Source organism: Ovis aries, chromosome 1 (genome assembly GCF_016772045.2).
Source record: "Ovis aries strain OAR_USU_Benz2616 breed Rambouillet chromosome 1, ARS-UI_Ramb_v3.0, whole genome shotgun sequence".
Lineage (NCBI taxonomy): Eukaryota > Metazoa > Chordata > Mammalia > Artiodactyla > Bovidae > Ovis > Ovis aries.
Window position 1 is genome coordinate 101,095,779 of NC_056054.1, and position 57,396 is coordinate 101,153,174.

The following is a 57,396-nucleotide window of genomic DNA, read 5'->3' on the forward strand; positions in this document are numbered from 1 at the left end:
AGAAAACACTGTTAACTCCTTTCTGATTTTTGCTTTCAATCATTCATATATTCAGTAGACATGTATTGGGCACCTACTCTGTGCCAGGCAGTGTTCTAGACGTTTGAGATATAAAAATGGATAGGATGTAATCTTTGCCCTGAAATGTTCACAGACTTTGAGGGAGAACAAGTAAACAGACTGACATAATACAAGATGGTAGGAGTAATAGTGGCTATTTTCTGGTACATAAAGGAGAAACAAAGTCCCCCGAGAAACTACAATACAGGGGTCTCTTGTTTCAGGAAGCTTGAAACCTAATTCATAGATCAAATTCAAGGAAGGTGATCCCTCTCTTGACCTATGCCTTGGTGAATCAGGGTAAGAGGCAATCCAAGCATTTGAAGTGATCTACTTCCACTACCAAAAAGAAGATGAATAACCCAGCAGGTGGCAGCAGGGAAACAACTATTTTACATCTTGATGAGGGAGTAGAAAGCAGAGGTAAATGCTTGGAATTATGTTCTGGACGTTCAGATACTAGGTTCCCTTTCAAAGACCCAGAAGACATTCGGATAGAGAATAACTAGGCCCATGTTGGGGGCTGCAATACCCAGGATTTTAACCCCATTCATCTTCATTTATTCATTCCACAAATAATTATTGAGCCCTTACTACGTACAGAGTTACATCATGGGAGGAGCTGTAAATACAAGAATGAAACAGTCCTTGCTCTCTGGCAGTTTAGTCTGTTCAGAGATAGGTCTTCATATTTCCCATCAAGGTTCATAATCTCCAGGGTATTTTATTAAAACTGAGCGGGGTTAGTACGAAGATTAGACTAGAAAGGGGAATTTCTCTGAGTCTCAGTGACCTTTGGAGAGGTAACAGAGAGGCTAAGGGCTCGGATCACAGGAAGACTGTTATGTTTCTGATCGTCTTCCGTGGCCTTTTAAACAGGTCTTCATTCGTTTATTTATCAAATATTTACTCAGCTCCATCACTGTGCCCAGCACTGCGCTTGAGGCAAAGTGTGGATCTGTTTCAAATGTCATTCAAAGGAAGGCAAGACACGCACGCTCGTTAAATAATAAACAAGGCGGTAAAGTCGGAAGAATACTTGGTGGCATGTGATGTTTTGTGATACTTAACTGTTTAACTGTCTGACTAGACACCAGCGCTTCAGTCGGGAGGCTTTCCTGGGCTGTGAATGCCAGCCCAGCACACTCTTTTCGAGAGCTCAGACTTCTCGATTTAGTCCGGTCTAAGACTACCTTCTATATTGACTCACCAAGCCACCGTAGACAGAGCCGCACTGTCTTCCTTCCTTGGATTTGCCAAGGCGCGAGCGACCTGTGTCACGTGACCAAACTCAGCCTCTTGATTGGTTTGCCTCCTCTCAGGGCCGCCCTCCTCCCCCATTGGACGGGGTGGCCGCTGAGAAGAAGGTTGGGCGCATGCGCGGTGCCCGGATTTCCTTGGCCACCGGGAGTGAAGCGGTGGGGTTGGGCGATAAACAGGCTGTGGCTAGGGAGAAGGGGGAGGGGAGTTCGCTCCGCAGGGACTTCTCATTCCCCACCTTTTTCTTTTAGGTGTGGTTTGATCCAGACGCAGTTTCCCGGCAGCCGCTTGAGCTTACTCTGTTGTGAGAGGGGAAAGTAGCTCCTACGGAAAGGGGTTAAAGTTGCTAAAACGGTGCGAGACGAGAATTGTCCCCCATGCCATCCTAATGGTTCCGCCCTGAGTTGGTCCCGGAGCCGGCGCAGCATATCTGAGAGAGGCCCCGGAGGGGGCGGGGAGGTGCCCCGCACAACGCGGGTTCTGTGAAGATACGTGGGGAAGATTCGACTCCGAGAAGAGGAAGAGCGCGATAGAAAAAGAGAGGCCGCTGAGGGGGAGGGGGCTGCCAAGATGGCGTCTGCCTCCTCTGGGCCGTCGGCGACAGGGTTTTCATCCTCGGATTCCGGCGTCCCTCCCTGCACCTCGGCCTCAGGTAATCAGGGCGTGGCGTGGGCTGGGGGCTGATGACTGTGCGATGGCAGGAAGAGCGAGACTCAGGAAGGGCACCTGTAGCTGGGCATGATTGAGGCGTTGCCGGTAAGGAGCACCGAGAACTAGGCTTTCATGTAGCTTTCAGAGCAAGCAGAGGGAATGTGAGGAAAGGATGAATTTGATTGAGAAAAGGGAAGCTGTCAGAAACACTAGCTGTCTTCAGGGAGACCGAGTTGAGGACTTTGAAGGAGTAGGGTCAGAAAAGAATGGAGATTGACGGTGGGAGTAAGGAGGAAAGAGGGAATCGAAGGGAGTAGAGAAAGAGTAAATAGAGGCTTCGTAAGTAGAGAGGAATTACGTAGTGTGAGAGGCAGGTTGACTCCACTTTGATTGCGGGGTTAATTGGACAAAAACGTGGAAGAGAAACCATGGGACGTAAAAGGTATGGAAACGTTATGGGATGCTTTCCAATGCTGGGGCGTTAGGGAATTGGGGATTTTGTTGGGGGTGGGAATGAGTTATTGGAGGCTCCTGAGAGCCTCCCCCTAATGCGCCATTCCTTCTCACTTCGTGCCTCCCCTCCCCCCAAAACGCGCGCGCTCGCGCGGACAGATACACCTACACGTTTTATCAAACATCCTCCTCTGGAGACTCCCATCTCTTGACTGCCCAGCTTTGGGAAGGAATGGGAAGTTTTTGAAGAGAGTCTGAGGTATGTAGAAAAGCAGGGTTTAAAAAACTGAAAACAGATGGAGAAGGCGGAACGATAGAGTCTCGAATTGCAGTAGAAGTTGAGGGAGGTGATGCAGGAAATTAGGCTTGAAAAGGATAGGGTGGGGATGGTTCTAAGTGCTGTGTAGGAATATTGCATAATAGGAAATGGACTGGAAGAATGCTTAGGCACGAAATTGGCACTTGGAGAAGGGAGCCGGGGAATCTAGCTCAAAGTAGTTAGAAACTGTTGAAGATTGAGGGAGAGCCAAGGAGCCCACAAGAAAGGCAACAGATTGCGTGTAGGAGGGGAAAATGTGTGGTGTTGGGATGTATGTTGGAGGGGGGAGTGGAGTTTGAGCAAGAAACTGTTCTAGAGCTTCCATCAGAAATGTCTGGGGTTCCACAGTGACTGTTACCTATACACTGGGAACAGGAGAGGCCGCCAGATGATGGATGCTCTACCTGAGACATTGACACTTGCTTAATGCTGGGATTGCATCCTACTCGTTTAGAGTTGACTAAATAGAGGGTTCCACCTTTTCCTGTTCAGTTCAGGTGAGCACATACTTGGTCATAAATAGCTTCTTCACAAACTGGAGTTTTGTTTATGTACAATCTATTTTTAGTTTTTTGAGAGGTGGTTTTTGCCTTTACTGTAAAGGATTAGTGGGCCAGAACAACAACTGTTGCATTCTAAGTGTGAAGAAGGATAAAGTTAAAATGAAAGTTTTTAAATACAATAGCTTCTTAATTTAAAACTTCTTTTCCTCTCCCTCAGTGCTGGAACAAGAATGGTTGTGTAGTCTTTAAGCAGACTTCTTAACTATCAGATCAGGCATTAGAAACAGCTTAATGTTAAAAGCCTTGTGTTTATGTCCCACAATTTAATTCAGCCTCTATCTCATGAAAATATTGTCCACGTGGACAGATTTAGGAGTAAAAGAAAATATTTCTGTCACATAGTGATGTCTTCAGGTTTTGGCTCCTACTTCAGATAGTCCTACTAGTTTTAGGTGTTACTATTTGATATTTTTGTATGTTTTTATATTTTCTGTCATATCCTAAGACTAGCAGGAGGTTATTCAGATAGTGTAAATGTTTTTTGCTGTTGTGTTTTCACCAGAAAATAAAACAATAGATTTCAGTCAATTTTACAGCTTCTTGGCTTTATTGTGTTCATATGTGAGGTCAAGATACAAAAATGGCTAAAAATAAAAAATGACTAAAAACAAATAGCTTTGGATTCCTTTTTTTTTTTTTAACTTTTTCTTTCACCCTCTTTCTCTGTTTCTTTGGCAAATATTGAAACTGTTGGATTAAGAAATTCAGAAAAATTCTCATAAATATTCCTGAAAACATGGGATTATTGTGTGCAGATACACAGTGTTGACTTCTTTTGCATATCTGTATGTTCACTTAAGTTTTTGCTTACTGAATTTAATAGAATACTTCCTATTTCAAGAGGATAAGGTGTTCGATTCAGATGCCAAAAAGGCTGTTGAGAATGTGTTTTGTGATTGGAGGAGAGTGGTGCTCTGTCTGGATAGTACCAGGGGAATTAAGGCATTGGCAGGAATAAATTGGTTTATGGTCTCCTAAATTGTTAAAGTGAAAGAGGAGAGTGAAAAAGTTGGCTTAAAGCTCAACATTCAGAAAACGAAGATCATGGCATCTGGTCCCATCACTTCATGGGAAATAGATGGGGAAACAGTGGAAACAGTGTCAGGCTTTATTTTTTGGGGCTCCAAAATCACTGCAGATGGTGATTGCAGCCATGAAATTAAAAGACGCTTACTCCTTGGAAGGAAAGGTATGACCAACCTAGATAGCATATTCAAAAGCAGAGACATTACTTTGCCAACTAAGGTCCGTCTAGTCAAGGCTATGGTTTTTCCAGTAGTCATGTATGGATGTGAGAGTTGGACTGTGAAGAAAGCTCAGGGCCAAAGAATTGATGCTTTTGAACTGTGGTGTTGGAGAAGACTCTTGAGAGTCCCTTGGACTGCAAGAAGATCCAACCAGTCCATTCTAAAAGATATCGGTCCTGGGTGTTCTTTGGAAGGAATGATGCTAAAGCTGAAACTCCAATACTTTGGCCACCTCATGAGAAGAGTTGACTCATTGGAAAAGACTCTGATGCTGGGAGGGATTGGGGGCAGGAGGAGAAGGGGACGACAGAGGATGAGATGGCTGGATGGCATCACCGACTCGATGGAGATGAGTTTGAGTGAACTCCAGGAGGTGGTGATGGACAGGGAGGCCTGGCGTGCTGCAGTTCATGGGGTCGCAGAGTCGGACTGAGCGACTGAATTGAGCTGAACTGAAATTGTTAAAGGCTAAAAAGGTAGGTAGCCTTGTAGAAATTCAAGGTAGGAGTGTGTATGTTTGTGTTTTAATCATTCTAAAATCAACTTACTGTCCTTAGATGTTTAGGTGAACTCACTTAAATATTGGTGAAACTGAAATCCTAAAGGTAAGGTTCTCTGGCAGTGTATACAAAACAAGAATGTTAAGATTCAGGGACAGATTGATGTTTTAGATAAGTCATTCATAACCTTTTAAGGTTCAAAATCTTTTGGCATTCAAATTAGAAAGGATTGGTAATTTAAAACAGTTCTTCCCTGCCAGTATTAACCCCCGTCTATATTATTTAATCATTAAGCTGGAGCTGGTCTTTTATGCTGCTGACAGGTTAGATACAGGAGTTAAAGCAAACCATACACTCTAAGAGATGTTTGAGAGAGCTTTTCCATTGGAGTAATTACCATGTTTGGATTAGAGGGAGGTGATTATAAATTAATGTCAATCTTACAGGCGCCATCATCATTTCCTTGTTCTTATACTTTGTTAATAAAAGATGATGCAGTTTGCGCTCAGCTGTTCAATGTGTAAAGGAAATTTATTCCTTTTCTTCCTTTTTGTCCTAGCCTCATTATTTGGTCACTGGTACCACTTAAAAAATAAAAGCACTGACGAGATGCTGTTGACAGTGCTGCCATCTGTCACGCTAGTGACAGTATAGAGAGCCTGTTCCCCTGTCTGCAGTTTGACTAGTTCATCAAGAATTTGAAAATAAGCCACCAAGTCTTTTTACTACCAGAAAGGGAGTAAAGTTTCTATTTTGGTGACTTGATTTGAATTTGGTGGAAGAATTAAAAAGTAAAGTTAGAGTATTAAAGTGTCCCTTGCTCCCCTAAAATAAGAGCTGTGATAAAATCATGTGTGACTCCCTTAAGAAAAAGGACTTGAAACCTTATTAAATCATGAACCTGTAGCTCATTTTGCTTCAGACCAGCACATTTCTGAAATTGTCACACATTACCAAATGATTCTGTCATAAGTACAGATGATTTGGAGGTAACATTTATACCTCCTTTTCTGATTTTCCCTTAAACTGCTGAGGGAGACCCCAAAAAAACACAGGAAGGAAAGATTTTTGCCCAGAACTTTTGTGGTAGAGCCTGTCTCATCAGTCCTTGATTCTGGTGGCTTTGGCCTTCCCAGCAGAGCTCCACCAGTAAATGTATGCTGTAATCTGAGAACTCCAAATGGTAGGAATTTCGTTGAGGGTTTTTTGTCTGTGTTCTTTGTGTACAGTGTAAGCCATTTGTAGACTGATCTCTTTCCCTTTAATTTTTCTATACTAGTGAAAAGTAAAGGAACTTAAGCCACATTATTGGGGGGAGAAACTGGAGTTTGGAAATGTAAAGACAGAACAGAATGCCATGTAATGAGAATATCAACAGGTATCCTTTTGGTTGGTATTTTATAAGTAAGGAGAAATTTTTCTTTATGCTTTTCCACAGAGGGCTTACATCCACCTCCTTTTTTATTTTGTCACTTTGGTAGATTCTTCCAGAAAACTGACATCAGAATGTCACTGTTTTTTAATTATCCATTTATTTCTGCCATGACTGCTAAAGCCCAGGGTCAAGTATAGTTATATAGACTTAATAGGTATCCAGTGTCTATTATTAATTGGTAATGTGTACTTACAAATTAGCCTTGAATATCAAAACACATATTATGTTTTGTTAATTTCTTTGTTTTTTGTTTTGTTAATTTCTGTGTGCTGTTCTGAGTTGATGTAGAACTTCTGATTAATAACTGTCCTCAAATATGTGCTAGCTACTAGTTATTACATGTTTCATCAGCCTATTTTAAAAATAAAAATAATGGAAACTACAGCTTGTGAACTGAACAGCTTCACCAGGCCAAATTCAGGTAACTGGTGAGAAGTTCTGAGTTGAGGTTGGGGGGTATTTAACCTTTTAAGCTGGATGTTTACTTTCGTAGAATTTTGGCATAGTCTTACTTGACATGAAGAAAGCAAAAAGACCAACTTGTCAGTTTGGTTTTTCGTTTTACTGAGTGTGTCCTCTTGATCAAGGATACAAGTATACTTCAGGAAGTATGCTATTTTCTAATAGCCAGGCAGAGGGAATCTGTTTCTTTGTGTTCTAAACCCCAGCCCATCATTCAGTCTCAAAGAGAGAGTGATTGGACTGATGGTGTTTTCTAGAGGAAACCCCTTCCTGGCTCGTTTCCCCTGTTGCACTTCACTTCTCCACACTTTTCCTATCAAAAGAGAACATTGTTTCATTTTTACGTATGTGTTGATCCTGTTTTATTCATATCTACTATGAACTGTTGTTTTAATGTTTTCTGTTTGAACTTTTGTGCCTCAGCTCCTCCATCTTTTAAAACTTTGCCACTGATTATTTTTCTTTTTTATTCTATTAAATAATTCTGTTTATTTGTAATGGCTATATGCAGAATGTATTAATTTTTAAATATCTGATTCCCCAAAAGTCCCCCTATTGTTGGAGTCTGAGGAAGACTGGCAAAAAGAGAGAGAAGGGTAAATTCCTTGTAGGCAAATAGTAAGTATATCTTACTGTTTGCTGTGTATTAAACTGAGCTTCATGGAGTTAACCCAGAATAAACACCATCTCAAAGGATCAGTAACATTGATGGGGAGTGAGCAAAGGTTGCTGGGAGAGAATGGGAAGAGTTGTTTTTTTTTTTAAAGGATATATGAATAGCTTAATACTAGCTTTCCTTTGCATAACATGCCTGGTAAACTTCAAGTTCTCATTGACAAGAATCTGTATAAAAGAAATGGTAGAGAAGTAACTTGGTCATATCTCTGTGATTTTCTTGCATTAGGGTCTGGGGGGTGATTGAAGTGCATTGTTGGGACAATTAATACCCATTGTGGTATTATTTAAGTTACTTTCTCAGCTCAGTGTATGTTTCAGGCCAGCAATACTGCCTTTTTTTTTTTTAAGATAGAACCAGGTTTGGAAATAGAATTGGGAGGTGGTGAACTGCTGGAAATCTTAAGTGCTCCTTAGCTTTGGATTGGCTTATCTAAGAGACTCAGGTCTTTTAAAGAAGGACTCAGATATCCAACCCCCCACCCCCCAAATTTCAACCAGAATTTTAGTGCTAAGAGATACATATTTGTGGACTGAGAATCATGAAATGTGGCTTATAGAACTAGAAGCAAAAGTTTATTAAAGGGAAATGTAGAGATATTTTAATTTAACCCTCTTATATTCCAAATTAGGAAACAGGTTCAAAGACATTGTTAATAGTGGCAAAGACTTTGCATAAAGTCTGTATGTTATCACGATGAGTCTTAGTAAATTTGTGATTCATTCCTTGCTACTTGACCCAGGACTGGTAGATCAGTGAGTTTTGAGCTTTTGTTTCTAAGAGCATCCTTGCTTTTCAGACCTTTTTCTAGAAAATTCTTAATAAAAATTGACACCTGCTAGGAACAAAATCCAACTAGTCCATCCTAAAAGAAATCAGTCCTGAATATTCATTGGAAGGACTGATGTTGAAGCTGAAACCCCAGTACTTTGGCCACCTGATGTGAAGAACTGACTCGTTTGAAAAGACCCTGATTCTGGGGAAAGATTGAAGGCAGGAGAAGGGGATGACAGGATGAGATGGTTGGATGGCATCACCGACTCAATGGACCTGAGTTAGAGTAAACACTGGGAGTTGGTGATGGACAGGGAGGCCTGGTGTGCTGCGGTTCATGGGGTTGCAAAGAGTTGGACATGACTGAGCGACTGAACTGAACTTAACAAAATTTAACTTTTCTCTAAGATGTGACTTGATTTTCATGATTGACTTGGTTTAGTTCTTACTGAGGGTATGGTAACAGTGCCTGGCCCCCACCCCCCAACGCTACCCTTAGAGATGTGTGCTTAGCAGTGCTTCTCATTAGGCTGGCATTTCTGAGTATTTTCATTTGGATAACCTATTGTGCCTCCTACATGCAGGGGTATAATTAAAGTGGCGTTCAGTATTTCAGGTTAAAGAGGACTGGAGAGATTATTTAAGATAGTCCAGCAAATAACCGGGTGATGACTGTTTTGTTTTGTGCAGGTTTTTGCTTTTTTTAAAAAATCTCTGGCTGTCAATATTATCAACCAAAATACCCCCTCAGAATTACCATTTTGCTTCCCAAAAGCCTGCTTGTCTCTTTCTGATTTCTATAGGAATTGACAGATTTATGTAGTAATATTGGTAGCTCATTAAGCTAAGTCTCTGGAATCTCTTTATGACCTGTTCAGGCAAAACTCGTCTGAGGAATGCACATCCGGCCCAGTTCTAGCATACTGAAATTATGTGTGTACTTCACGCATTAAAGTCAGTTACAGGCTGCCTCTTAGTTTCTCATCTGGAAGATGATGTCATCTCATCTTTGACGGAAATGTTTCTGCTCTGAAAGCACTGGGAGAGGCTCTGTTATTAAGGCCAACTCTTGTTCCACATGCTGAAGGGGAGTGGGGGAGGGGAGTGACAACTCTTTATTTCGGAGCTGTGTACTGTCTGAAAGTATCTCTGTTTTGATTATCTCTTTTAAGGCCAACTCATTTCTCCTCTAAAGTGTATCTTTTTCACACTTTTCAGAATTGTATTAATTTTCTTTTCTTCCTCTACATTTTCTCCTTGCTCTCAATAGGAAGTCATAGCTGCCAGTGCTTTAGTAGCTGCAGACAGTTTATGGAGAGTCCTAGTGATGTTTTGCCAAGTGACCAGAAACCAGCCCCTTTGGTACCTTTTTCATCACAAACACAATTTAGGCTGGGACTAAGGACCAAAATGGAGTGCTTCCTTAAGACTATTCAGAGTTACTCAGAAAAATTTTCTGTGACATAGTACGATGATTCAACTTTGTATTTTAGCAAGAATTGATTGGATTATTTCCTCTGTGGCACTTAACTGGCTGGTTCAGTTGTCTTGAAATTATTTTAGTAACATTAAAGATTTCTCAGCTAATTTTCATAATTTAGAGGCTAGATCTTTATTTTTCAAGTATCCAGGAGATAACGCTGAAATTAGGGATACCTGTTTTATGGGTGCATATTGATACTCTAAAGGATATGAAAGAGAAATTCTTCAGAGAGAACCTGTTAGCCTATGCGCTGATACAGGCTTGTTTCAGGTTGTGTGGGCATCTCAGAGTAATAATGGAGAATGGGAGTGAGTGTATAGGAGTCATGCTTTATTTGTAGCTTGCAACTGTCAGCAGCTTTCTAGACATCATCTTTCACATTTTCCCTTCTAGTCTATCTCTGTAGCAGCATATGATGTTGTAATGAGCTCAAGTTAGTGTGTAGGGAGGGGATTGATGGTGATCTGTATGTGTGGAACTTTGAGCACTAGTTTACTGGGGAAAATGGGTTATAAAACAGAACAATAAAGCCATTCCCACGTATCTCTTTAATTGTTAAATTACCTGTTTGTTATAGAAAATTTATATAGATAAGGAAAAATAGAAACTTAAACTTAGAATATCACCTTAATCATACTATCCAATATCATCATATTTTAACATTTTAGTCTATAATCTTCTGGACATTTATTATGTGTATAAATACATGTGACTTTATAGATAAGTGTTTTAGACAAATACTGTACTATATAATTATTTAGCTTTTTCCATTAAACAGTTTATTGTGACAGCCTATCCATAAATGAACATAAAGATAATGGTTCTATACTATTCCATTTTATGACTGTACCACAACTTATATCACCTATATTGTATATTTAGATTCTTTCCAATTATAGTTGTTACATACAGTGCTACAATAAATATATTTGCATATATGTCTTTGTCCACTTGACCAGTTATTTTCTTAGGATAAATTCTCACGTCTGGGACAAATGGTACATATTTGCTTTTAAGGCTTTTTGCTAGATATTACCAAATTGCCCTCATGAGTGGAAGACCCTCAAGTAAAATGTATACACATTCCGTTTTAAAAGGATAGAAGCCTGTGTGCAAGGGGCTTTATACCTGAAATTGTTTTGCCAACCTGAAATCATGTAATAGTGAAATTGTTTGGGTTACAAGTTTTGTGATCACTCCTGGAGTTTTTCTGCAAGAGCTGCCGCCTTTTTTTTTTTTATTTCTACCTGCAGAAAATCTTCTCACATTTCACAATAGGTACTAGGGATCAGGTCAGGTCCTGTTAATAATTTTAAACTTTAGAGATGTAATGTGGGTTTTTTTAAAAAAATATGCTTGTTCTGTTGTAAGCAAGTAGAACCCCAGAAGTAAGTGATAATTTTCTGTTTTTCCTCATTTAGGTCTCCACTTTCTGTGCTGTGGGGTCAGCCGTAAGAGAGGTAGATCTGATGTGTATCTGTGCTGAAGAAGCATGAGCTCCTTACAGTTACTAGCAGCGGACTCCTCTTCCCTATAACAATTGCAATTTTTTTTCTTTTAAGTAGTGTGCATGGCCTTTTGAGAAGGCTGTGAATGTACTGCAAAGATTATTTGACTTTAGCTTCCATTTCCCTCTACCCTCTCCAAAAAAAATGCTACCTTAACATAGCAACTTCTTTTCTCACAGTTTCACAATATAAGATGAATCCATTGACTATCTTTTGTCTCCCTCGAAGTCTTCCCATAACTCCATTTCCTTTTGTTGCAGTAAATGTGTCTCTCTTTCTTTTCCCTTTCTGTTGTACTTCTCATTTTCCCTCACCCTTCTTATCCTGTAGATGGGGTTTTATAATTCACAATGATAATAATAATTGCTAGTATTTACAGAGCATTTATTACATGTTAAGTGCTATATGGGATTTATTTAATTCTCATAACTATCCTATGATGTATATGTTATTATATCTCCATTTTATGGATAAGGTAACCACGGCCTAGAGAGTTTTAACCAACTTGTCAAGGTTATCTAGTTAGTAAATGTAGATCTAGTATTAAAACCTAGCCAGCTTAGGTGTGCTGATTTCAGAGCCCACATTCCTACCCACAATACCTTACTGCTCTCTCACTACTCTAAAAGTCTGTGTGTGAACTAACTTGACTTTAAACAAGATTAAATATTGGTTGTTCAACAAAGAATAGTGCAGAGGGGAACTTGCCCTTCTGATTTGTGCTGTCAGAATTCTGAGCTCCTCCATGTGTAATACCTGGAGTTATTGATCATTCTTTCAGAAAATATTTTAGAAGTTAATGTGGATTTTTGCCAAGGATTGGTAATTGATTGTACAGTCAATTCTAAAATCATTAAAACAAGAGTGCCTATCAGATGCCCTCTTTTTGTCATTGAAGATTCAGTGATCCTAACTCTTATGCTTTTAATGAGATTGAGTCATGGTCCTACTGACACCAAAAAGAAAACTCTTAATCTGAGAAGAATTAAAAACTTTCTCTCTGTTAAAGTTGTTCGTGTCTTTTTATGAAGAAAAGAGGTACTTTGTACTGCTAGTGAGGACCTTAAGATCTGTGAAATTGCTCTGTCAGGTACCAGTGTTGAAAGGCAGCTGCTGTTCCTCTAGAATACTGGCATTGTCTGTTTCATAACAAGTAGAACCTCACTGAAAGAAAAGAAAGGTACTTTCCCGCTGTTTTTGCTAGTGACATTGATGACAGTTGCTGGAGGAGCAGAGTAGTGGCATTGTTAATTCCGTTGAGAGAAACCAAAGGAGGACTCTTTATCCTCATATCAATGAAAGTAGGAAGGGAAGGGAAAACCTCAGGGGAAGAAAATACGTGTTCATACTGTCCATTAGCAGTTGTAAGATTTATTTAGTCTGTAAAAGCATTCTTGTTCCTTTGGTGCTTTCCTTTCCCCCTTAGACTCTGAGTGGCCAGAAAATTGAAACAAAATATGATTTAGAAGAAAGAGAGTTGAACTGGGAGGTTGGGAATGTGAATCCAATTCTGTCTCTGTCACTACCTTTGCTCTTTAATTTTGAGCACATCCCTTATGCTCTGTTTATTTACTTATAATAGATTAAATACATCTTACTATTAAGAATTGGGCTTCCCTTGTGGCTCAGCTGGTAAAGAATCTGCCTGCAATGTGGGAGACCTGAGTTCGATCCCTAGGCTGGGAAGATCCGCTGGAGAAGGGAAGGGCTACCCACTTCAGTATTCTGGCCTGGAGAATTCCAAGGACTGTATAGTCCATGGGGTCCCAAAGAATCAGACTTGACTGAGCAACTTTCACATTAAGAATAGGTTAAAATCTCAAAGGCTCTTGTTGAATGATTTGTTTAATATAAATTGTTATTGATTTGTTAGCTTAAATGGGTGTGTAGGTTCATATGTGGCTGAAGGGACTAAGTTCTTAATTTGTTCTATTTAAAAATCAATTTTCATTAATATCTATAGATCTCAGCCAGATTGAGCCTGCCTTGGTCAGAATTTTTTAAAAATGCCCAAAGTGAGTATATCCTTGTTTCTCTAGGTCTTTTATTTGTTTGTTTAGTTATTAGTGGACAACAAGCCAGTCTTTATTAGTAAATATGTAATTGAGTACAGTTTTACACATTGGTCCTTGTTTACATCCCATAGATCTTTTTACATTTTCATCTTTCCACAGAGGAACTGGTACTTGAAGAAATCACCATGATTGGCTCTGCATCATATATTGACCCACTTAGAATTAAGCTGTTTAAACAGTTATTTTTCTGAAACAACCTGTTCATCATGGCTTTATTTTTTGCTGCCAGTGGAGCAACATTAGCCTTTTAGAATGCTTCTTGGTCCAGGGCCTAGTAATAGGTAGGAACTACATGATCATGAAGGAAATGTTTTTCCCTGAGGAGGAGGAAATTTGACATTGGAACTCAGTAGCAGTTACTGTTCCGTCGGTCAGTTGTCTCCGACTTTTTGCAACCCCATGGACTGCAGTGCACCAGGCTTCTGTGTCCTCCACCATCTCCTAGAGCTTGCTCAAACTCAACGTCCATTGAGTCAGTGATGCCATCCAGCCATCTCATCCTCTGTCGTCCCCTTCTCCTCCTGCCTTCAATCTTTTCCAGCATCAGGGGCTTTTCCGGTGAGTCGGCTCTTTGCATCAGGTAGCCAGAGTACTTGAGCTTCAGCTTCAGCATCAGTCCTTCCAATGAATCATTTAGGATTGATTTTCTTTAGGATTGACTGGTTTGATCTCCTTGCAGTCCAAGGGACTCTCAAGAGTTTTCCAGCACCACAGTTGGAAAGCATCAATTTTTCAGTGCTCAGCCTTCTTTATGGCGCAACTCTCGTGTCTGTACATGACTACTGGAAAAACCATAGCTTTGACTAGACAGACCTTTGTCTGCAAAGAGATGTCTCTGCTTTTTAATATGTTGCCTAGGTTTGTCATAGCTTTTCTTCCATGGAGCAAGCGTCTTTTAATTTCATGGTTACAGTCACTGTCCGCAGTGATTTTGGAGCCCAAGAAAATAAAGTCTGTCATTGTTTTCCATTGTTTCCCCACCTATTTGCCATGAAGTGATGAGACCGGATGCCATGATCTTAGTTTTTTTAATACTAAATTTTAAACTAGCTTTTTCACTCTCTCACCTTCAAGAGGCTCTTTAGTTCTTCTTTGCTTTCTGCCGAAAGGGTGGTGGTATCTTCACATCTGTGGTTATTGATATTTCTCCCTGCAGTTTTGATTCCTGCTTGTGATTCATCCAGCCTGGCATTTCGCATGATGTGCTCTGCATAGAAGATAAATAAACAGGGTGACAATGGATACATCCTTGGCACACTCCTTTCCTGGGTTTGAACCAGTCTGTTGTTCCATGTTTGGTTCTAATTGTTGCTTCTTGACCTGCAGTTTCCTCACCCAAAAAAAAGATGCTATATATGGATTGTGGGTATGGATTATAAGATGATAGTGTATACTTATCAGAGTATTTTTTACACAGATGCTAGAAAGCAAACTTTCTGTTGACTGATACTCTGATCTTATCCTAACTTAGGGATAAATCTCATTCTCCTTAAACATTGGCTTGCTGTGAGCAGAGGCTACTCTTAGGGGCTTCTCACTGCAGTGGCTTCTCTCGTTGCTGAGCACAGATTCTAGGTGCCTGGGCTTAGTAGTTGTGGCTCACGGGCTTATATGCCCTTTGGCATGTGGGATCTTCCCAGACTAGGGATCAAACCAGTGTCCTCTGTATTGCATGATGGATTCTTAACCACTGGACCCCAATCGTATTATTATTCAGACCCCAGTATCCTTCTAGCTGCCTCAGCTGTAGTGTTTTGAGGATTAATCCAAGTTTTGCAGTTGCAGATAGCTAAGTAATTGGCACCATGTTCCACTGAGTTAAGTCCTCCCACTCTCATTCTGGGTACTTTGCAAGAGTGTAGCAGCCCTGGAGCTATGTGTTTATGAGATAAAACTAGGAAAGGTAGCAAGGTAGAACTTTTTAGGGAGTAAGAAAGCCCCGGACTTACACACTGCCTTGAACTCACTTACCTGCTTTTTTGCTTCATTGCTTAATTTGGTCCAGTGACTCCTCACATGAAGAGGTTGTTCTGTTCTAGGAGAAACTGTCAGCCTAGAATTAGACATTGGCTCTTGATTCTGTCAGATCCCTCCAAACCCCTTCCTTTGGGGTAAAAGAGGAAGAAATAAGCCAAGTACTGACCAAGGAGTCCAGAATCAGGGTTGTTTTCTCAGCTGAAAGAATGCGTATTTCTTCATCGAGCATCACTGATTCTACTGTTGTGTGAATACTTGCACAAGGGTTTGTTGGGGATATGGGGAGGCTAAGGGTTTGGGGAGCAGCCAAGAACTTTGAGGTGCTAATTAGAATTTCATGATGGTCTAGGTAATTGAACATTAAACCTTCCTGAGGGCCCTACTTTGCTCTTCCATGGAACTCACATATGACAACATATTTGTGTAGCACATCACAGTCCATGAAGTACTTTGTTTTTGTGTGTTTTTTTTTACTTTATTTATTTAATTTTTTTTTTGGATATATATTTTTTTTTCAGTTTTTTATTTTTTAAATTTTAAAATCTTTAATTCTTACATGCGTTCCCAAACATGAACCCCCCTCCCACCCATGAAGTACTTTGATTTAGTTTGTCTCATCTAATCTTTACATAAACCTTCTAATACAGATTCTTCTTTTTTAGTTATTAATAGAGAATAATTTGCCTGTAGTAACAGGGAATTGAGGACTTCCCTGTGGCTCAGTCTGCCTGCAGTGTGGGAGATCCAGGTTTGATCCCTGGGTTGGAAATATCCCCTGGAGATGGGAACGGCAACCCACTCCAGTATTCTTGCCTGGAGAATTCCATGGACAGAGGAGCCTGGTGGGCTACAGTACATGGGGTTGCAAAGAATCAGACATGACTGAATGACTAACACACACACACACAACAGGGGTCTGAACCCAGCTCAGCAGGTTGGCTCTCAAATGAAAGGTTTTAAGACTCAAAGGTTTTGACTAATTTTTTGTTAGTGAGTGCCTTAAATTTTACAGTTAAGTTAGCAGTTTTAATCTTGAATCTGAGTTGTGCTGACTTATTGTTCCTTGGAAGCTTTAGCTTACGGTTCCAGTCCTAGGTTCCAGGTCTTTCGCCTACCTGAACTTGACCTGATTGAAGATGAAGCATCCTGCAAGAAACATAGATTTTTGGGCTTTGCTGTTTTTCTAATTTTCTGGGTCATTTTATGCAGCACATCTTCCTAACAGCTAGATGACATTTTTCTTACCTCCTTTTTTAGCAAAGAGGAATGAAAACCATCTGTTCCCCATAATTTTGCTGCTCTGACTCATTAAGGAAATTTTGCTGCTCTGTTTATTGGTACTAGAAATGCTTTTACCATTAAACCTTACATATGGACCAGAACTGAGATTTTCTTACTCAGCTACTAACTTATGTTATTGAGGATTTGTCCTATTTGGATTCTTCTTTCTTTTTTTAAATTTATTTAATTTATTTACTTGGCCGCATCAGGTTTTAGTTGCACGACACTGGATCTTTGTTGCATCGTGTGAACTCTTTGGTTGTGATACACGGACTCTTGCTGTGTGGATGCTCAGTAGTTGCAGTACATGGGCTTAGTTGTTCCGTGGCATGTGGGATCTTCGTTACCCAGTCAGGGGTCACACCTGCATCCTCTGCTATGGAAGGTGGAATCTTAACCACTGGACCATCAGGGAAGTTCCTGGATTCTTTTAAATTTTCTTTAATGTGGCTAATTTTATTCTCTTTGAATTCTTAAACTAGATCAAAGTAATATATCAGTAGTCTTTGAAGAAAAAAGACGAACAGTTTTCAATATGAAGGGGAGAAAGGTCTGTCTGCCTGATTGATCATGTGTCTCCGGAGTGATCATGGGTGAAGTCTTTAGGATGGCATACCCTTAAGAACTGACTTAACCTTAAGAAAAAAAAGATTTAACCTTTTGGAGTAGTTTTCTATGGATAGTGGTCTTTTAGTCACTTTCTAAACATATTCTTGAAATCTTTTCTATATTTAAACTGATAAAAGTCATAAATAATATTTAACTACACACATATCTTTTACATCTCCACTGATGAAATATTTAGTGAGTAAACAACAAATTCCTGTTGCATTTACAGCAGGATCAAGATGAAGATGTACGGGTATAGAATCAGGTTTTACCTGCATTGAATGCTTTTTCATTTTTTCATCATTGCATTTTCCCATCCATAGCTTCTTCATCTTTACAGACCAACTCTTTTTAATTGAAGGATAGTTGATTGACAATATTATTTTAGTTTTAGGTATACAGTTAATTATTCAATATTTTTATAAACTATACCCCATTTAAAAGTACTGCATAGTAACGGCTATATTTCCTTATGCTGTACAATATATCCTTGCTTATTTATTTATTTGCTTATTTATTTTATGCATAATAGTTTGTGTCTCTTACTCCTACCCCAGCTTGCCCTTCTGCCCTTTTCACTTCCCACTGGTAACCATTAGTTCTCTGTGAGTCTGCTTTTGTTACATACATTTGTTTTATTTTTTAGATTTCCCATAGCAGTGATAACATAAAGTGTTTGTTTTTCTCTGAATTATTTCACTAAGCATAATACTCTAGGGCTGTCCACACTTGCAGAGTGTAAGATTTCATTCTTTTCTGTGACTGAGTGGTATTCTATTACATACAGATACACACACACATGCACACACACAAACACCCACAGCTGCTTTATTCACTGATCTGTTGATGAACACTTAGGTGCTTCCATATCTTGGCTGTTGTAAATGAAGCTTCTGTAGATCAACTTTTTACCTTTTTTTCTGAAATAATTAGTAGAAGTGCAAAGCACCATAGATATGCTCTAAAGCTTCTTACCCTTTTAGCTCTACAGGAAAAATTATTAGTCAAGTCTAGGCTGTCCGCTAACTCTGGTATCTCTTATGCCCTTTCTCTTTCAACCATGGTATCAAATGAGACACTTTGGGCTCTGATGGTTAAATGTATTAAGAACAGATGTATTTCCTAGAGAAAATATGAACACTTGGATAAGAAAAAGAAACTAGAAAAAGGCTGGAATATGTATAAGGGTTCTGTGAGTATGGACGAGGAAAAGGAAGGGACATTTAAAATCCCTATCCAAAAGGATCTGGTATCACTGAGGCAGGAACCCATTGTCAGGTTTAGTTTGACTCAAATCCTAATTGTTTCAGTGAGCTTGATAGAGATCATGCAAGTGTGTATACATATTTATAGTTATGTTTATGTATTTTTTTTTAAACAGCATCTGGAATCAAGAGACCCACGGCATCTGAGGTGAGTTTTATATACTGATATACAGTGGTTCTAAAACCTTAATTCTGGGATAGAAGGATACCTGTTTATGACGTCCTTATTTCCCTCCTACTGGGGTCTTGAAATCTATTGCTAGGTATGGTTCTTACATCTCTTTGGTAGGCTAGTGATTATACAGCTCTACTTTTGTCACAGTTTATTATGAATATTAACAGCTCAGATTTATTGAGTATTTTTATTTTTTTAAAATTTATTTCTCTGCATCAGTCTTAGTTGTCACATGTGGGATTTAGTTCTCTGACCAGAAATGGAACCTGGGCCCCCTGCATTGGGAGCACAGAATCTTAGCCACTGAACCACCAGGGAAGTCACTATTAAGCATTTTTAAATGTACCAAATGTAGTGTTTAGTTCAGTCGCCCAGCCATGTCCAAACTTTGTAACCCCATGAACGGTAGCACGCCAGGCCTCCCTGTCCATGACCAACACCCAGAGTTTACCCAAACTCATGTCCATTGAGTTAGTGATGCCATCCACCCATCTCATCCTCTGTTGTCCCCTTCTCCTCCTGCCTTCAGTCTTTCCGAACATCAGGGTCTTTTCAGATGAGTCAGTCTTCACATCAGGTGGCCAAAGTACTGGAGCTTCAGCTTCAACATCAGTTCTTCCAATGAACACCCAGGACTGATTTCCTTTAGGATGGACTGGTTGGATCTCCTTGCATTCCAAGGGACTCTCAAGAGTCTTGTCCAACACCACACTTCAAAAGCATCAATTCTTCGGTGCTTAGCTTTCTTTATAGTCCAACTCTGACATCCATACATGACCACTGGAAAAACCGTAGCCTTGACTAGATGGACCTTTGTTGACAAAGTAATGTCTCTGCTTTTGAATATGCTATCTAGGTTGGTCATAACTTTCCTTCCAAGGAGTAAGCGTCTTTTAGTTTCATGGCTGCAGTCACTATCTGCAGTGATTTTGGAGCCCCCAAAAATAAAAGATCAGCCACTGTTTCCACTGTTTCCCCATCTATTTGCCATGGAGTGATAGGACCAGAAGCCGTGATCTTAGTTTTCTGAATGTTGAGCTTTAAGCCAACTTTTTCAGTCTCCTCGTTCACTTTCATCAAGAGGCTTTTTAGTTCTTCTTCACTTTCTGCCATAAGGGTGGTGTCATCTGCATATCTGAGGTTATTGATATTTTTCCCGGCAATCTTGATTCCAGCTTGTGCTTCCTCCAGCCCAGTGTTTCTCATGATGTACTCTGCATATAAGTTAAATAAGCAGGGTGACAATATACAGCCCTGATGTAGTCCTTTTCCTATTTGGAACCAGTCTGTTGTTCCATGTCCAGTTCTAACTGTTGCTTCCTGACCTGCGTACAGGATTCTCAAGAAGCAGGTCAGGTGGTCTGGTATTCCCATCTCTTTCAGAATTTTCCACAGTTTCTTGTGATCCACACAGTCAAAGGCTTTGGCATAGTCAATAAAGCAGAAATAGATGTTTTCCTGGAACTCTCTTGCTTTTTCCATGATCCAGTGGATGTTGGCAATTTGATCTCTGGTTCCTATGCCTTTTCTAAAACCAGCTTGAACATCTAGAAGTTCACGGTTTTCATGTATTGCTGAAGCCTGGCTTGGAGAATTTTGAGCATTACTTTACTAGCATGTGAGATGAGTGCAATTGTGTGGTACTTTGAGCATTCTTTGGCATTGCCTTTATTTGGGATTGGAGTGAAAACTGACCTTTTCCAGTCCTGTGGCCACTGCTGAGTTTTCCAAATTTGCTGACATATTGAATGTAGCACTTTCACAGCATCATCTTTCAGGATTTGAAATAGCTCAACTGGAGTTCCATTGCCTCCACTAGCTTTGTTCATAGTGATACTTCTAAGGCCCACTTGACTTTGCATTCCAGGATGTCTGGTTCGGTGAGTGATCACACCATTGTGATTATCTGGGTTGTGAAGATCTTTTTGTGCAGTTCTTCTGTGTGTTCTTACCACCTCTTAATATCTTCTGCTTCTGTTAGGTCCATACCATTTCTGTCCTTTATCAAGCCCATCTTTGCATGAAATGTTGCCTTGGTATCTCTGATTTTCTTGATGAGATCTCTAGTCTTTCCCATTCTATTATTTTCCTCTATTTCTTTGCATTGATCACTGAGGAAAGCTTTCTTATCTCTCTTTGCTATTCTTTGGAACTCTGCATTCAGATGCTTATGTTTTTCCTTTTCTCCTTTGCTTTTCGCTTCTCTTCTTTTCATAGCTATTTGTAAGGCTTCCCCAGACAGCCATTTTGCTTTTTTGCATTTCTTTTTTTGAGGATGTTCTTGATCCCTGTCTCCTGTACAGTGTCACGAACCTTGATCCATAGTTTATCAGGCACTCTATCAGATCTAGTCCCTTAAATCTATTTCTCATTTCCACTGTATAATCATAAGGGATTTGATTTAGGTCATACTTGAGTGGTCTAATGGTTTTCCCCACTTTCTTCAATTTAAGTCTGAATTTGACAATAAGGAGTTCATGATCTGAGCCACAGTCAGCTCCCGGTCTTGTTTTTGCTGACTGTATAGAGCTTCTCCATCTTTGGCTGCAAGGAATATAATAAGTCTGATTTCAGTGTTGACCATCTGGTGATGTCCACGTGTAGAGTGTTCTCTTGTGTTGTTGGAAGAGGGTGTTTGCTATGACTAGTGCATTCTCTTGGCAAAACTCTATCAGCCTTTGCCCTGCTTCATTCTGTACTCCAAAGCCAAATTTGCCTGTTACTTCAGGTGTTTCTTGACTTCCTACTTTTGCATTCCAGTCCCCTATAATGAAAAGGACATCTTTTTTGAGTGTTAGTTCTAAAAGGTCTTGTAGGTCTTCATAGAACTGTTCAACTTCAGCTTCTTCAGCGTTACTGGTCGGGGATAGACTTGGATTACTGTGATATTGAATGGTTTGCCTTGGAAACGAACAGAGATCATTCTGTCATTTTTGAGATTGCGTCCAAGTACTGCATTTCGGACTCTTTTGTTGACTATGGTGGCTACTCCATTTCTTCTAAGGGATTCTTGCCCACAGTAGTAGATATAATGGTCATCTGAGTTAAATTCACCCATTCTAGTCCATTTTAGTTTGCTGATTCCTAGAATGGCAACATTCACTCTTGCCGTCTCCTGTTTGACCACTTCCAATTTGCCTTGATTCATGGATCTAACATTCCAGGTTCCTATGCAGTATTGCTCTTTAGAGCATCGGACCTTGCTTCTCTCACCAGTCACATCCACAGGTGGGTGTTGTTTTTGCTTTGGCTCCATCCCTTCAGTCTTTCTGGAGTTATTTCTCCACTGATCGCCAGTAGCATATTTTGGGCACCTAGCGACCTGGGGAGTTCATCTTTCAGTGTCCTTTCTTTTTGCCTTTTCATACAGTTCATGTATGTAGTGTACCAAAATGTAAATAATGTATCTGAGTAAGTATTCTTATTTAATCCTGCAAAGAACCTCTATTAGTGTAGCTGCTGTTGTTATCCATGTTTTATAGATGAAGAAAGTGAGGATTAGTGGTTATTTAGCTTGCCCAAGCTCTCATAATTAATAATATGGTATTAAGAAGGTTAGGATTCTAAGCCAGTCTGACACTATAACTCACTGTATTGTTTTGTTGTTAATACCTCCTGATTGCATAGCTTCAGTGAATATGGCAAACTTCTTTTAACCATACTGAAGCTGTTGGTTTCCTGTATTTCTTTTTTGTGCAGAGTATGTTATATTTGTTTAATTTTTTTCTCATGATGTGTTTCCCAACTCTCTCTTTACTTCTTGCATCTCTCCTGGGGTTTGTGACGGGGTGTAATGTGGACCCTTTTGGCATAGGATTTTAGGCTTTTCTCTCAGAACATCTTCCAGGTTCTGTCAGGTTATTTATTGAGGGTTTTCTCCATTAAGGGCCTTAGTAAGAATGAAAAGTGAAAGTGAAGTCGCTCAGTCGTGTCTGACCGTAGCCCACCAAGCTCGTCAGTCCATGGGATTCTCCAGGCAAGAATACTGGAGTGGGTTGCCATTTTCTTCTCCAGGGAATCTTCCCGACCCAGGGATCGAACCCAGGTCTCCTGCATTACAGGCAGATGCTTTAACCTCTGAGCCGCCAGGGAAGCCTTACTATTCTTGGTAAGGATAGTAGAACTTAAATCAAGTCCTAAAACGGTGACATGCTATTTCCAATAGTCTTTTTGCCTTTTGGCTTTATTAACTAAATGAATAGTGGCATCATGAAGAATACTTTCATGTCTATTGTGCTGGCATCTTGGCTGTGGAGAATATCCTTCTAGTTTCTACTCCACTGGTTTTGTTTCTTCCTTTTTTCTGAGGCTGTCATGTGAGTAGAAAACAAGGCCATATCATATTCTCAGGAATCTCTTTGAGGCAGGGAGGCCCTCTTCTTAGAGAATTTGTCTCATTGCCTTAGCCTTTTAATATCTGGACTGAACAGTACTTATATTTGCTAGTGGCTAGTTCATTTCTGCTAGTGAAGTCAGTTTGAGCAAATAGTATTCAGGTTGGGTTGAAAGTTAGAGGAGGAGTAATTATGAAAGGAATCTGGGTCTATGAAGCTCTATTTCTGTCTTGCTTTTTTATACTGGGGGTCTCTCCTTTTTCCTGGGGCTGCTATTAATATCTCCTACTTCCCCTGTTTCTGCTTTTCTCCAGTGATAATCATTTTAATATTCTTTGTCATTTTTCTGAGGACCACAGGTGAAATATGTGTCCTTTTGGAGTGCTCTTTTAGTCAGTTGTAATTCTTTGGGCTTCCCTGGTGGCTCAGAGGTTAAAGCGTCTGCCTGCAATGTGGGAGACCTGGGTTTGATCCCTGGGTTGGGAAGATCCCCTGGAGAAGGAAATGGCAACCCACTCCAGTATTCATGCCTGGAGAATCCAATGGATGGAGGAGCCTGGTAGGCTACAATCCATGGTGTTGCAAAGAGTCGGACAGACTGAGCAAGCGACTTAATTCTTTGGGTAGCAACACTGTAACTTTGTGTTTGCATGGGGTAGATCTTCAGAAGATTTTATAAAATGTTCTTGATCCTAAAAAGGGTAGTGTTTTATTTTGATGTACCATCATGGTAGCAGTTTGATGTGTTATGTGGAAATTATATACTAATGTTGAATCTTCTTCTTATAGGTGGCTTATTCCTCTGGCATGTCCATGAAGAAAATAGGTCACCGAGGTGTTGATTCCTCAGGAGAGACAACATATAAAAAGGTGCGTCTGAGTGGAACCCTGTCATCTTATTCCAGGAAGGGCTAGTTTTGTCTCTTTGATTATATTCTCCACATTCTATCCCATTTCTTGATACCCTAAACCTTTGCACAATAGCCATCATACAACTTGAATTTTAGAATTTACATCACAAAGGGTGAATTATCTAACCACCTGTATATGTGTTTAAATAAGAATGTTCTTAATGGACAAATCTGATATTAGATGAATTTTCACTGAGCTGAAGCAGTTGTGTTTCCCTGTTAAGATATAAACATGTAATGGCAACCCACTTCAGCATTCTTGCCTGGCAAATCCCTTGGATAGAGGAACTGGGTGGGCTACAGTCTGTGGGGTCACAAAGAGTCGGACACAACTTAGTAACTAAACAAACAAATAACAATAAGCCTTCAAGGCCATTTTAACCTAGCTTTGGGGAACCATGTGTTTTTGATGTTTTTCTGTCTTTACTCTGGTGCTGGGTATACATAAAGTAAAGGCTGGATCCAGTTCAGCCTGGTGATACAGACAGGTCAGATGTGTTTCTTCTCTTCTTTGTGTGTCCTTTTTTTTTTTTTTTTTTAATGTTTATTTATTTGTTTTTGGCTGTGCTGAGCCTTTGTTGCTTTGCGGACTTTGCTCTGGTCGTGGTGAGCAGGGGCTACTGTCTAGTTGTGGTGTGTGGACTTCTCACTGGGGTGACTTCTCTTGAGCACGTGCTCTAGAGCTCACGGGCTTCAGTAACTGCCGCAGGGGCTCAGTAGTTGTGGTTCCTGGGCTCCAGAGCAGAGGCTCAATAGTTTGGCACACAGGCTCAGCCACTCCATGGCATGTGGGATCCTCCTGGACCAGGGATCAAACCTGTGTCCCCTTCATTGGCAGGCAGACTGTTTATCACTGAGCCGTCAGGGAAGCTCTTGGGTTTTGTTAAGATTATAGTTTCAGTTGGTGGATAGGGCCTAGAGCATCTGATTTTGAGCTAGAGATATGAAATGGATTGAAAAGATAGTAGCAATAACCAAGAAGAGGAAATTGAACTGGTGAAGGGAAAGCAGAAGAGGAGCATCATGGGGCGATCCAGTTCTTCAGTTCTGGACTAATTGGAGATGCTTAGGTTTCCTGTAGTAGAATGTTAAACCCCCGTATGGCACCTGTACCTTGTCTGGCCCACGTCAGTTTTCTTGTGTCTGTTTTCTGTCTTACCACATTGTCCGAAGTGAGAGAGGTATACTCACGTGTTCTCTGTCAGGGATCTGACTGCCCAGATCAGATCAATTCAACAGACATTTATTGAGCTCATTTTATGTGCTGAAAACTGAGACGACAAGCTGAGTTTCTAGTCTAAGAAAGGCAAGCACTTAAAAAATTAATTATAATTTTAATGCCCCATGAGGACTAAGTAGAAAGGCAAGTAATACTTGGTAAGGGTTGGGGATAAGGGAAATTGCTTAGAACAAAACTATCCAATAGAACTTTCTATGGTGATGGAAATGTGCTATACCTGTGTTATCCAGTGTGGTAGCCACTAATCATACCTGAATGTGTCTAGTAAAACTGAAGAAGTGATTTTTAAATTAAATTTTAATTAACTTAGAATTAAATAGCCGAGTGTGGCTACTAACTACTGTATTAGATAGCACAGATCTAGTTAATATGACATTTCCTCATGACATTGGAATCCTAATTGCAAGAATGGAGCTCTTATATTTGTATTTTGACCATAATATGATAATGGGCTTCCCTGGTGGCTCAGATGGTAAAGAATCCACCTGCAATGCAGGAGACCTGGGTTCAGTCCCTGGGTTAGGAAGATCCCCTGGAGGAGGGCATGGCAGCGTACTCCATTATTCTTGCCTGGAGAATCCCCATGGACATAGGAGCCTGGAGGGCTGCAGTACATGGGGTCACGAAGAGTCGAACACAAATGAGGGAGTAAGCACACACATGAGTATTTAGTAAAGCTAAATACTTCTCTCAGAAATAATTGTAATCTTTCAGGCTTTTTAGTAGCCTTTTTTTGCCACTCTGTTGGCCTTGGGACATCACTCAAGCCTGGTCTTAGAGGACTGAGCTTCAGTCAGTCAGAATATCATTTAATTTTAGTTAATATTCTATATCTGATGAATAAAATATTTGGAGGACTTTGTATGCTCTGGGGGCAGGAACCTTTGGAGTGAGACCTGAGATTGTTCTCTCATTTCAGTGTATATTCCAGATGTGGATGTGGGTTGGAGGAACACTTTGCCTAGTGAAGGCTGGCTCCCATAGTCACACCTTTGCTACTCTGTATCGTCATGCCTCTCCAGTCTTTTCAGGCTTCACTGCCATGTGGAGCCATGAAGATGGGGAAACTGGATTGCCCCAGTTTAGAATGAACCACTGGAAGGGCATTTGCTTTCCATTGTTTCTTCTGGTTCTTCTCTCCTGAGTTTTTACTGCTGTAATCAGATTTAATACTAGAAACTTTCCTCTTGTTTCAGACAACCTCATCAGCCTTAAAAGGTGCCATCCAGTTAGGCATTACTCACACTGTAGGAAGCCTGAGTACCAAACCAGAGCGAGATGTCCTCATGCAAGACTTCTACGTGGTGGAGAGTATCTTCTTCCCGAGGTACAGTGGTTACTTAATGTTCAGAAGAATGTCCTGGGAAATGTGACTTTTTTATATCAACATTAGGACATTTTAGAAATTCATACCTAATTTAGGCATGCATCCAATCCTTAGCCTGATATTAATCAGTGTGACGTGGGACTGGAGAATTTGGACAGCAGATGCTATCCTTTGGATGCTTCTGTGAGCCTCTGGCCTGTGGACTAAGCCCTGAAAAGCACTTCAGGGCATTGGATAGGGGGCATATGATCCCCTGCTTCATGTCTTAATCCCTGTGTTGCACCTGTGTCCCATTACGTAACTGACTCATCCAGTCCCTTTGGTTCTCTCAGGAGGGATGTATTGACTTGCCTCTGGGTGACTGAGTGTCTTCCCAGGGTTGTGGACTCCCTAAATTACAGGGACTGGTAAGTTATGACTCCTTCTTTTTAACACCACAGTGAAGGGAGCAACCTGACCCCTGCTCATCACTACAATGACTTTCGATTCAAGACCTACGCACCTGTTGCCTTCCGATACTTTCGGGAGTTATTTGGTATCCGGCCTGATGATTATTTGGTAAGCTTCCGGACCTCAGGACTCTGGGACTCCAGTATCAGAGGAGTACTTCCAAAGGAAGACCTCTTCACATTCTTGCTCTTATTTTTTTGTTTTAGAATAGAATTGTACCTGTAGTTGATTTCTGATAGGGGAAGCCCTGGTATCTCTGAACCTCTTGCTCTCTTTTCTTTGGGCCCTAGTACTCCCTCTGCAATGAACCGCTGATTGAACTCTGCAACTCTGGGGCTAGTGGTTCCCTCTTCTACGTGTCCAGCGATGACGAATTCATCATAAAAACAGTCCAGCACAAAGAGGCAGAGTTTCTACAGAAGCTGCTTCCAGGATACTACATGGTGAGAGGACAAGGAGCACCAGCTGCTCGAGCTGCCCACTCCACTCCTGGACAAGGCTGGGCAGGCTGACATCAGGGGGAAAGCAATGTTAACACTTCGGTCTTAGGGATGTAGTTCATCTTTGTGCTTTTGGTCCCATCTCTTTTGTCTGTCTATGGCTAAAGGGGGTTTTGTTTATCTGTCCTATTTTAAGTATAACCTAGCTTAGATCTTCCTACCCAAAGACAAAATTCAGTGATGTTTATATATTTATTTAGAGTATAGTTGATTTACAATGTTTTGTTAGTTTCTGACGTACAGCAAAGTGAGTCAGTTATACATACACATAATGTCTACTTTTTTTTTGGTTCTATTCCCATGTATAGGTCATTACAGGGTATTGAGCAGAGTTCCCTGTTCTATTCAGTATGTTCTTATTAATTATCTATTCTATTTACAGTAGTGTGTATATGCCAATTTCAGTCTCCCAATTTATGCCCTTCCCTTTCCCTCTGGTAACCACAAGTTTGTTTTCTACATCAATGACTCAACTTCTATTTTGAAACATGTTCATTTTTACCATTTCTTTATATTCCACTTAAAAGTGGTATATATTAGTCTTTCTCTGACTGACTTCACTCAGTATGACAGTCTAGGTCCATCTGTGTCACTGCAAATGGCATTATTTCATTCTTTTTTTTTCAATGGCTGAGTAATTGTTCATTGTGGGGCTTCCCAGGTGGCGCAGGTGGTAAAAGAATCCTCCTGCCGATGCAGGAGATGCAGGAGATGTGGGTTTGATCCCTGGGTTGGGAAGACCCCCTGGAGTAGGAAATAGTATCCCACTGCAGTATTCTTGCCTGGAAAATTCCATGGACAGAGGAGCCTGGCAGGCTGTAGTCCATGGGGTTGCAAAGAGTTGGACACCGCTGAGCGTGCACACAGAGCAGCCCATTGCACATACGTGCTACATCTTCACCCATTCCTGTCGGTGGACATACAAGTTGCTTCCATGTCACGGCTATTGTAAATAGTGCTGCAGTGAACACTGGGGTATGTATATCCTTTCAAATTATGATTTTCTCTGGATATATGCCCAGGATTGATAACGGCTGGATTATATGGTAACTCCAGTTTTTTAAGGAACCTCCATACTATACTCCATTAGTAGCTGTACCAGTTTACAGTCCCACCAACAACGTAGGAAGGTTTCTTTTTCTCCACACCCTCTCTGTCACTATTTGTAGATTTTTTGATGATGCCCATTTTGAACTGTGTGAGGTGATACGTCACTGTAGTTTTTTTGATTTGCATTTCTCTAATAATTAGTGATGTTGAGCATCTTTTCATGTGCCTCTTGGCCATCTGTCTTCTTTGGAGAAATGTCTGATTAGATCTTCCACCCATTTTTTGATTGGGTTGTATTTTGTTGTTGTTATTGACCTGCTTGAGCTGTTTGTACATTTCAGAGATTGCTTGCTTGTTGGTTGCTTCATTTGCAAATATTTTCTCCCATTCTGGGGATTTCCTTTTATTTTGTTGATGTTTTCCTTTGCTGTGCAAAAGCTTCTAAGTTTAATTAGATCCCATTTGTTTTATTTTTGTTTTTATTCAATGATGATTTTGCTTTCCATTCTTAGTCCAGCTCCTAAATCAGGGAATGAGGTTGGTTACTTCTCTTGATAGTACTATATTCATTCTTACTGATACCTCTTGGAGGTGCTGGAGAAGTTAGGGAACTCTCCTTTGCCTCCCATCATAGTCAACAAAAATATACTATAAAGAAGGCTAAGGCTTAAGACTTTTTCAGTGCTGTCTTCCCTTAAACCTCTCTAAAGGAATATATTCATCATATTTGTAGTATCCTGACTGCTTAGTATATTGGAGGATCTGCTACTTGGCTTGGTAGTGATCCCATTATTAAGATAGGTACATCGGGAAATTTTAAAACAATTACAATATGAGCTTCTGGGCAGGCAGATTGTATCTGAAATCCCATGAGCAGAGGAAAGTGGGTAGCAGGCTTTATCCTTGAGTTTCACTGAAAATCAGCTGACTTGCTCTTCTACTTCTTTTTTACTTTCTTGCCCTCAGAACCTCAACCAGAACCCTCGGACTTTGCTGCCTAAGTTCTATGGACTGTACTGTGTGCAGGCAGGTGGTAAGAATATTCGAATTGTCGTGATGAACAATCTCTTACCACGGTCAGTCAAGATGCATATCAAGTATGACCTCAAGGGCTCAACATATAAAAGGCGAGCGTCCCAAAAAGAGCGAGAGAAACCTCTCCCTACCCTTAAAGATCTGGACTTCTTACAAGACATCCCTGATGGTCTCTTTTTGGATGCTGATATGTACAATGCTCTATGCAAGACCCTGCAGCGTGACTGTTTGGTGAGTTTGTCACATTTCCTTCTCTCTCAGGTACCAGAAATCTCAGTGACTAAAACAGTTTGGTGGTTCTAAGGCATTTAATCTATAAGAGATGGGACTCTATATAACGTATGTGTCAGACTTCATTTACAGTATCTTTTACATTAGATCATTTATGCCTTTATGTTTTTACTTTCTCTCTGTTAGTCTAACTCCCCTCCCTGTCTGTTTTTTTCTCTCTACCTGTCCTGGGCCTCATAATCATACATTCTCCTTGTTTCCATACCAATACCATCAGTGCTCACATTTTGATCCTGCCTGCCAATTCAAATTTATACCTTGGAAGCTGAGTGCTGCTAGAAAAAAATCACACAGCTATGTATACTGGCATCTCTACAGATTCTTTAATACCATTAAAAAAAATTACATATTTGGCTGTACCAGGTCTTAGTTACAGCATGCTAGATCTTCGATCTTTGTTGCATGCAAGGTCTTTAATTGTGGCATGTGGATCTCCTTCCCTGCCCAGGGATCAGACCCAAGCCCCCTGCATTGGGAGCATGGAGTGGTAGCCGCTGGACCATCAGGGAAGTTCCTCTATAGTTTTATGATATCCAGTTCCACTTGGGCCATCAGTATTGCTCATTAATGCATTTCCTGTTTCTCTCAAGAGATGCCAAGTGATTGGTACTCTCTTCAAACAATTTTGTAACTCCCATCCCCCTAGCCTTGTTTCTCAAGAAGCTACCTCAACTTCTGTAGCATCCCTTCGTCTTCCCCCCATCATCAACTTAAAGTTTAGGAGAGTTTTTTTCAGTGTCTTCATGTAATGAAGCCTTCCTTTCACCTTGGCCTTTCTCGTCTCTTGCCTGCATTCCTGCCTCTACGTCCTGGCTTTTGCTCGCACTGCTTCCAGTTGACTTGCTCTCTCCAGTGACCACTGGGATGCTAAGTAGACTACTTCTTAGTCCTTCCTTGAGTTTTCTGCGGTGTTCGACAGTTGATTGTTTCCACTTTCTTAACATCTTTTGGGTTTTGTGACATCTTTCTCTTGTTTTCCACATCCTTTTTTTTTTTTTTTTGCAAGCTGCTTTTGCAGAATCGTCATCTGCTCAGTCCATAGTGTTATCATCCTTGCTTTCCTACGCTTACTCTGCCTCTTCCTCCAGGATAATGCCCATTTTAGTTTGACTTTCTTGGTTGTGAGGACTGGAGACTTAGTGGAGCAGAGAGGTTTTATAAATTACACATAAGAATCAGTCCTGTATTCTCTTTATCCTTTACCCACCTATCAAAACAGCCTTGGGTGAGCTGTACCACCAAAGTGAGCTACTGGAACTGGTGGAAGTATACCAGGTTGAGAACTGGAAAGACGGTGCACACTTTTTAATATGGCTCATCAGGCCTGGCATTGTCCTGCCCCTCCCATCCTTTCTTATATGCCAGACACCTACACTTTGCCTCACCAGACTCAATGGATGTGAATTTGAGCAAATTCCAGGAGATAATTAAGGACAGGGAAGACTGGCGTGCTGCAGTCCATGGGGTCACAGAGTCGGACGTGACTTGGTGACTAAACACCACCACCAGATGATAGCCATCTGCTCGTGGCCTGCTGTTTCATGCCTCCAGGCCTTGGCCTTATTGCATTATTTTTTCCTTCCTTTGTTTACATGCACTTATTTTCTTTCTAATGTATCCCTCATAAACCTGTTTATATACCTCCTGACCTCCTCTATAGTATTCCTCAACCATGTGTGCACTTCCATTATTACACATACTAGACTGTATTGTATTTATGTTTATTTCCCTTCCTAAATTATGATATCCATGAGGACAGATGGTCTCTTAAGTGTCTGTATCCACAGAAGCAGGCACAGAGCCTACCTACAGATGTTGAGGCTTCAGCAGATATTAAACCGAGTTGAAGCTGGCCATATAAGGTCCTGCCACAGATCTGCACTGTCACAGAGTATGCTTCTACCTGACCCTCCTGTGGATTTTTTTTGAACTCAGATACATATTTCTTCTTTCACTGAGTATATAATGTTCTTTTCATGAAGAGACACAAGGAAAGAACAAACAAAGAAGGTCTTGTGGGCTAGGCTGTGGTCTAATTTGTATTTACTCTGGTGCAGGAAAGCTGAAGGAGTATCAGTGATGGGAGAGCAGAGAAGGTCAATGTACTGTTCTCCAAGGAGTGGGAGGAGCAAAGGATAATCCTGTGCTTAGCTCTGGAGGGTGACTCCAGTAGTTAGACCAGGAAAGCTGTAAGATCCTGAAAAAAGATTCTCATACCTCCCAAGGCTCAGATCACGTTTTTTCCTTCCATTAGGTGCTGCAGAGCTTCAAGATAATGGACTATAGCCTCCTGGTGTCAATCCATAACATAGATCATGCACAACGAGAGCCTTTAGGCAGCGAAACACAGTATTCAGCTGACACTCGCAGACCAGCCCCCCAAAAGGCGCTCTATTCCACAGCCATGGAATCTATCCAGGGCGAGGCTCGACGAGGTGGCACCATGGAGACCGATGACCAGTGAGTGGACTCGGGCACCAGGAAGGAGTGTGTAGGCTCAAAGCATTTTTTCCTGGAGAGGGGTACACAGCTTCTGAGAAGGAGTAGCCTTTATTCAGCAGTGAAGTCAACATTAATACTTGCAGAACTATAGAGTGAGCGTTCCTAAGAATGTAGAAGGAAAGGAAGATTCTTAAATTTGGGATTTGTAAACTTGGAAGGAGCTCAGAGTCTTAGATACATACCTGCAAACTGTAAGAACTTCATCAAAAAGAATTTCTTACAGACTTTTTTTTATGGAAGGTGTCTTTGTTACATTCATGGATCAAAGAAGTAGTACTGAAGTATCGGATGTCTTTTGGGTGGTTTCATTTTAAAGTATTCTTCATCATGATTCTCAAGAACTAGCTCAGCTGGTGAAGAATCTGCCTACAATGCAGGAGGCCCCGGTTTGATTCCTGGGTTGGGAAGACCCCCTGGAGAGGGGTAGGCTACCCACTCCAGTATTCTGGGGCTTCCCTAGTGGCTCAGTTGGTAAAGAATCCGCCTGCAATGCGGGAAATCTGGTTTCGATCCCTGGATTGGGAAGATCGCCTAGAGAAGGGAAAGGCTACCCACTCCAGTATTCTGGCCTTGAGAATTCCATGGAGAGAGAAGCCTGGTAGGCTGCAGTTCGTGGGGTCACAGAGTCAGACAGGACTAAGTGACTTTCAGTTTTTAATGGAAGGCATCTTTGTTACATTCGTGGGCCAAAGAAGTGTAGTTACTGAAGTATCATATGTCTTTTGGGTTGTTTCATTTAAAGTATTCTTTATCATGATTCTCAAGAAGAGTGTCTTAGTGGACATAAAGTACTAGGGAGGAATTTGCCGGTGGTTCAGTGGTTAGGCCTCTGCTTTCACTGTTGAGGGCCTGGATTTGATTTCTGATCAGGGAACTAAAATCCCACAAGACACATGGCAGGGCAAAAAAAGAGAGAGTACTAAGAAAGTTTAGAGTTAATTGGGAGAGTAGTCCTGAAATTGCTGAGTAGGAGGTGAATTTTAGATTCTTATTGGTGAAATTGGGGTGGGAGAGGCAGGCAAGTGAAATTTGGAGAGCAAGAAGTTGTATATACTCCAAAGTGGTTGGGGTTGGGTGAAGGCTCTCACTTGTCCCGTTTATGGAAAATGGGACAGTTGTGTTTAGGTCTCAGTTATAGCTCTTGATTGGGTTTGAATTTAGCAGAAGCTCCTGCCTGCTAGCCAGAAGATATTGTTACTCTTTCCCTCTTGTCTTCCCCAGTATGGGTGGCATCCCGGCCCGGAATAGTAAAGGGGAAAGGCTGCTGCTTTATATCGGGATCATTGACATTCTACAGTCTTACAGGTGAGAAACATCAATCCCAGGCTCAGAGTGGATGTAGACTTACTCACCTTGTTCTTTTAGATGGATTTGTCACCAGATTCTTCCTGAAGCAAGAACAATAAGTTGCAGTCTGGCTGCTTGCCTCACTGAGTTTCAAATGGTGACTTATTTCTTTGGTTATGCCTGTCTCTTGACTTCGGTACCTACCATCTCACAAACATAGCATACACCTTTGTGGAAAGCTGAGTCAGTCCTCAGAAGCAGCAGGGTGGAATACACCATCCTGCTGGCTCTTTGTGGAAAACCTGTGAGATGAGTCATACTCCATGTTGGGATACAATTGGAAACACATTCCTCTTTTCCATGGAAGAAAAACAAAGGGATCACTGTTCTGTGAAAAGTATTAGCCTGTGGGACCAAAGCAGTGGATGGTAGTGAGGGAAGAGCTGGAAATGTTAGACCCCAGTTTTCCTCCTGTAAGATTTCAGACCCTAGTGAGGACTGGACAATATTTGACCTCCCTCCAGGCTTGCCTGTCTGTCTCTACAGTTCCCCTTTTACAATAAATATTCTTGTCCCTGACTTGCCAGGATGTATTAAATATCCTTTTCCAGTGAGAGGAGTGTTGACTTACTCTAAAAACATCTTTGATCTCCATGCTGAATAAGCACTACCCTGTCTGTCCTTTGAAAACTGCAGCGTAACAGTGGGAGTGCTTCCCTGGCTTCTGTCTTTTCAAGGTTTTCCACTATGATTGCTCAGGTCTGTAAAATACAATCTGTAAGGTCACTCATTTAATGTGAATTCATGATGTATACATTTTTCTGGACAGGTTTATTAAGAAGTTGGAGCATTCTTGGAAAGCTCTGGTACATGATGGGGTGAGTAGCAGTCAACTTGAGGCGCTCCTCTTTCTGTCTCTCTCACTTCTGATTTGCCCCCTCAGTTTCCTCTTATTTCATTTGTGAGTTTTACCTTTTTGCTAGGGTCTCAGCCTAGGGGAAAAATGGCCCTTGGACTAGAGATTCTCTTGCTGGGCCTCCCCTTCTCTAACTCCAGCCATCTTGTTTCCTCTGCAGGACACCGTATCAGTGCATCGCCCCAGCTTCTACGCTGAACGGTTCCAGCGTTTCATGTGCACTACAGTTTTTAAGAAGATCCCCTGTAAGTGGCTTCTGCCAGATGACCCTCCAGTGGCTCTCTTACTTCAGGAGGTGGGGGCAGGACTCCCCTGTCATGGAGCTGCCAAAGCCAGAGACTTCTCTTCCTCTACCCACATCCCTTGAGAGCTGCTGCCCATCCTTATGTCTGTCACTCTGCCCTAGTCATTACCAAGTTGCTACTTTCTCCCCTGGCAATCCCTACGTGTGTCGTGGAGGTGAGGGGCATTTCTGAGAAACTAGTGGGATTGTAAAAATACTTAATTGTGGGTGTAGGATCCGTGCCACAGGCTGAGGTAGGCAAAGCCAGACTTCTGTGAACAGGGATAGGCAAGAATATTACTGTGTCCCCAAGGCCGTGGAGTTCTCAGATTAGGATCAGAAGTTTGGAGAAGCATTTACTCATGTCTGCTTAGCAGGTATTAGTCAGCTAGAGGCTCTCCTCTTTCTGTCTCTCTCACTTCTGATTTGCCCCCTCAGTTTCCTCTTCTCTTATTTCGTTTGTGGGTTTTACCTTTTTGCTGGAGTCTCAGCCTAGGGGAGGGAGTTGGGGAGTGCCAGTGTTCTTTCCAAACCTTCCATGCTACTGCCACTGGCAGATTCCAGCTCCTTCCTATCTCCATCTCCTCATCATAGCCATTAGTGGTCCCTCAGTGAGGCAAAGAGGACCTATGCGTGCCAGTCTTAACAAACATAGAATAATCTTTTCAGAGTCTTTTTAAAGTGACATGTAAACAAGTGTAAAGTATCGTCATGGTGCTATGTGTGTCAAGTTCTACAAAGATACAGAGTGTCTGGTTTGACTGAAGGCTACTATTAAAAAGGAGTTACGGATTAGGAGACATGTCATCCGGTGGACGCAAAGCCATCAAGGTTGTAGGAAGGGAGAAGTACGCATCCCCTTTCCTCTGGGTTCTCTGCTTTCTTTTCCAAAGTGACATGAACTGAGATGCCCCTCCTCTGATAAGCAGTTCATAGAGCCCATCTTTGTTGACATTAACCATTTTTCCTGCTTTGCAGAAGGACAACCTTGGGTTTTTGTTGGGGACACTAGCAAGTTGTATTTATGTCTTGGTGACTATTTCTGAGGTAGGTGCTAAGTAGGCTTTCTCTTTCCCTTTTGAAGTGAAGTCCTCTCCTTCCAAAAAGTTTCGGTCTGGCTCATCTTTCTCTCGGCGAGCAGGCCCCAGCGGCAACTCCTGCATAAGTTTCCAGCCACCGGTCTCTGGGGAGCACAAGGCACAAGTGACAACAAAGGCGGAAGTGGAGCCAGGTCAGCGCCCGGGTTGGAGTCCCCGTGTGTGGGTGCTCCCTCCCTCCCTTCTGGGCCCTCATCTCTTTCTGCTTAGGACCTCTGTCCCCATTCCTGTTCACGAAAAGCCAACTTGCTACATATTTTTTCCTTTATTTCCCCCACCCCATTTTCTCTTCTTTTTGATTTATTGATTTTCTTCCTCTTTCTTTTTTCCAGGCGTCCACTTGGGTCGTCCTGATGTTTTACCTCAGACTCCACCTTTGGAGAAAATCAGTGAGGTCTCGACTATTCCTGACCCCTATTTCTCACCTGTAGTTGGAGAGACTTTGCAAACGCTAACTACAAGGTTGGTTCCTTGGCCTCTTTCTCCATGTAATCTTCTCATCTCTCTCTTCAGGTCTTTGAGAACTTCCGTAATTCTGTTGGTTTGTTTTTTTTTCTTCCCCAGATGTTATTGTCTTTTGTTCTTCACTATATTTTTGCACGTTCGTCTTCCTAAGAGCTCATCTTTAGTGATTTGGAAAAGTGTATCAACATCTCTGTATTTTTAGGGGGTGGTGGGAAACCCTTATGTACAAACTTCTGGTACTCAGTCAGAATATCTTACTCAGTGCTTCATTTCCTGATGACCTAAGTGAGAATTCTTAGCTTAGGATTTAAGGCTGGGAGGATTCCTAGGCACTGAAGGCAGTGAATAGTCAGCCTTTCAAAAGGATCCATTATGTGGATTGTGAGTTAGTTTTGTTTTTGGTGTGTTGATCATCTATTGCATCATAATGTATTACCCCAAAACTTAGTGACTTAAAACAACAAACGTATATCAAGGTTTCTGTGAGTCAGAAATCCAGCTGCAGTGTAACTGGGTTCTTGGCTCAAGGGTTTTCATGACATGATAGTCACACGTTGGCCGGGGCTAGGCTCATCTTAAGGCCCAACTGAGAGGCTTCACTTCACATTTATGTGCTCTTTGACAGGATTTAGTTTCTGGTGAGTTGCTGGACTGAGGGCCTTAGTTCCTTGCTGGCTGTTTTCTGGGGGCTTCCCTAAGTTCTTGGCCACCTGAGCCTCTCCAGAGGGTAACTCAGAATATGGCAGCCTGCTTCACTTAGCATAGGCAAGTGAGAGTGGATGTACCTAAGCATGTATCAGGAAGTAGGGATCACTTTAGACCTGTGAAACTAATAAAAGAGACAGGCTATCTTCTCCGCACACACCAGCATACCATGATGAGACAAACAAGAGATAACCTCATGACACATTCCTGCATGAAAAAGGGAGAACAGGAGGCACAGAAGAGCCTAAAATCCAGCAAATGCTGGAGTTTTCTTTTATCATGTCTCAAAGCATGAGAATAATTCATGATTTTTGGCTTTACCTTTGGACTCTTGGTTTTGCCTTTTGAGTCTTCATGAAAACTAGAATGTGCTTGCAGCTGAGTCATTTTCTCAGCCTACTTGCCAGAATTTTGAGGATCCGGTGGTTTCTTCGTTGTGTACTATTTCTGTCTTTTTTAGTCCAAGCAGGACAGTGTTTCTGTTGCTACAGTGCCCTCAGACATTTCGTGGGGTTCCTATGAATCTCATTGGGATTTACTGTTAGGCCAAACCCATACCCACAGATACCTTCTTGATAAGCTCTATGCTTCTTAGAGATCCTGTTCAAGTTGAGAGGATCTGAGAGACATACCCTTAATCTTTTGAATGTTGTTTCGTGTGACTGAATAGTATTGTGAGTTCTTGACAGATGTTTGTTTTATAGTCACACCTGTGGCTTCATTTGTAGACCACATTCTCCTGGCAGTGCCTTAGATTCTATCCATTTCTTAATTTTAGCATCATTTGCTATCTAGAGAGGCTCAGAATTTTCAAAACCTTCCAGCCTTGGCTTCTTTTTGTCTTCTAGTCCTTCCTATCATTTATCTTCTTCTCTCATATTTTACTGTAAGCATTAAGAAGAAACCAGGTGGCACCTTCAGCACTTAGTTTAGAGATCTCCTTAGCTAGCTCACCCAGTTCATTAGGCATGTATTCTACTTCCCACATAAGTATAGATGACATTGTCACTACACTTTGTTCCACTACATTGCAAAGATCCCCTTTCCTTCAATTTCCAATAAGATTTTTCTCAGTTCCCTTTAAGCCCTTACTGGCAAACCCCTTACAGTCCAGAATTCTTCAGGACACTTTTAAAACTTTCACTGAAACTATCCTCAAAGCCCATTTTTCTCTTCCAAAGCCACTTCTACATTTTAGATTTTTATTACAGCAGCATTTCATTCCCAGGTACAAAAACCTGTATTACCTGTTGTGAGATAAGTTACCCCAAATTTTAGCAGCTAAAAACAAAAAATTTTGTTATCTCAGATTTTATGTGGCTTAAGAATCTGGGTATGACTTAGCTAGGTGCCCTTGGCTCAGTCTCTCAGAAGATTACAGTCAAGCTATTAGCCAGCAGTGTGGTCTCATCTGGAGGCTTGCCCAGGGGGGAGGATCTACTTCCAAGCTTATGTGGTTGTTGGCTGGATTCAGTTTCTTGCAGGCTTTTGGGCTAAGGGTTCCTCGTTGGCTGTTGGCTGGTGGTATTCCCTCAGTTCCTTTTCACATGGTCCTCTCCATAATGCATCTCACAGCATTGCAACAACTTCCTCAGAGCAAACAAGTTGGAGAGCATGTGCCCAAGAGGAAGCTACATAGCCTAATCTCAGAATTGATTTCCATCACCTATGGTGCATTCTCTTCACTAGAGGAGAGTCACTAAGTTCAGCCCACACTCAAGAGAAGAAAATGACACCATGGCATGACTATCAGGCAGCAGTGATTGTTGGGTGCCTACCACACCTGAGGGTTGAAAGCAGTAGTAGAGGAGGGTGTTAAGGAAGTATTTTATGGTAGTCAAGAGACTGTTAATTAAAAGAATGTGCTTTCAGATCTAGTAACTCCTTAGTCCCTTCTGTCTGAATTCTAAGTTTATTCCCAGTGAAATACAGAGAAGCAGTCTGAGATTTGACCTAAGAGTTCTTTTTCTCATTTACTAATTCTTCTTTCTGCCCGTTTTTTTTTTCCCCACTCCTGTTAGTTCAACCCTCTTGGAAAAACATGAAGTTCCAGAGTCAGAGTTCATCCATGTAAGTTTCTGGGATGTGGGGGAGGTGGCTGCTTTGAAAGGGTATAAACAGCATCACTGATGGAGTAGAGCAAGGAAGTAGTTGTCAGGGTTAGGGGGACTGGGTACCCCTCTTCCCCTAAATCTTACTTTAAAATTTTCTGGTTTTGCGGGGTTGCGGGGGAGTTTTGTTTGTTTTTTGTTTTGTTTTGGTACTGTGTACTTGGAAGCTGAGACTGGGCTAGCAGGAAACTTTTTAGATCTGCCATCTAGGTTGAAATTACCTTGAATTCCTTTGCCGTCCCCTTATCTCATACTCCACATCCTTAGCTTTATACCCTTTACCTTTTCAGTGAGCAAAAATCCTCAGAAGACTTGGAGCGAGACTCAACCACCTCTGTGATCCCAAGATGTCAGCCCTTGACCCAGCAATGCTGAGTTTTCTTTTTCTTGGTCATCAAAAAAGGAGTGCAGTGGAAGCTAGGAGAGCTCTCCGTCTCCCCCCGAAGAAGAAGAGCCTTTTCTCCTTCCCCTTCCTTATGAACGGGCATTAGTGCTGGGACAGTTGAGGACAGCAGCATCCTCTCCACTCCCAAGTTGGGTGAAACCAGTTTTAAGCTCACCAGCCTTGGCTTCCACAACTGAATGGTTTCAGATCCCCCTTCTTCCTGTTGGAAGTGGGATTGCTGGACTTGGCGATTTTCTTCCCCCCCTCATCTACCTTTCATCAGGAGCTGGACTCTTTACTTTCCTCAGGACAGACTGGCTGGTACATTATCCCTACCTTAACTCTTTCTCTGGAAGAAGACGCCTGTAATCTTCGTAAAGATTTTTTGGGGGGATGTTTAACCTCCCAACCCTCTCCTTTTGTTTCCTTAAAAAAGGAAAAGGAAAATAGCACACAATTTCAAACCAGTTTTCAGATCAAAACTCCAGAAGTATTGGAGAGATGCCTATTCACAGGGCTCCCTCAGAAGAGCCCTGGTATTTGAGAAACAGAAGGTGGTGACTGCTGTGTTAAGCAGCTCCTCTTTAACTCCTCCTCTCTGAATGAATTTCTTAAGGCTGAAGGAATGGAGAGAGTGGGACACGGGGTAGTCTTTACCCCTTTTGTTAAACAGTGGTGCAGTCTTGGGGCTCACAGGTCAGAACCCTTCCTAGGCAGAACCCTACTCACTGCCAGGCCATAATCGTTATTACTGTTTTGCAATTTGAAATGTATTCTGCTTGTTTTTCTAAATATGAAGACTTATCAAATGAATTTTAGATTTCTTCTCCAAAGGAGATGTCTTCCTTGCTCTTCCACCTTTTCCTACAGTGTTCTGCTGTTAGTGGAGCAGAGGAGACGGGGATACCTGTCTGTTGAACAGGTAACTGTGAGGCTAGAGAATGTTCTCTGAAATGCATAGGGAGCCAGCAGATTCTTGCCTTAGTGCAGTCAGTGCTGTGCCCTGCGCCCTGCCGCCTCTCTTCACGCAGAGAACGTGGAAATGGGGGCTGGGTAACCCCTCTTCTCCCCGGGTTCACCATCTGACCCTCCTCCTTGTGTCAGGGGAAAGGGGTCCTGGTGAGTCTGGCTGATGCTCATCCCTGTACTGCCCCCTCCACCCCACCCTGCCTTGATAGTAGCTTGGTCCACACCCCGAGTAACTGTCTATATTAGACACCCTCAGCCAGCTTCTGGCTGCCTGTCTTTGCTGCCATGTTCTTTTTTACAAGAAGGAAAGAAACAATTCTTGCTATTTTTTTTTTCATAATTTACTATTTATGATGTATTTAAGTGTTTTATTCAGGACAGAGTTCTGTCAGGGGTGGGAGGGAATATTTGAGGGAGGCTGGGTCTTAAGGACGGGGATGGGGAGTCAACATTTTTATGAAGTGTCACTATTTGCCTCTACTTTGTATTGTTCGGAAATGGCAAATACAGTATAAAAGCGATAAGTATCTGGTTTTAATGCATTAAACTTTTGTCAGTTATTTAGACTTCTTGCTTCCTCTTGATTCTTTTTCGTACACCATCTGCTCCACCCTTCTACCCCAGGCTGTTTTGTTCATATTGCCTGGAATGAATGAATCCTTTCCAGTTTTCCTCACTCCAGATTTGGACTAACTCAGGCTGAGAGAAATGATTTCATTCATTACCTTCTGGCCACTTCCTCCATCTTAACTTAAACTTGACAAGGAAAAGCTGTGAATGGCTAGAAAAGGAACTAATGTCGGTCTGTTGCCTGGGGATTTGGGGATCCAAAGCTCAAAATTTTGCTTGGCTTTAGGAGGATAGGAGAGGGAGAGTGTGAAAAGCAAGCTAAGATTTATTGGCCCGAGATTCTCTCCCTTTCCTTCTCTCAACTTGGCCCCAAGTTTTCTTAGAAAAGCATAAAGACTGCTTTCCTCAGCTATGTGTGTTTCTAACCTCTATGAGGTTGAGCTTATGGTGTTCCTTTCCACACCACTATTCCCTACTTTGTTAAGATCGTTCTACAGTTATGCAGCAGCTAATGAGTAAGGACAGTCAATGCACTGGGTAGTTGAAGGTTAAAAGTAATTGATCTTACAGGGTTTACAGAGTCCAGAAGAGTGCAACATACATGCACACAGAAAGAATACCTGAGATGTGATTTCTGAAAGAGAGGTACAGAGCATAAAATAAGGAAGAAAATTAGAAGTGGACTTCCCTGCTGGTCCAGTGGTTAAGAATGCCCCTGGCCAAAGCAAGGAACGTGAGTTTGACCCCTGCTCCGTGAAGATTCCACATGCCAAGGGGCAAGTAAGCCTGTGCCCACTCACTAGAACTAGAGAAAGCCCATGCACAGCAGGGAAAACCCAGTGCAATCCAAAAAAAAAAAATATATATATATATATATATTTTTTTTTTTTAAGAAGGAAAATTAGAGGTTACTGTGGGCCTGAAGTGTTGGGGAAAGTTTCACTTGAGCACAAGTGCCTTAGAAGTATGAGAACGGGCACGAGTGCTTGGCAGTCGAGGACAGCAGCATTGTCTCTACTCCCAGCAGAATGGCCTGTTGCAGAGAGCAAGGAAGAGACCATGGTGAAAGCAACGGTGGGAGATCTGAGGGAGAATATTGGAATGAGTATGGGTGGAGGCACTGGAAACCCTGGCTGCTGAGCTGAGGGATTTTTATTTTAAGCTGCAGTCAGTGAGGGAAATGTAGGATGTTTCTGTCCATAAGTGAGACATAAAAGAATTCCAAAGCCAATCTGATGACAGTTCTATCACAGCAGATAGAAAAAGTTGACAAGTTAGATGGATAATTGAGGTGTGAAGTAATGTGCATTTAGGATGATGGCAATACCAACTGGAGAGGAAGAGAATTGAGATGGTAATAAATTTTATAATAGAACAAGTAACTGGAATGAAGGAGGAATTGAGGATTCTCAAAGTTTTGAATTTTAAGTCAGAGGCTCAGTCCTCGTTTAGACTGGGTAAGAAGACTTTTTCCCAAACAAGAATTAAATCTGAACATATTTTAGGGGAAAAATGATCCTGCTGCTGTTCTTAGCTTGTCACTCTTCAGCTTACCCAGGCAACTGCTGGGTGTGCTAGGTACCCTCTGATGGTCAGAGGGCCCCTCTAGTGGCGAGCAGCAGCTACTACCTTACGGCTGTACCCTGCCATCTATAGTCACTTGCAAGTAGGGCCTATTCCAAAAATGAGGAAAATCAAACTATAGGATATATAACCTGGAAGTCCTAGTCTAATGTTTTACTCTTAAACATGTCAATCTCAGCTAGTCAAAAAAGTTACTTACCACAGTTGGAGTCTCAATTCTTTAAACAAAGAGTTGCTAGTTAAAGTAGGTTTCAGATTAAACTGTTCATTCTTCAGCTTTTCAAAGACACGAAAACAAATCAGTATCTTTTATAAAATTATTTTTTAAAAGTTCATCAAGGGGACTTCCCTGGTGGTCCGGTGGCTAAGACTCTGCACTCCCAATGTAGGAGGCCCATTAAAATTTCATTAAATGCATCAGCTGTTTCCAATTTTTCCTCTCTTTTAAAAAGAATTTAAAAAAATTTTTATTATGGAAAATTTCAAGCTAAAAATATAGTAAATTGACATGCATACATCACCCAGCTTCAATGTTTGTCTGTAAATAAGGCCAATCTGTTTCATCTATACCTTCTACCCCACCCTTCCCTTCTCTCTGCACCTCCAAAGGCTTATGTTAAGTTCCGCACAGGGATTCACCTGGACTTACATGGTGGTCCAATTGCTAAGACTCTGCTCAGTGGAGGGGGCCTGGGTTCAGTTTCTAGTCGGGGCACTAGATCCCACATGCTGCAACTAAGACCTGGCACAGCCAAATAAATAAATACTGTTTTTAAAATCCCAGACAAAAGCAACTACACCCCAATAAAAAAAATCCCAAACATCGTATCATTTCATGCATAAACACTTCAACATATAGGTCAAGAGCTAAAGGTACAATACAACAATATTATCATGCCTTTAAAAATTAGTAATTCCTTAATAACATCCAGTGATCAAAGTTAGAAAACTTGTCCTAGAAATGAATTTTTACAAATAGCTTTTTGACCCCAATCTGTCTTGAACTCTAATGTCACTGATGACCTTCATGTTGCTAAATATATCAGTCCTCCTCTTACTTGATAGGTCAGCAGCATCTGACAGTTTATTACTCACTCCTAGAAATAAATATTTTCTTCATTTAGCTTCTGGGATACCACGTGCCTCCTCCTGGTGGTTCTTACCAAGGTGCTGCCGCGCTGCTCCTTCTCCATCCTCTTCTGGTTCCTCTTCTCTCTAGCCTCAAGATGTATGATTAAGTCCAGGGCTCCATCGTAGGGCCCCTTCTTTTAGTCCACCTTCACTCTAAAGGCCCTGTATCATTTGTCCAACTCTCCCATGATCAACTAAAAATCCAAATTTCTATCTCTAGCCCAGATTTTTTTTCTGAACTGCAAACTCATATCTACCCACGTACTTGACATCTCCATTTAGGTGTCTAATAAGCATCTTAAACCTAATATATGTCCCAAACTGAATTGCTGGTTCCTGCCCCTCCTAGCCCATCTTCAGAAATAGTTGCTTAGAACCAACTCTAATAACCCCTTAATACCCCCTTTCCTTACATCCTCCATCAAATCCATTGGCAAATTTTAAAAGTTTTGTATCTTAGAATTTCGGAGAGGTGGGGGTGGGCCAAGCAGCATGCGACATCTTAGTTTCCTGACCCAGGGATCGAACCCATGACCTTTGCATTGGGAGCATGGAGTCTTAACCACTGGACTGCCAGGGAAATCCCTAAGTTGTATATCTTATGACATGCGAAATTCATCCATATGTCATTTTTTTCACATCTTGTTGCCACCCTACAGAAAGCCACCATCATACCTGATCATACAGACCAGTCTCTCCAAACTGGTCTGTATCCTATTCTTTCCCCCATAGTCTGTTCTCAGTGCAGAAACCAGAGTGATCTGTTAGAACACAGACCCTCTGCGGAAACTTTCCTACAGCTCCTATCTCAGAGTCCTTAAAATAATCTTTACTGCTATACGTAATCCGACCTTTCTTCTACCTTTGCCTTTCTGGTCTCATCTCTTCTCTCCCTCTGCTCTAGTCCCTACTGGCCGTCGTGTTCTTAAATACACTCTTGCCTTGGAGCATTTGCACTTTCTCTCTTCCCCAGGTGTCCTTCAGCTCTCTTTTCAATTGTAAGTCTTAATATCCTGTTTATATATAAACACACACACACACATCCACCCTAGTTTCATCATTATTCAACACTGACATTTATTATCTGCCTTCCCATAGAAAGCAAGCTCCACAAATGCAGGCTTTTTTTTTTGTTCCCTTCCAAGTGCCTAGAATAGTGTCTGACCCATAGGTAGATGAACTGTTTTTGCTCTTTTTCATATTGGAGCTCTTGTTTTACTGAACTCTGATCCTATCAGATTTCACCTCTCATGATCTCATGATCATTTTTGCAACTCACATATCTCTTCATTGAAAAGCTTCTGACATAGTTCTAACAGGACATCTGTATAAAGAGAGTATAAATTCTGCATTCTCCAGGTTGAATCAAATCCATCATATAGGACCTATTTACTAACTCATTTTTTTATGACCACCCTATTTTGTATTTGCAATATCTACAAGGACTTTTCAACGTGTAATTAAAAACTGGTCACAATCTGTTAAGTATCTGACTAAAGCTGAGATGGTGACAGATAACCTCCCTGTATAGACATCATGAATCCCGAAACAGTGATGACAGTATTAATTCATTTCCTATTCACTTCCTTTAGTTTGGGCTGAATGTTTATCTACTTATACATTTTAGAAGAACACTAATTTATAATAATTCCCGATGTTCAAATTGACTTTAGAGTTGCATTATCCTGATTAACTCAGAACATTTTTTGTTGTTGAATCTTATCTTTTATGAAATACTTTGGATTTGACTTCACCGATTTGTGTTGATTTCTATTTGTACAATTGGTATATACCTGGACTTCTATGTAGCTCAGCTGGTAAAGAATCCATCTGCAATTCAGGAGACCCTGGTTTCTATTGGTACAATAGTTATATAGCTACACATGCTTTCTTTTATTACTATTGCCTGATATGTTGTTTTTTCCTTTCCTTTTATTTTTTACCTTTTGTCAGTTTGGTATGTCTTACATTCATATTTTGTCTATATTTGAACTTTTCACTAATGATTTTTCTATGCTTTATTTTTCTTCCTTTTCCTGTCTATGATTATAGTAACAGATTTTTTTTTCCTTAGAAATACAAAGATTTTACTCCTATACCTTTAATGGTCATCAATAACTTTTGAACATATCCATTAAAATTTTATCAATATCTATGTAATGTCTACAACACACTTCAGTTCAGTTCAGTTCAGTCGCTCAGTCGTGTCCGACTCTTTGCGACCCCATGAATCGCAGCACGCCAGGGCTCCCTGTCCATCACCAACTCCCGGAGTTCACTCAGACTCACGTCCATCGAGTCCGTGATGCCATCCAGCCATCTCATCCTCTGTCGTCTCCTTCTCCTCCTGCCCCCAATCCCTCCCAGCATTAGAGTCTTTTCCAATGAGTCAACTCTGCGCATGAGGTGGCCAAAGTATTGGAGCTTCAGCTTTAGCATCATTCCTTCTAAAGAAATCCCAGGGTTGATCTCCTTCAGAATGGACTGGTTGGATCTCCTTGCAGTCCAAGAGACTCTCAAGAGTCTTCTCCAACACCACAGTTCAAAAGCATCAATTCTTCGGCACTCAGCCTTCTTCACAGTCCAACTCTCACATCCATACATGACCACTGGAAAAACCATAGCCTTGACTAGATGGACCTTAGTCGGCAAAGTAATGTCTCTGCTTTTGAATATACTATCTAGGTTGGTCATAACTTTTCTTCCAAGGAGTAAGCATCTTTTAATTTCATGGCTGCAGTCACCATCTGCAGTGATTTTGGAGCCCAACACACTTGGCATCTCCATCTACCATCTCTGTAGTCATGTCTGGGTCCTCTGCTCCTTCCCCCACTTCCTCCAAAATAGACACCTGGAATTTCCAGTTTTTCTTTGGAGTGTATGTGTAAGTAAGCCAAGGCATTTATTTATTTATAGCCAGGCCAAGGCATGCAGGATCTTAGTTCCCTGACCAAGGAACAAACTGGTGCTCTCTGCAGTGGAAGTGCAGAGTCCTAACCATTGAACTGTCAGGGAATTTCCAGCCAAGGCATTTTTAATTAAAATAATTTTATTTTTATTTTTTGGCCATACCATGACAGATGTGGGATCTTAGTTACCCCACCAGGGTATGAGCCCACAGCCCCTCCACTGAAAGTGCAGAGTCTTAATCACTGTACCACTAGAGAAATCCCTAAGACATTTTAAAATGTAATTCTTCTTTTGAGGGATGCTGCACTGGGTCTTAGTTGTGGCATGTAGGATCTATTTCCCTGACCAGGGATTGAACCTGGGGCCCCCTGCACTAGGAGCACAGTCTTAGCCACTAGACTGCCAGGGAAGTCACTAAAATGTGATTTGATTAAAAAGCGAAAGTGATTGACTAGGTTGTCTCCCATTCTTTGGGAGATTAGTTAAAATTATTGATTCATCAAACTTTTTTCTGCCTTCCTACCATATGTCAGGCTTTGTAGTGGACTTAGGGATAGCAGAGATTGACACTTCTCTTGCCCTTAATGGGGACTTCCCTGATGGCTCAGACGGTGAAGAACCTGCCTGCAGTGCAGGAGATCGGTCCGATCCCTGGATTGGGGAAGATCCCCTGCAGAAGGAAATTGCCACCCACTCCAGAATTCTTGCCTGGAGAATTCCACGGACAGAGAAGCCTGGCGGGCTACAATCCATGGAGTCGCAAAGAGGGGGACACGACTGAGCGACTAACACTTTCACTTTCTTTTGCCCTTAATGAAATGAGAAAGACAGATACACAAACAAATGCAGTTCAGAGGTATAAGTGCTTAGTAGTTTGATGAACAAAGTGCCATGGGGAACCGGGGGAGCTGGAAAGTCAGTAGTCAGTAGTCATCCCACCAGTTTTTAAAAACGATGATGCTGGAATAGACATAGCTTCAGCACTTTCAGAAGTTCCTTCACGTTTTTTCTTAGCTCTTCTCTGCAAGGAACGCCACCAGAAAACCTGAATGGCAGGGCAGGTGGAGGTGTGGCCCTCTTTTTTGTGTTACTTGGCCCCTCCCTCCGCCCCAAACAGCTCCCACTTTTTTTTTTCTTTCTGGCGGCGCCTACAACTCCCAGAAAGCAACACGGGGATGAAGGCGGAACCAGCTGGCCCAACCGAGGTCAGTGATTGGTGATGCGCGCCGGGCCAATTGGAGGAGCTGTTGTTTAGTGGTCTAGGAGAACCGGTCGGGGAGGGAGGAAGGAGGCACGATGGTGTTGGAAAGCACTATGGTTTGGTGAGGAGCCACCTCGGGCCCCCTTGGGCAGCGGGACTGGGTCGGGGGCGCCTGTAGCTCGGAGGCCAGGCGGTCCTGGGGTGGGCGAGGGGGCCTGGTGGAAGAGATGAGGCCTTGGGCCGGGAGGAAAGGAGCTCCAGCGACTCCCTGAGTCATCCCGGGGCCCCAGAGGTAGTTCCCGACGGACGGGCCCGAGGTACCCCCCTTAACCCTCAGTCCGCGGACAGTCATTGACCGGTCCTGCTATTTTTCTCCATTACAGCGTCGTCTTCTCTAGACCAGCCTACATCTGTCTTTAGCTAGAGTCCTGCTTCTCGGACTCACCGTGCTAGTCTTCTGCCTTCCTCTCCTTTTCACAATGATGGGTGTTAGGAAGAGAGTTTCAGCTCCCTTCCTTGCCCCACTCACTTGTCGCTAACTCCTTTGCTTTTCCTGGTGTTACCGTCAAAGGCACTACAAGAGTACTTTTTAAGTGTTTGTGGCTTAGTCGTTAAGTCGTGTCGGACTCTTGGCGATTCCATGGACTGTAGCCCGCTGGGCTCCTCTGTCCCTGGGATTTTCCAGGCAAGAATCCTGGAGTGGTTTGCCATTTCCTTCTCCAGAGGATCTTCCCGACCCTGGGAACGAATGCGGATTTCCTGTACTGCAGGCAGATTCTTTACTAAGCTACCTTCTAAATGTTAGGCATTTAATTTGCTTCATCTCACTTAAGCCTCACAATACTCCCTCCCTTTTACAGATGAGGATACCGCGTCTCGGCAGTTTTAAATGACTTACACAGAATCACACAGCAGGTTAAGTGGTGGAGCCTAGGTTTAAACTCAGGATTATCTGACTCAAAGACGCTTCGGCACTTATCCAGTGAGCTCTCATCAGTCTGACTTGGCTAGCTGTTAAAACTGAGGACCACACTTTTGCAAGGTTTCAAGAGTTTCTTCTAAGTGTGAGCCTGGAATGAAAACAGAATAATACACAAACACACACAAATCCCCAGTTGCATGGAACAGACACCTAAGGGTTTTCTTTTTGCTGGGTAGATACTGTTGCCAGATAGCACATAGGATGCCCAGTAAAATTTAAATTTCAGATAAACAATTATTTTTAATATCACAATGGCCATGTGTATGTCCCACATATTGGATGGGACATACTTTCACTAGAAAGTTACTGTTGTTTGTCTGAAATTCAGATTTAACTGGGAGTCCTGTATTTTCTGTTCTTTATTTGTTTTTGGCTGTGCCGGGTCTTCACTGCTTTTGCCTGGGCTTTCTATAGTTGCTGGGACCTGGGGCTACTGTTTGTTGTGGTGAGGGTTTGCAGGGTTCTGGTTGCTGTGGAACACAGGCTCTAGGCGCCGGAGCTTCAGTAGTTGTGGCACACAGGCTCAGTAGTTGCAGCTCACTTGGGCTTAGCTGCTGTGTAGCATGTGGGATCTTCCCAGACCAGGGATCGAACCCATGTTCTCTGCATTGGCAGGCGAACTCTTTACTACTGTGTCACCAGGGAATTCTGGGAGCCCTGTATTTTCATTTGCTAAATATGGCAGCCTCTGGACGAAAGCAAGTTAAGAGTAGAAAGAGGACAGGATTTGGAATCCAAAATCCTGTGTTTGGGGTACTTTCCAGCCGCATGTTCTTGAGAATGTAGTAAATCTCTCACTTTAGCTATAAAATGCGAATATAATAGTAACATCTACTCTTCTCATAGCAAGGGTAGGCAGTGTGTGTCGTGGTGCTCTGTAAACTGCAGCACTCTGCATCTGTTAGTTGCCATGATGCTTAAGAAGTCCTCAGGAAAGAATTTAAGAGGGTCCTTGAAGGGACTTAGACAAATGTTAAGGAGAGGCCATTACATGTAAGGAGAAGGGCATAAGGAAAGCTGCTGAAGTGTACATTCTCAAGGCTTGTTTAGGGAGTAGAAAATGGACTAGTGTGGCTTCATTATTAGGTTGTTGGTTGAAGGTGGTTCCCTTTTTTGGAGAAAGGGGCATGCAGCCAGGTAGAAGAGCACAGATGTCGGGTTGAGGAGGCTGAATTCTGCCCTTTACCCTTCAATGGAGGACTACTGAAAACGTTCTGAGGCTGGTGGAGCCAGAGCTATATACAAAATGGGATTTAAGAATGCTGATCTGGCTTGGGGTATGGGAGGAAAGGTTAGGTCCAGAGTGATGCACTGGCACCCTGTTGTAACAGCCCAGCCATAGAAGAGCAGTGAAAGCCACTTCTTTGCTCATGCTTTGCTGGCCCTCAGAAAGTTGTGTATATTTGATTCTGCTTGGTCTGGTGGCTCAGACTCCCAGCCAGGGAAGCTTAGGCATCTGTATTTTTTTTTTTTTTTAATGAAAATTTTATGGAATAGCTGGATAATTTTGTCAGCCCTTATTTTGATATAAAATTTTATTGGGAAAAATTACTGTTGAGTGAAAGTAGTCACAGGAAATGCATGTATTATCCTGTCTGTATAAAGTTCAATGTTGGGAAAAGCAAACTGCATTTTTTAGGGGTGCACACATAGGTGTGCAAGCATCTGTGTTTTTACCAGTGCCAGCACCGTCACCCTCAAAGTGGTTCTGATACACTCGTGACAGCAGGAGGACCGCTCTCGTGTTCTGCACAGCAGGTTCTTCCTCCCTCTCAGCTGCCCCCCCCCCCCCCCCCCCACCTCCCAGGGCTTCCTCTGACATCTTTCTTCCAGCCTTCATCCATCTGCTGGTCTTGCCCACAGCCTTTGTACTTAGTAGCTATTGCAGCTGGATGATCCTCAAAGCTTCCATTGTTTCATATATTTAGCCACCACTGTATTTGAAGCTAGGAAGGCAGTTATTTCCCTGTTGGGAGAGTAGTTGGAAACAGTGTATCAGGGAAAAAAGCATATAGCTTGGTCAGTAAAGTCCGCCCTTGACCTCCTTTATATGGATTGAGTTTCGTCTATAAGAACTAGTCTGTGTGTCATGCTTACTGTTAGGCATTGTGCTAAGTACTTTCCATGAGTTTAATCCTCATAGCCAGCACTATCCAGGTAGGTATAATAAAACCCATTTTACAGATGAGGTAACTGGACATTAGAGAAATTCAGTAGCTTCCTTAGGATCATAGAACTAGTAAGTAGTAGAGTAGGGATTTGAACCTGCCTGAACGCTACCCTTGCAACCCTTTCTACTTGTCTTACAGTAGTTTCTTAATTACCTCTCCATCATTTTTGGTTTGTGTTTATTGCCTGGCGAAGGATACTAAAGAAAAAATCGCCTCCAAGCCTGTTTAGCTTGCCAGTAGAGATGAGCTGTCTCTCAGTATGCTGCTTGCTTTCAGTGTTTTGACAGAACTCAGTTCGTCAAGAATTCATTCTCTTCTGGGGTGTAGATAACTTTCTCACTTCCCTGTCTTCTTTTGGTCTCCAGGAACCTGGCACTTGTATTCCATGTTATTTGGATTCTTACAGATTGTGAAAAATATAGGGATAGAATACGTGAGACCCCCAGATCTATGAAACCTCATTTTTGCAGTTCAGTCCGGCTGTCAAAGCTGTTGAACATTTAACCAGATAATTTAGATTGCACTTTCCTGCACTCAGTGTGCCAAGTGTGTGTTATTTCATAAATATTTTTCAGTTGCTCTGTTGATTTCCTGCCTTGGAATACTCCTATTTTAATAGCAGATAGCATGTTTCTCCACAACCATGATTGATAACACTTAACGCAGCTTATAAAAAGGTGGACATGGTACATTAGTAGATCACAGCCTTGGGTACTTATACAATTACCTGTGGAGATTTAAAAAGGTTTTTTGCCTTTTGTTATTTTGAGTCAGTAAGTCTAGATGAGGGCTTGGTCATGTATAATTAAAAAAAAAAAAGTTGCAGCTGATCCTCTGTTCCACAAAGACTGAGAGCCACTGCCGTATGCCGTGGCACCCCTCATGGGAGAGTTGTGGGGGGTTGGTTTCTGGACCTGGAGGGAATGTCTCAGACAGGTCTCACAGTGTGGCCTGTCTCTCCTGCTTCACCCCCAACCTGGCAGCGTGGACAACAGTGAGTACATGCGGAACGGGGACTTCCTACCCACCCGGCTGCAGGCCCAGCAGGATGCCGTCAATATAGTCTGCCACTCCAAGACCCGCAGCAACCCCGAGAACAATGTGGGCCTCATCACACTGGCCAAGTAGGTGGTGCAGAGCGGGAGGGTGTGCGGGGGAGGCGGGGCCATTCCTGTCTGTGACCCGCTGCGGTGCCTAGGGCTGCCTTTTCGTGGATTCCTTGAGGCTGCTTTTGCCCATCACCTTCCTAGACTACCTTCTTCACTACTCATATAAATAAAAGCAGCACGCCCCTTGCTGTGGAGTCAGGCTCTAGGCACACGGGCTCAGTGGTTGGGGCGCACAGGTCTGGCTGCTCTGAGGCATGTGGAATCCTCCTGGACCAGGAATTGAACCTGTGTCCCCTGCCTTGGCAGGTGGACGGTCAGCCACTGTGCCACCAGGGCAGTCCTCACCATATTTTAAAGACAATGAAAAGGGTTTGGGGTCAGCTTCCCAGGGCATGTCACACACCGTGTTACCCCCAAAGTAATTTGTTTTGGGAACTGATAATCCTCAAGTGAGTGACTGCCCATCCCAGCATTCGTGTTATTAGCCAGAAAATGAGTCTAAAAATGAAGATACAAGAGAGAAGAAGGAGCATCCAGCTATTGTAGAGAATTCTCAGGTCCCTGAGAGGAAGATGGCATGAGAGAGGTTGGGGGAAATACTGGAAGAGGCCAGCTTCTCTCAAAATCACCCCCTTCTTATTTTCTGTGTTTCATATCCACACATTAGAGATTTTTCTCTAGTTTTCTCCAGTTATTCTCTAGTTTTATGTCATTGACATGTAACATTGTGTAAGTTGAAGGTATAATGATTTGATAATGTGTGTATCGCAAAGTGATCACCACAGTAAGTTTAATTAATATCCATGTCTCACATAGTTAAAAGTTGTTCCTTATAATGAGAACTTGGAAGATCTGCTCTCTAAACAGTAGATGTTTGTTTAGGAAAAGTAGAGATAACAGTTATCATCACGGTCTCTAAAGAAAAGGTGAGTCGAGCACAGTTTGGAGGCAGTTGTCCTACCCTGAAATCACAGACGTGCTTCCTCCCCATTCCAGTGACTGTGAAGTGCTGACCACGCTCACCCCAGACACTGGCCGCATCCTGTCTAAGCTTCACACTGTCCAGCCCAAGGGCAAAATCACCTTCTGCACCGGCATCCGCGTGGCCCACGTGAGTCCTGCTGGGTCCCTCTGGCGGTTCCTCCTTGCTCTGGGATTCTGCCTCCATCCTTACTCATTCCCCCGCTAGACGCTTGGAGTGAGAAGCAGCACCAGGGAAGAGAGATGATGTAGAGAAAGGAGTGGAAAGGCTATAGTGGGATGATCGGTGAGGATCTTGAAGGGGAAGGCCCTAGAATGGAGGATTAACCCCTCTTCCTTATCCACAGAGAGGCACAGATAGAGGGGAAGGGAGGGGGAGGGGTTTAGATCTGGTGCGAGTGTGATGGTAGGCTCAAAGTATATGGAAGCTGTAAGAAAGAGAGTGATAGGAAAGAGCTGGGGGACTCCTGTGGCTGACTCCAAGAACTCCCTCTTCCTTTTGAAGCTGGCCCTGAAGCACCGGCAGGGCAAGAATCACAAGATGCGAATCATTGCCTTTGTGGGAAGCCCTGTGGAGGACAATGAGAAGGATGTGAGTCCAAGTGACAGCCGGGGAGTTTGGGCACCACATGTTTGGGAGGGGGCTTCTGTTGGCTCTTGGGAGAGCCAGGAAGAAGCACTGGGTCCATCAGTTTGGGGAAAGGAGGTTGTGCAGAATTCAGTTTCTGCTGGGCCCTTGGAGTGGTATGCTTGCGATGTGTGTCACCTTCCCTCGTGGTATGGAACAGACTTCCTCATTTCTCTCCCCTTCTTCCTAGCTGGTGAAACTGGCTAAACGCCTCAAGAAGGAGAAAGTAAATGTTGACATTATCAATTTTGGGGAAGAGGTGAGTAAGGGAAAGTAAATGTTGACATTATCAATTTGGGGGAAGAGGTGAGTAAGGGCTGGTTGGGGGCCAGTGACTGCTTTGATCGTAAATAGAGAACAGTCTTTGCCTAGAGGAGTGTCTGCATGGGGGTGAGGGGCTGCAGACAGGAGCTGGGGGCAGAGAATGGGGGCAGGGCGGGAAGGAGAGCCTCCCGGGTTCTTCTCTCCCCAGGAGGTGAACACAGAAAAGCTGACTGCTTTTGTAAACACGTTGAACGGCAAAGATGGAACCGGTTCTCACCTGGTGACAGTGCCTCCTGGGCCCAGCTTGGCCGATGCCCTCATCAGCTCGCCCATTCTGGCTGGGGAAGGTGGTGCCATGCTGGGTCTTGGTGCCAGTGACTTTGAGTTTGGAGTGGATCCCAGCGCTGATCCTGAGCTGGCCCTGGTGAGCAAACACTGATCTCCAGGAGAGCCCAGGTGTCCTTCTTGATCCTTCTCACACAGCATCTAGCTTCTCTAGGGCTAGACAGTCCTAAGGACCCTTGCTTGTTTTCCCAGACCCCCTCTAGGTCCCTCTTCCCCATAATTCTGTCTGATCTCTAGGGGCACCACTGTCAGACCCTCGTCTTCGCTTCTCCCCATGAAACCCCAGGTTTCTCCCAAGCCCATCCTTTTCCCCTATGTCATCTGTCATCTTTCCAGCTGCTTCCCCACGGGTATAAACCAGAAGCTGCCCCTTTACAGTCCGTCCCCACCCCTCAGCTGCTTTCTCCAGCGCCCCAGGGGACTGAGGGCTGGAGAATGTCTGACTTTCCTCACCTTTGGCCAGGCCCTGCGTGTGTCTATGGAAGAGCAGCGGCAGCGGCAAGAGGAAGAGGCACGGCGGGCAGCTGCCGCCTCTGCCGCTGAGGCCGGGATTGCCACGACCGGGACTGAAGGTGAAAGAGGTGGAATCTGAAGTCCCGGGACTGTGGGGTGCTCTGTGGAGGGCTGGTGTAGATGGGGCTGGGGTTCTGGCGGTGTGGAAACACGTGGGCTTGGGGGTGGGCACAGTTCCACCCTGCCGCTGTCTTCCTTTTCCTAGACTCGGACGATGCCCTGCTGAAGATGACCATCAGCCAGCAGGAGTTTGGCCGCACGGGGCTCCCTGACCTAAGCAGTATGACTGAGGAGGAGCAGATTGCTTACGCCATGCAGATGTCCCTCCAGGGTGCAGGTGAGCCAGGGCCTGGGTGGGCGTGCCGCGGCAGAGACGCTGCAGGAAGAAATGGAGCTGAGCAAACTGACCTTCCTTCCTCAGAGTTTGGCCAGGCAGAGTCAGCTGACATGGACGCCAGCTCAGCCATGGACACATCTGAGCCCACCAAGGTGAGGGCCGGCGATGACTCCATGCCGCCATCAGCCTTAACATCCCCTGTGTCGAGATCCTCAGCCTGCTAGGGCTGGAACCGTTCCTGTCTCAGGGTTTCATAGATGAGCTCTTTCTAGAGCAGAAGGAAAGAAACCCATGGAGGTAATGTTTCTCGTGGGTAAACCTTGCTAAGGAGAATGTGGCCAGAGTTGGAGAAATGTCTTCAGTGTTTTGTAATTTCCCTTCCTTGCTGGTGGGAGCAGTCTGGACACTTCTCAGTGATGCCATCTTCCAGGAGGGTAAAAAGAGGCTCCAGGAAAACAAAAACGGGGAGTGGGTGTCTAATAGCAGGAAACCTAAAGGTCATGGCATCTGTTTTTATCTTTTGAGCTCAGGAAGCAGTGTCTCAGGCTTCTCCTCTAATTGGTCGGTAATTTAATGTTTGGGGGACTTCCCTGGTGGTCCAGTGGTTAGGACTTAGGGCTTTTACTACTGGAGGCCCGGGGTTCAATCCCTGGTCAGTGAGCTAAGATCTGGAAAGCCATGCCTATGCAACAACAACAACAAAAATAGAATAAGTGTTTTAAGCTCATACTCTGTATGTGCTTAAGTTGCTCAGTTGTGTCTGGCTCTGTGATGTTGTAGACTGTAGCCCGCCAGGCTCCTTTGTCCGTGGGGATTCTCCAGGCAAGAACACTGGAGCGGAACTGGAAAGGCAAGAACACTTGCCTTTTCCTGCTCCAGCATGCTATGAATAGGCACTGGGTATTTTCCTAAACCCTCCTTCCTGTCCTTGGCCAGTCAAGTGGGGAGAGGGGCTCGTGTGGCGATGCGCTCCCGTCTTCCACGCGGGCTTGCTCTGCAGCCAGCCCCCGTCACCGGGCTGACACTGCCCCCTTTTCAGGAGGAGGATGATTATGACGTGATGCAGGACCCCGAATTCCTCCAGAGTGTCTTGGAGAACCTTCCGGGCGTGGATCCCAACAACGAGGCCATTAGAAATGCTATGGGCTCCCTGGCCTCCCAGGCCACCAAAGACGGCAAGAAGGACAAGAAGGAAGAGGACAAGAAGTGAGACTGGAGGGAAGGGACGAGCCGGCCAGGGGCCCAAGCCGGGTGGGGTGGGGGGAAGGGTCGGAAGTGTTGTCTGTAACCACTGCGGCCTAAATAAAGCTTGGCAACTTTTTTCTTGCTTTTTTGCTTCAAACACTGGTAACTTTGCCCGTGACCATTCCCCTTCCGCTCATCACCACCCAGGACAGTCCTTCCTTAGGAAGAACTTTACTGAAAGCCATTTGTGTAAGGCACTGGGCCCCCAGAGAAGAGAAGCCAGGACTGGCCATTGAGGATTCAGCATCTAGGAAAGGGTCAGCCTGTAAATGAGCAGTTACCCATGTCTAACAAGTGCCCAAAGAGAGGCCTGAGCAAGGCACTGTGAAAGTGAGGAGAGAGGGCCACAGCCTTGTAGCCTCTGGGAAGATTCCCGAAGGCAACGTTTGAACCCTCATTTAATGGGGCCAGAAGTTCATCAGCCAGCAAACGAGATGGTGATGTTTCCATTCAGTAGGAATAGTGTGTGCTGATGGCGTGGAGGCATTTTGTTGCTTAAACACTAGTTGGGCCGGCAAACAGCAGGAGACAGGTGGAAAACTTAGAATACCATATATCAGGGATCTTGGAGACCTTTCACAAGGTGGAAGTCTGTGAAGGAGAAACATGATTCATCTTGTTTCCACAAAATCCTGTGGGGCATGAAATAGAATGCACAATTCATATAATCTCTCTCTTTATTATATTATATTTGAAAAAATAATATTTTACACATAAAATACTTAACCTATATATAAAGTAAGATGTAAAGAAATTAACATATCTGAAATTGCTCAATGTAAAAGCTAGAATAT

The 57,396-nt window shown here is 42.7% G+C and overlaps 2 protein-coding genes across 22 annotated transcripts; both read left to right on the top strand.

Moving 5' to 3' along the window:
* The first annotated feature begins 1,449 nt into the window (after positions 1 to 1,449).
* Positions 1,450 to 41,197, top strand: PIP5K1A (phosphatidylinositol-4-phosphate 5-kinase type 1 alpha). Of its 20 annotated transcripts, XM_042253922.1 has the most exons (17): positions 1,450 to 1,478; positions 1,572 to 1,972; positions 11,305 to 11,343; positions 18,715 to 18,746; positions 23,897 to 23,977; positions 26,455 to 26,585; positions 27,026 to 27,143; positions 27,326 to 27,478; positions 29,552 to 29,851; positions 32,166 to 32,371; positions 33,635 to 33,718; positions 34,530 to 34,578; positions 34,777 to 34,861; positions 35,984 to 36,130; positions 36,329 to 36,458; positions 39,188 to 39,236; positions 39,568 to 41,197. In XM_042253922.1, exons 2-17 carry the CDS (start codon positions 1,891 to 1,893, stop codon positions 39,568 to 39,570), a joined length of 1,689 nt encoding a protein of 562 aa, XP_042109856.1. In that variant the 5' UTR covers positions 1,450 to 1,478; positions 1,572 to 1,890; the 3' UTR covers positions 39,571 to 41,197. The 20 variants fall into 20 exon arrangements, with proteins under 20 accessions (XP_042109856.1, XP_012036415.1, XP_060270155.1 ...); XM_012181025.4 differs by having other exon boundaries at positions 1,450 to 1,972; XM_060414172.1 differs by lacking the exon at positions 11,305 to 11,343 and adding an exon at positions 13,355 to 13,406 and having other exon boundaries at positions 1,450 to 1,972.
* A 6,882-nt stretch (positions 41,198 to 48,079) lies between these two features.
* PSMD4 (proteasome 26S subunit ubiquitin receptor, non-ATPase 4) lies at positions 48,080 to 56,678 on the top strand. 2 transcript variants are annotated; one of them, XM_012182917.4, is made up of 10 exons: positions 48,080 to 48,148; positions 52,164 to 52,304; positions 53,286 to 53,400; positions 53,776 to 53,862; positions 54,089 to 54,157; positions 54,371 to 54,586; positions 54,971 to 55,088; positions 55,226 to 55,357; positions 55,442 to 55,509; positions 56,397 to 56,678. In XM_012182917.4, exons 1-10 carry the CDS (start codon positions 48,123 to 48,125, stop codon positions 56,565 to 56,567), a joined length of 1,143 nt encoding a protein of 380 aa, XP_012038307.1. In that variant the 5' UTR covers positions 48,080 to 48,122; the 3' UTR covers positions 56,568 to 56,678.
* The last annotated feature ends 718 nt before the right edge of the window (positions 56,679 to 57,396 follow it).

Bases quoted from the DNA above. Each gene is read 5' to 3' on its own strand.
- PIP5K1A (XM_060414110.1), top strand. From the start codon at position 1,891: ATGGCGTCTGCCTCCTCTGGGCCGTCGGCGACAGGGTTTTCATCCTCG. The intron at 27,479-29,551 runs GTGAGAGGACAA...TCTTGCCCTCAG, and splicing joins TGCTTCCAGGATACTACATG to AACCTCAACCAGAACCCTCG. The intron at 34,862-35,983 runs GTAAGTGGCTTC...TCCCTTTTGAAG, and splicing joins AGTTTTTAAGAAGATCCCCT to TGAAGTCCTCTCCTTCCAAA.
- PSMD4 (XM_012182917.4), top strand. From the start codon at position 48,123: ATGGTGTTGGAAAGCACTATGGTTTG. The intron at 52,305-53,285 runs GTAGGTGGTGCA...TCCCCATTCCAG, and splicing joins GGCCTCATCACACTGGCCAA to TGACTGTGAAGTGCTGACCA. The intron at 55,089-55,225 runs GTGGAATCTGAA...TCCTTTTCCTAG, and splicing joins CGGGACTGAAGGTGAAAGAG to ACTCGGACGATGCCCTGCTG.